We start from the raw sequence: 72,089 nt of genomic DNA on the forward strand, positions 1-72,089 counted from the left end.
TATTTAGTCTATGCTGTAAAGGTAATTCAATCATATGATGAGTATTCTAGAGAATTTCGTTTATTAGAATATACGAAATATATATTTTCAACGAATAAATTTTCACAACAAATTTCATCTGGTGATTGAATTTTCTTCAATAGGGGAACGTTTTCGATTTCCTAGAAATAGGGAAATTCATCTATCTTTGATTCATCTACTAAAGTAAAAAACGAATCAATTGACGGTCCGACGCTTCCCATCAAAATCCACCTCAAGTCGCCTCAATGATTACAGGTTCGTTTGGTTTTCCAGTCAATTTACCTGAGCATAGTTGGTTAAAATTAGATTGAGCCTTCTTCTCCAGAAACTGGAGGCAACGGCGGAATATTTCGTATATTAACTGCTGTAATATTATTCAATATGAGAGAAATGCGTATATTATGCATATATGTTTTATTTTTTTATTCTTTATATTGGCTTTCACCCATTAAGAGTGATCTTGGCCATACATTACAACATTTTTCTTATTAATAAATACAACAAATTACAGGATAAAATTGACATGATTGAAAAAACAACATAACATAACATAACCAAATAAACCAAACATAACATAAACATAACAGAACATAAATATAATATAACATAAACATAACACAACATAAGCATAACATAACATAAACATAACATACTTAACATAAACGGTACAGAGCTGGTAACAGTAGATTATCACAAAATTATAAAAATAGGAACCTGTGTACAATATAAGTGGGCGCTTTTCGTTATTAAACCAAAGATTTTTCTAAAATTAGTAGCGTTTTTTAAAACAGAATTATGAAATTGGCAATCTTTTAAACAAACACAGCATATGGGAGTAAACAAATGTGATTATAAAACATAAAGATAAACATAACACAAACATACTATGAACATAACATAAACATGAACATAACATATCATAAACATAAACCTACCATAAACATAACATGGGTGTAACATAAACATAACTTAACAAAAACAATACAGAGCTGGTAATAATGCGTAATTACAAAATTATTAAAATAGGAACCTGTGCACAATAGTAGTGGGCATTTTTTGTTATTTAAAAGAACAGATTTTTCGAAAATTAGAAGCATTATTTTTTTAAAAACAGTTCTATCATATGAATATAAACAAATACAATAAAAGAATCAAGAAAAATACACAAATGCATAAAGAATAGTTTTTTAACTCAGTCAAAATATGCAGAGTTGGGATTAGTAAAAATAGATGAAAATAGGAACCTGAACAAGTGAATACAAATGAAAGTGAAAGAAATTTGGTTTATATTTATTATTATGGTCAGATATTAAGGCCATTTTTATAAATAAATTTTGCCAACAAATGGTAAATTTCAGGAGTGTTTAAACTAAGAAGACAGGGTATACTGGTAGGCAATTTAATATCAAGTTTTACCAATTCATGCATAAAGTTTGGAAATTGGTCATTGATAGGACACTCAAAAAAATTATGGTCCAGAGTATCCTCTGACCCACAATCACAGTACGGCGAACTGACCATGTGGAACCCGGCAAGATGGCTAAGACAACAAGTGTGACCCAGCCGCATTCGGGTTAAGAAAGAAATATATTTTTTAGGCATGGTAGTGTATTTGTGAAACCAGGGCTTAACAGGAATAGAAGGTTGAATTAATGAGTACTGGTGACCTTTTATCAGAAAAGATTTTTTCCATTCAGAAGACCATTGGAGTTGGTACTTAGTTTTTAGAATAGGGAAATGGTCTCTAACCGGAATAGGGATATCACTTAACGGACCATGGGCAGTGGCTTCCTTAGAAATATAATCAGCCATGTCATTCCCAGTAATACCGAGGTGTCCCGGTATCCAGGTTAGGACCACTGATGCATGAATCAGTGACATGGAATGCAGTAGGTCCCTGATCGAGCAGATTAGAGAGTCGCTACTGGAATTGAGTGATTTATGATTATTATTATTTTTATGATTATTATTATTCTCGATCGGATGTCAGAATGATTCATTCATACCCAAAAACAAAAGGGAAATTCAAATAAATGTATTCAAAAAGAGTTAAATAGAACACACATACTGTAAAAAATATATGTACCTACTTCTACAACTGTACATGTTACATAAAAAAGAAAAGGGACTTGTTTATTTGAACGGATGGTCTGATAGTCAGAATGACAGATGGTCGGACTGACGGATGATCGGACTGACAGATAGTTGGACTGAGCTCATGGCCAAACGACGCTCTCTACCCAGGGAACATAGTGGGCCACTCGGAGGTAGAGAGTTTTGCAGGTGTTTCCCTCTGTCTTGATCTGCAAGACGATTCCCACCAACAGCTGTGTGCAGGCCACCATTTCTTCATTGCTGGCTGAGAGGTATCCAGCGTAGCTCTGCAATGCGCACATTAGAGTCAGTTAATGCGGGAAATAAGCAATACATTTGTGAGAGTCCAAGCACTAACTGTAGTTTAACCTCAACCAAATAAGTACTGTACATTAATTGCAAATAAGATTAGTAAAAAAAGGCAATCTGTAAGAATTTTACTCAGAAGGAATCCTGGATAGGCACCACTGGCAGAGTCATTTTTTAGAACAAAATAACCAATGTGTAACGTAACTAAAACTAACGGCCAAAATTGACGGCTAATAAATTAGTTAGGAAAAAGGTGTGTTCTGCCAACTTTGAGGAGAACTGGCGTTTGAGTTGTGGGTCACCTCCAGAGGTCAGGTCTGTTGAAAATATTGAAAAATCTTTAGACAAATATTATTTAATATTTTCTAATACTATTGAATCCTTTGTATCTTTTAACACACCCCGAAAATGTACCTATCTAGTTTTATTCATCAGAACCCAGAAAAAAATTTAACATTAAAAATTCAAACAAATCCATTACTGACTGTACAAACTTTACTGAAATCAGGAGAAATCTAAGGATTTTCCATACAATGCTACAAAATGTACATAACTACTATCGAGGACGCAGTTTTTAGATCCAAAAACCTCCGGAAATTACCTAAAAAAATGATCAACGAAACACAGACTACCCGCCAATAATGTACATAAATGAAAACAGTGCAAAAAATGCACAGGACATTGTAGATCTATTTTCGTACTTCTTAAAAAAAGTATAAGATGAAGAAACTGAAGATGACAAAATAAACGAAAACACATTTGCATATACGAATATACATTTTTATTGCATATACATTTTTAATTTGGGAGGTGGTCAATGGGTACCGCCGCCCCGGGAACCATAGTCTGGGTTACCAAAACCTCTGCCACAGGTCACCTGAAGTGGTTCGCTACGTTTGGTGACTTAGCAGGGGTGCCCGGGCTCATGGAGGGTTGTGCGTTCTGGATCACACTGATGAATGGGTCGGCCTACTTACTGCGGGGCGGGCCGGGCTGGGAGAGGCCGGTTGAGGGAGATCCAGTAAACCGGTTATCGCTGTCCGGGCCGCTGGATAGTACAGGGGCCCGACCCTTGGGCTCACGACCAAGGGTGGGCTACCCCATCAGCCAGCGAAAAAACCCTGCCGCTGATGTTGTGCCGGTTCGTGACCGGTGAGGACCCAGCATCTAGCGTTTGGGGCGTACTGGGCGACCTCCACAGCCGGACTCTCCTGCCCATTGCCTAGAACCGTAGTCAGAAGAACATACTTTACATTTGGTGTATCCAGTTGCTCCACTCTCCAACTCTCCACCCAACCTTTTTAATCAAATCCTTCCCAACCCATCCTAAACCCCACAAACAAATAAAACAAACTTAAAAACTATGAACTCACAACAAATTAATATAAACTCAGCGACAGCGAACAGTAGGAGTCCTCAGTGCGGACCGAGGATGAAGGTGAATTTCGCTAACATTCGCGGTCTGCACACCAACTTAACTCCCATCCACCACCACCTTTTCTCACAAAATCCCCATCTCCTCTTCCTTACGGAAACACAGATTGCCGAGCCCCCAGATACCTCCTATCTGACCTGCCCAGGATATCATCTGGAAAGCATTTTCAGGCCAAAAGTAGGTGTCTGCCTTTACAGCCGCGCTGACATCAGCTGCGCTCGTCTCGCAAATATCGAGAGCGCAAAACACGAAGTGTTATGGGTACGCGTGGATCTGACTGGTATGATGAGAATTTATGCGTACCTATATCGCTCACCAAACCTTGCCGAATCAGACACTGTTGAGTTGTTTAAATACTTGAGTGACACTGTAGATATTCTCTTGCCCCGTTACCCATCGGCCGAGTTTGTAATCCTGGGGGACTTCAATGTCCATAATGAACAATGGCTGAAGTTCTCGGGCCCAACAAACTCTGCCGGTAGATCAGCGGAATCCTTTGCTCTTATCCATGGACTAAGCCATAAATCCGAATCTCCGACCAGAATACCAGACATACTATCACATCGAGCCAACCTACTCGATTTGTTTCTCACTAGTGAGCCACTCGGGTGCAGAGTGGAGGTGACAGCGCCCTTAGGATCCTCTGACCACTGCCTGATTACCACCTCTGTCCCATCCTCCATGAACCGTCAACCCGACAAACATGTAAAGAGGAAGGTATGGCACTACAGGGCAGCGAAATGGGACGGCATGCGGTCTTTCTTTGGCGCCTTTCCTTGGAGTACTGTATGCTTTAGCTCCGAGGACCCATCAATTTGTGCACGTGAGGTAGGAGAAGTAATCACATCAGCAATGGATTGCTACATTCCCTTCTCCGTCAAATCCTCTGGAGCGGGCACAAAACCGTGGTTTGACCATCGCTGTGCTGAAGCTGTCAGACTCAAAAATACGGCTTTTAATGCACTCCGAAAGATTAGCTCCATGAATAACCTTTCGGAATATCGAAAACGCGCAAGGGAATGTAAGAGAGTTCTAAATAGAGCTAAGAGCGATCACGACCAGAGAATTGCGGAAAAGCTGGCTGACTGCCCCACTGGTAGCCGTGCTTTCTGGTCACTCGCTAGCTCGAACGGAAAAAAATTCTGCAGGACCACTTTCCCACCTCTGACCAAGCCTGATGGTCGGCTGGCTAAATCGGCCCGTGAGAAAGCTGAATTATTAGGCAAAATTTTAATTTTAATAACGGAGAGACTCTCCCTTCCATTCCGCACTGCGGTTTTCAAATGGAGGAACCAAAGATCCGGAACAGAGAGGTTCTCCGAGTCTTGAACGAGCTGAAAGTCGACAAAGCCAGTGGGCCGGACGGAATACCTGCCTTGGTCCTCAATAGGTGTTCTGCAGAAATGACTCCAGTGCTCGCGAAATTATTTAGGCTCTCTCTCAAAGGTGGAAAGGTGCCAGATCTTTGGAAAAAGGCAATCGTCCACCCAATCCCAAAAAAGGGGGACCACTCCGACCCTTCTAACTACCGCCCCATAGCCATCACTTCCATACTCTCGAAGGTATTAGAAAGGGTGGTTAACAACAAATTGCTCACATATCTCGAGGATAACAATATCCTAAGCGATCGGCAATATGGATTTCGTCGAAACCGATCGTGTGGCGATTTACTCGGATATGTAACGCATATTTGGGGGCGGTACATGGAATGTTTTGGTGAAACCCAAACCGTTGGGTTGGATATCTCCAAACCCTTTGACAGAGTCTGACACCGGGCGCTTATCGGGAAGTTACCATCGTATGGGATCCACCCAACCCTGCATAGTTGGATTGCGGACTTTCTGAGGGGAAGAACAATTCAAACCGTGGTTGACGGCTCTTCTTCCTCACCGCACCAAATCAATGCGGGGGTGCCACAAGGATCTGTGCTGTCTCCGACGCTGTTTTTATTGCACATCAATGATCTCGTTGAATGTGCACCAATTCACTGCTACGCTGATGACAGCACCGTTCACGAGGGTTATTTTTGACAGGCTCCCTTTCACCTATGATGTCCGAACAGCTCGGGAAGTTTTAAAGCAAAAAACCACCACCTAGAGATGGTTCGTGCCTGGGGTAAGGCCAACTTGGTCAGTTTCAACGTTTCAAAAACCCAAGCGTGTCTGATTTTGGCGAAGAGGGAGATCAATGACTGTCTGGTGCAATTTGATGAGAGCACTCTCCCCAATAAAGACTCCATTGAAATGCTTGGAGTTACTATATCAGACCAGCTCAAATATCGGGGATCCATAGAAGCCCGAGTAAATCAGGCCTCCAAAAAGTTGGGCGTCTTGTACAGGGCTAAGAGATTCTTCAACAGTGACCAGCTGCTGACCCTGTACAAGTCTCAAGTCCACCCAGCTATTGAATTTGGGAGCCACCTTTGGGCTGGTGCCCCAAAATACTTGATAAACCTGCTTGAATCTGTGCAAAGGAGAGCGATCCGTCTGATTGACAATCCGTTGTTAACAGACCGATTGCCTTCTCTAATGCATAGACGCAATGTAGGCATGCTGTATCTATTCTACAGGTATTTCAATGGAGCCTGCTCCAAGGAGCTAGCAGCATTGATTCCTGATGCACCGGTGCACGTGCGCAAAACTCGACGGACACGAACTGAACACCCGTTCACGGTTGACGTTGGCTTCGTGAGAACGGGCCGTTTTTACGACTCGTTTTTGTGTAAGTCGGCTCGTATGTGGAACGAGCTACCGGCATCTGTTTTTTCTCCCTCCTATAATCCGAGCCTCTTCAAGGCCCGCATTAACAAATCCCTTCCTACAGCCCCTACCTTACTCCGCCTCACAACGCCGCCCAACCGGGTGGTGACATAGTTACCCTGTCTGTGCACTCCACAGGCAGGGACACTCTTGTGAGGTGTCACATAAAAAAAAAGAATGCCGTATCACACGTATATTGCGTAAAAAAATTACTTTCCTTAGAAACCGACAAATCCGCTGGCCCATACAATATTCCACCAATATTCCTTGGCTACAATATCTAAGCCACCCACATTATCGTTCAACCGTCTGTTGTCCCATTTCTATAACTAATTAGCCGTCAACTGCCGTTGTTTTAGTTAGGTAACACATTGGTTATTTTGTTCCCAAAAATGACACCTGAAGTGGTCCCTTCCAGGATTCTGGCAGGACGCGTTTTTCTAATAATCTTATTTGTCCAGTACATTTCGTAGGAGTAACTTATTAGTTAAGTTATTTTACGGTCATTACGTCGACTATTCTAGCCTGGAGGCGAGGCATACTTACCCGTCAGACGGGCCATTACTGCCGGGAGAGACCACCCCGCCGCGCTCCTCTTGGGGCAGGAGGGCCACTAGGGACTGGAACAAGGCCCATCGAGCAGTACTTTGAATGAATGAAAGCATAGTTGAGCGATTGCTACTTACACACACCCTCGATGCATTGTAAGTGACGCATATGTGCCTGTTCGTCACTCCGTCAGACGCGCCATTACTGCCGGGAGGGAACGCCCTGCCGCACTCCTCCTGGGACAGGAGGGACACTGGGAACTGTGAAAATATACACGGGAAAAATAACAGCTAATTATTAGAGGTGACTATTATGATTTTTTTATTAAATATACTGATATAATATACAAATATTGATATTTCAAAGCTTATTGCGAAAAATTGAAAAAAAAATTCTAAACTTATTTATCGTGTTTGAATTGGGGAGTGGCGCCACTATGCTTTATAGTGTGTAAAATTGCATTAATTGAGGTGCATAATAATGAAAAAAAAATATTTATAAACCTAGATGATAAATTTAAATAACATAATATGTTGTTGACTAATCTGTACAAAAACATAATAGAAATATAATAAACTTAAAATATTTAATTTCGGTGGATTTAATGTTATACTAATATCAGTGCCAAACAGAAAGATAATTACAAAACATAAATTAAAAACACTTGTATTATGAATATATATTTTTTTAATTACTTATAAGTTAATTGATTAATTACCTTTAGGTTTTTTTTGTATTAGGCAATTCACCCTAAAGAGAGTGCTATGTGCCGTTAAAGTTAAGGGAGATGGTTATAATTTTATGGGAAATCTATACGGGAATAGGAAATCTCAAATATTGAAGTCATTCAAGTCTATGAACTTGTATAGAACTGAGAAAATGCGAGAATTGTTGAGAGAAAGTAAATAAGGAATACTAAGGGGAGATTGGTGGGTGATTTTTATAAGTAAACGATAAATGCCTTTGAAGGATGAATGATTTTTACAATTAAAGAAAACGTGATCAAGAGTCTCATTTACATGCCGCACTGGCAGAGTGGACTATCTAGGACCCCGATTTTAAACAAATGGGATGCAATGGAGCAATGACCAATCCTCATTCTCGAGATACAGGATATAAATCTTTTGGATTTTTTCTTGCCGTGGAACCAAGGTTTACTTGGAATATGATTTTGTATTCCAGCATAAAAAGCACCAGTTCGGGTTTTCGTATCAGTCCAATTTTCTTCCCAGGAGCGGATCATGTTGGATTTAAGAATTGGGATGACGTCAGAGATAGGAATTCTAAAATCTAAAGGATTAGAGCCAGAAATTGTTCCAAGTTTAGCTAGAGAATCGGCTTTCTCGTTACCCTCAATTCCTAAATGGCCAGGGACCCAAACCAATATTGTCTCGAAATTTAATTCATTTAAAGATTTAAGGGTGTTTTTAATATTATAAATAATATAGTCTTCTGGTTTATGGATATTTGAGGAAATTTTCAACACTGCGCTTAGTGAGTCAGTGCACAGTAAGGCTCGTCGAATATTGAAAAGCTGGATTTGGCTCAAAGCTTGTTCAATTGCGAAGCATTCTGCAGTAAATATAGAAATTTCTTTAGGCAATTTATAAGACAAATTTAAATCGAATTCAGAAATGTGTACCGCAGCTTCACAATCTTTTTTATCAGACTTAGAACCATCTGTGTAAATGAAAGAAAATTCTGGAAACTTAGAAGATGTAATGTTTTTAAATTTTTCCTCAAAATTTTGATTAGATGAGGTTAAAATATCAGTTCGGAAGTGTGAAGTTATAACGTTCGGGATATAATTGATTGAATCAAATGGGATGGTGAAAATAGGAAGGATAGGATCTTTTTGTAGATTTTGGAGGGAAGAAGACAGAGATTTGAATGAAAGAAAACTTTTTAGAAGGAGAGGAAGTCGATTTTTATCTGTCGATCTTTTTTCGTTATTTAAGTTATTGAACAAATAATCAAGGCTTTGTTCTAAAGGGTGACGCGATACAGAAAAAGATTTTAAAATATATTTATCAGCCAGGAATTGTCTCCTCAAAATTAAGGGGGGATCAACACATTCTACCTGGAGAGAATTAATTGGAGAAGATTTCATCGCTCCAATAATTATTCTGAGCGCTTTCGACTGAATTCTTTCAAGTTTTTTGTCCAAATATTTAGGAAGAGGATCGAAAAGAAATGTTCCATAATCCAAATGGCTTCGCACTAGAGCACCATACATTAATTTAAGAGTAGTAGGATGAGATCCCCACCACACTCTGGAAACAGCTCGCATAATATTTAGCCCCTTTTCACACTTAGCCGAAATGTTCTGAATATGCGGGAGCCAGGAAAGTTTATGATCCAAAAGTAATCCAAGAAATTTAATTTGCTTAACGATTTGAAGAGGGACATTATCAAAGCAGACAGAAAAGGGGGGTATTTTTCTTTTGCGCGTAAAAGCCACTACTTTGGTTTTAGACGTAGCTTAATTCATCCCATTTGTCAACAACCAAACTTTAATATTATGTAAAGCCAAATTCAATTCCTTCGCAGCGCGCGATAGATTTTTGTGAGATAAATATATAATGAAATCATCAGCAAAATAAAGTCGCTTGATAGATGAAGGAATTACACTGTCTAAATCACTTATATATATATTAAATAATAATGGACTGATTACGGACCCCTGAGGTAACCCCTTCCATAGTTTGCGATTTATCGTTTTTGAGGAAAAGTGGATAATAATGGATCTGTCTGTTAGTAAATTAATAATAAATTGAACTAGTTTTAAGGGAATTTTTATTTTAATTAATTTTTCTTTCAAAATGTTAGTTAATACATCGTCGTAAGCTGACGAAAGATCAAGAAATGTGGCCAGAGTGCAAGAATTAAGGGACTGAGATATACGGATGTCTGTTGTTAACACACTTATATTATCTATGGTTGATTTCTTTTTCCGGAAGCCGTATTGATTAGGAGAGATAATTCTGTGATTTTCAACAAACCATTCCAATCTGTTCTTTATCAAGTGTTCTGCTACTTTCATTAAACATGACGAAAGAGCAATAAGACGATAGGATGAGATTTCAGATGGATTTTTGCCAGGTTTTAAAATCGAAAGGATTTTTTGAACTTTCCAGACTTCCGGAATAAATCCCGTTTCGAACATGTAATTAATTAGGGATAAAAAATATTTAACCGACATGTCTGAGAATACTTTAATGAAACTATATAAGATTCCATCAGGGCCAGGAGAAGAGTCTGGAAGGGAATTGATTACTCGATTTAATTCACTTATTGAGAAAGGAGAGTCCAGCCAGCTAGAGTGAGATGGATAAGAAATAAAGGAAGGCATTTCCTCACACATTTGGCAACTGACGGAGGAGCTATCTTATCAGCAAAACCTATAATAATTTCTTCTGGAATATGTTTAGAACGCTACGGAGTATATGACGAACCGAATTTTTTAAATTGGACCATACGGATGACTGGGGAGATTCAGGAGACAAGCGTTCACAGAACTTTCGCCATCCAGACCGCTTTTTGTTTTTCAAAACGCGTTTCGCTTCTGCCTGGGCACGTTTCACAGAAAGGTAATTTTCGAAAGAAATACATTTACGGAAAATGGAAATTGCTTCTCTTCTGGATTTAACGACACTAGTGCATTCTTCATCCCACCATGGGGTGGAATGTTTTATCTTAATGTTGACATTACGTTTTTTAAGTGTGTTTTCTGCAGCTTTTATTATCATGTTAGGAAATAATTCACATTGTAAACTAGTGTTGACAAGGGAAGACTTAGATGCTTGAAAAATGGAGTCTAATTCTGAAGAAAAATTTCTCCAATTCGCGTCTTTCGCTTTAAATTTAAAACTATTATTTATCGAAAAGGAATGCGTGGAAGATAGATGGTGGAAGGTAATTATTATAGGAAAATGGTCACTGGAAAAGGGATCTTTAAGAATGTTCCAAGAATATATGGGAATCACCGAAGATGAGCAAAGAGATAAATTGACTGCACTTTTCCGATGTTGAGGGGCAGTGAAACGAGTTGGAGATCCGTCATTTAGTATACATAAATTATAGGTATCTATAAAATCTAATAGATTATGGCCAGAACGGTTTGTTAACTCACTGCCCCAAGAAGGAGAATGAGCATTGAAGTCCCCAAGTATCATATACGGGGGACGAATCTGGGATATAAATGTTGACCATTCGTTTTCAACAAAAATTGTACAGGGAGGGATATATATTGATAGTAATTTAATATCAGATATAACAGCAGCTACTATCTGAAAATTATTGGAGAGAGTGTGGAAAATAATTTGTTTAAAAGGGATAGAATTATGTATAATAAGAGCAGTGCCACCTTTGCCATCCAGTCTATCATGTCTTAGACAATGATATCCAGGAATCTTAAATTGGTATGAGGGTTTCAACCACGTTTCGGAGATGGCAGCAACTGAAATATTATGTTCATCAAGTAACTGTACATGATCAATTTTGTTGGCGAATAGACTTCTACTATTCCATTGAAGTATTTTGCTCAGTTGCGGATACATCGGGAAGGCTAGAGAGTAAAGATTTCATATAATCGGCAGCGTTGGACGGTACTTTATTGTTATTTGAAAGGATCGTAATTAATAGGGTAATTAAAGTTTGAATAAAAGAAGAATTTTCAATCGTGACTTTAGGGAAGATATCGGAAGTGAAACAGTTTTTTAAGGCAGTCCCATTGAGAGCCTGAGATTTATTATTCCCATTCGGGTTAAGTAAAAGTTCATTATGTAGTTTTTTATCGAAAGAAGGAATAAATTTTGGATTAGATTTTATCGGTTTGAAAATTGTTTCTTTGTGGGAAGATGATAGAGGGGATTTAGGGGAAGAAAAATGAAAGAGAGAAGCGTTAGACGTTATCTCTGCAAAAGATTTTTTTGTAGGAGGGAATAATTTAGAGGCCTGAAAGTAGGAAATGTTGTCTACAGCCATTGACTGTTTGATATTTCTCTGTCTCGATAACTCTGGACAGGCCACACTAACAGCAGTATGGTTGCCCTTACAATTAATACAAATAGGGTTATTCGTTGTATTTTGACACTGTTCAAAGGGATGATCCTCTCCGCAATGGAAGCAACGAGGAGGGGAACGACAAATAGGTTTTGAATGGCCAAAACGGCAACAGTTGAAACATTGGATAGTCGGGAATCTGTATACTTCAACGGGAAGAGCGTTATAATAAATAAATACACGGGATGGTAATGTTTGACCTTCGAAAATAATAACAACGGATAAAGAAGGTTTCCATATAGTGGTGCCGGTGGAAGTATCCTTTAAATTCAAACGAAGTGCTTTTAAAACTTTTGGAGTTAATTGAGAGTCATTAAGAGCGTCTACTATTTCTGTTTCTAATAGATCGGTTGGGATACCTCTTACTCTGCCCATTCTGGTTAAATTGAAAGTAGGAATGAAAGATTTAAATTTATTATTTGAAAGAGAACCTATTTTTTTAACAAAATCACTAGCTAATGTGGCTGATTTAAATTCTATGGATAGTTTGTATCGACCTTCCGGTTTTATTAATCCATTTATAATACCGAGGTTATTGAGTTTTGAGCTAAAAATAAATTTACCAAAATCCAGGGGATGAATTATTTTGCCCTGTTCAGTCCTTTGGACATTGACAATAAATGGAGCTGAAGATGAAATAGAATACATAAGCTCAATGGCGTTTGCTTCTGGAGGAATGGTATCATTATAACTTCCATGAGAGATTGGGGCTACGTTTGATTGTGAAAGAGATTTAATTTTAGGAGGTACATTAAGGCAAAGCGGAGGTCGACGTTTTCGGGAAGGAATGGTTACAGAAGTCTGGGTATCATCAGAATCGTAGTCGTCTACAATATTAGAAATGGGCTCAGGGTCCGGAGGTCGATTTTCATCTTCCTCCATTTCAACAAATTTAAAAAAAAATTAAACAATAATTATTATTTTAGAAATAATAAATGATAGAAATAATATACGCAATTTCGTCGCAAACCAATAACACAAACAAAAATAATGAATACGAAAAGGTAACAATAAATAAATCTTATCTGTACGCCGCGCCGCCGTCAGTAAGCCGTCAAACACAGAGCACTGGTAAACACGACTGCACACTTCCGAGGTTTGGTGACTAATCTACCTTTAGGTTCATAACACGATTCAATTAATATAACAAAATGAGCTCATATAATCAAATAAAACTTGTGGTTACTGTTGGATTTATAACTGTTGGAAGTTGTTTAATTTGTGATTTCAAATCTTTATGATTTTCTTCAGTTTTGATTTTATCCGAAAGTGCATCAACAAATTTTATACCTTGATAAGTATAATAGTATTTATTGTTTTGTGTTTAATTAGAATTAACCAAGTACGTAACAACAAGTAGACGCGATATTTGTGCTCTCACCAAACCTCTCAAAAACAGCGAATAATCTGAAGATTTATATTCAAGTGAGTGAACTTACTGATAAAAAAAGTTTTTCTTAAAAAGGTGGCTCAATATACTGTCATTCAAGTGCTTTATCACGGTTCATTTTGTAAATTTAACTGTGTTCTATTGGAGTCCATTAGAGCTCAACCAGTGATTGTGACAATAACACACAACTCAACGAAATAAAAACAGTGTAAATTAGGGTAAACATGACGCACACAAACAACCACCAATTTATGGAATCATGCAAGACGGCAATTCAAGACCTGTTGGAGGCAGTACAAGATCTAACAAAAAAAAATTCCAAGGATCATCAAAACTTAATTACCTTAAAACCGAATACAATATTGGCACTGATGGGCCACGTCGCCATTGAAATGACTGTAACCAATCTCAAACTTGAGTCGTATGACCTATCAATAGATAGAAAACGATACTTAAATCGAAAAAATGAATTTTCCCTTTTGATTACCCCGAATCAAAATAATAAAGAAATAAATGAAAAACTCCAAAAACGAATCCAAGAAAAAATTAAAAACGGAATATTGAGGATTAGTAGTGACAGCATTAAAAAAAATTCTCAAAATAGATTAATCATAAAATGCTTCAAAAAAGAGGACGCACTGATGCTGCAAAAAGAAATCTCCAAAGAATTACAAGATGTAGAAGCAAAATAACTTATAAAAAAAACCTACACTTATATTCGAAGGCATCTTTAATGACTACAACACTGAAGATTTTACTGATGACCTATTTGAGAAAAACGAATATCTTAGTTTTTACACATACTACAGATATCAAATCACTAATAAATGTGAAAAAATTTGTTAAAAATAAATACAACTACACGATGAACTTCATTTTAGAGGTAGACAAGGACATCCGAAGAACTATAATACAAAAAGAAAAAATAAATATCGGTTATCAAAGAATTGCCGAAGATGCAAACCCGCTGGTACAATGTTTCCATTGCTTACGCTTTGGACACACATCAAGTAGATGCCTTGGGAAAGAAAAGGACGCAGCTAGCTGTAGCTATTGTGGAGGCCCTCATACACATACGACTTGTATTAATATAAGCAAAGCACCCAAATTTCTGAACTGTGAACAACATAACCTAAAAAATAAACTGACATTTCCATCAAATCACCGAGCAAATGACAAGATTAATTAAAAGGTTTATAAAAAAAAGCTTGAAATTGCACACCAAAAAATCGATTATTGAAAGTCGTTATGTTTTAATATTTTCTTACTCAGGATGTCATAAATTGACATTTCTAACTACGTTTTACAAATCCATATTCTTGAAGTTTATTTTTTACTCTATAGTAGTATTTTGCACATAACTCTACAGCAGTATTCTCTCGTATTTTTATTAAAACATATGTATCTCTTTTTATATAAATATTCTATTTACACGTCGATATTCTTCAAGTTTGTTTTGTATTACTCAATACTAGGTTGTACTTAGGTTCTCAGGAAATAGTATCAAATAATACTAAACCCAACAACCATAATATTAAAATAAGAATAACAAGGATAATACTATTATTACAAACAGTGTGATATTTTTCTTTACAAGATGCACAAAATTAAAATCTATTTTTCAATTTATTTTTTACATGCCTACAATATTCAAGTATATTTCGTACATCTACTCCACCTATACTATTTATGTAAATTGCCTTGCAACGACATAACTTATTGATAGATGCTATATTTCAACTTCCAACCATTATACTGAATGTTACGAGTATAATATTTTATTATATTATATTTTTTATATGGCTTTCAACTATATTGACAATGATACTGATGTAGAATTTACCCGTGCAAGCAATTTAGAATGTTGGATTCACGCACAAAATATTAATAAATGCAATACTAACCTAACCTGTGTCCAAATAAATATAAAATCACTAAACAAGTATTGGGATATTCTTCGTGCCTATTTGAAAAATTGTTGAAAGACATAGATGTAATTATGCTTTGCGAAACTGCAATTAACGAGGAACTAATTAAATTATATGATATTCTAGGATATAAATCGTATTATTATTGCAGAAGCAATAAACAAGGAGGCGGTATATCGCTGTATATAAGGGAACATTTACATTTTAAACAAGAAATAGTTGAAACCATTCACTTTGAAAAAGTGTTTGGAATATTGACATTACCTAATAAATGTAATTTTTATATTTTAGCAATTTATAGACCACCTAACCTCAGTAAAAAGGGATTCTTAAATGAAATTTCTTGTTTTTTTTGTAATAATGTAAACTTTAATGATAATTTAATATTTTTTGGGGATATTAATCTCAACATACTAAATCAAAGTGATTCAGATATAATAGCTTATGAAAATATACTAACAAGTAATTACTTAACAAAATGTATTAATGATACGACAAGAGAAGTAATCGTTGCTGGTCAAATAACTAAATCCTGTATTGACCACATATATGTTAGATCTAATAAATATAACTTGTCCGCGTTTGTAATTGATTCGAGAATTGCTGATCATTTTATAACGGGATTAAATGTACAATACCATGATGTCAAAAATATTGAACAAAATGAAAAAATCACAATTCTGTTTCAAAAACGCGTTGATAAAGAAATAAAAAAATGTAATTGGAATATCCTTTTGAAAGAACTGGATTGCGTTACTCTGTATAATAAAATTAAAAATAAATTTCATGAAATTTATGAAAAAAGTACTGTAGTAAAGTCTTATAAACCTCAAATCAGACCTAATGCCATAAATGAATGGATAAATGATGATTTATTATTAAAAATCAAATTAAAGAAACACTTAACAAAAGATGGTAAAATAATCCTACAAATAAATTTGTAGCACAATCCGACCCATCTACAAAGGTGGTAAACACAGTGAAATTGAAATCTATAGACCGATCAGTATTTTACCTGCAATTGAAAAGATCCTAGAAAAATATATATCTGTAAAACTAATAAAGTACCTTGAAAATTTTTCTATTATTGATACCCATCAATATGGTTTCCGAAAAAAAGCACAGATCTACTACATCAAGAATTTTCAAATAAAATTAATAATGATCTTAACAAAAGAAAACATGTACTAGAATTATTTATTGATAATTCAAAGGCTTTTGATATGATTGATCATAGTAAATTACTTAAAACTCTAGAAACAATTGGAATTACAGGAAACTTATATAAATTATTTGTTAACTACTTTCAAAATTCAAAAAAGATTTGTGTAAAAAAATTTGGTCATTTTAGCAAAAAAATATTGTTTTCACAGGCGTACCACAAGGGTCCATACTAGGCCCTACCTTGTATATAATATATGTTACTGCAATGAAGTTTATTTTTTCTCATGTAAAACATTACGTTTATGCTGACGACACTGCATTAGTTATTTCACATGAGGATTTATTAATATCGAGTACTTTGCAAATTGACTTTGTCACTCTTCAAAAATGGTCACATGATGTACGTTTAATAATCAATGCTAAAAAACAAAGCTTATGCACATCAGATCTCCTCATAATAATATCACCTAAAATTATTAATCATTATTTTGATTGCATCCATAACTTTGTGATACAACCATGCTCATGTAAAAATATTGAACTTGTTTCGAAATACGTATATCTAGGCTTAACAATTGATTGTAATTTTAAATGGGATATACATGTATCGGTGTAACGGTGCACACAACATGATGAAAATATACTACCGCATCTAATAAATTTCATCGTGTGCTCAAGCAGGGCTGTCACACTCAACAACATGAATATTCACGATAACGCCCTCATATCTATTAATGAAGCAAAAGAACTCATAGACGGCATCCATAATGCCATTACGGGTCCAACTCTAAAAATTACTAAAGACCAAATGGCTAAACTTTTGACAAAATTATCTACCCTTTCAAGCAAAATGATCGAAGTTGGTACCAAGGTTGAAATAATTGAGGGTAAATTAATGACATATGAAAAAATTGTCTCCCAACCCCCGCAACAATCAACGGCGGATGACAAAAAACGTACGCTAGCGTAATTGAAAAAGAAAAACCAAACTTGCCTAAAGAAGAGCTGCAAACAATTAAGATAATTTCGAATAATAATGAAAACACTGACCAAATAAAAATAAACATACAAAAACAAATAAGAGTCGGGAAATTGGGAGTTGAAGTTTCTGGAATAAAAAAAACAATTAATAACAATGTTATCATCACTTGCCCCAAAAAAGAAGACGCTGACAAAATTATGAAAGAAATAAACGAAAAAGAAAATAACAGCATATCTGCATCAGAAATAAAAAAACGTAAACCAAACGTTATCATCAAAGGAATACATAAAGACTACAACATTCAAGATTTTAACGAAGATTTTATAGAACAAAATGAAGACATTTATCAACTTACCAAAGAAGACAGCAAACACATGCCCAAAATAATGGCAAAAATAAAAAACAAAAGAAGCGATCAACTATCCAACTACATCCTAGAAACAACCGGTCAAATGAGAAAACTATTAATCGAAAAAGGAAGAATGAACCTAGGATTTATGCGGGTTCACGTAGAGGACTCCAACCCATTGTCCCAATGCTACCACTGCCTGTGGTTTGAACATACTGCCAACAAGTGCCGAAAGAAAACAGAAAAACCCAAATGTCTCCACTGCGCAGTAGAACACATTCTAGCGAACTGCCCAAATAAAAATCAAACACCGAAGTGCTACAATTATCTAGCCTTTAATAAAAAAAGAAATGGAAAAATAAATTCTAACCATCGAGCTAATGACAGCAAGTGCCACTACGTCAAGAAAATGACAGAATCTGCTTACCAGAAATTTGACTATAATTAAATTTAAATTAATGATGGCCGCCCGGCGTGACCGACCCCAGAGAGGGCGGCCGTTCAGGTGTTCGGGGGTCCGGTGAGAGAGCGCGGAGGCGACGGTGAAAAGCGGCGAGGAAAAGAGGTGAAATGATACGACGAAATGAAAAGAAAGCGGAGGTCCGGACCTCCACGCGCCATATCGTTTCGCGCGCGCGAAGATAACATTGAGATTATTACGCAGTTAACCTTATATAGTGACACGGAGAGCACACTCAATTTTACGCTTAACACAATTCAATATTTTACAGTATTTTTAAACAGTGAAACTAACAAGTTAACGAGTCATTGAGAGACTGCAAGTTTAAGGAAGTCGGAGAACAATCCTGTTGGTTCCTAAATTCATAACTGAGTGAGCATTGTCAATATAATTAAAAGTCAAAACATTAAGTATTATTGTCACCCAAACTACTACCGCACGGCTGGGTCCCTAGTATCTACTTCAAATCACTCCACCTTAAATACAGGCTGACCCATCCTCCATTTTTCCAAAAAAAAAAAAAAAAACTTAAAGTTAATAAAATGGATTCCCAAGGATTCATCAATCTGGCGAGAAACGCGGTTGAGGCCCTCACTAAATTAATAATTGACCCAACAAACAAATTAAACAAAGATCAAATTGCAAAAATGGTACCAAAAACAAATGCTATTATTGGAACCATTGCTCAAATGGCAGCACTCGAGGGTGAGCTGTCAGCTTTTAAAGCATTATCCAATAAACCTAACTCAGTAGTATCTACTTGTGAAGCAGCCGACGAACTCGAAGAAAGAAAAAAAAGAGCAAATAATCTAATAATCATAAATATTCCTGAAAGCTCTAAGCTCAACCAAATAGAAAAAATACAAGATGACAAAATACAAATTACAAATATCTTGAATAAGATTGATAGTAACATTGAAATTAACTCTATCAACACTTTACGCCTTGGAGCAGTGAGGCCGGATAAACCTAGGCCCGTTAAGGTTATTCTAAAGAACTCCACTGAAGCAATAAATATCCTCAGGAGAAAGAACTTTTATCTGACCAACTCCACTGTTAAAATCTTTTCCGACCAAACACCGAACCAACGATAATTCTTGTCGGACCTCCGCCAAGAATTGGAAACTCGGATAAAGGGAGGAGAAGTTGGGTTAACAATAAAATATATGAATAACAAGCCCACAAGAATAAGGTCAACTTCAAAAAACTCAAACACATCATCGGATACGGCCAAAATATCCGAGGCTGCCGTACCAAACTCATAGAGCTACAAACAACTCTTCCACTACTCCAACACATTGAAGTTTTTCTTCTTACCGAAACTTAGCTTGATCCTGATATTCACACCGAGGAACTTGGATTTTCATCTTACAACACCTACCGCCTTGACAGAAATCCAGCCACTAGTACTCAAACCAGAGGAGGAGGAGTTCTTATATCCGTTACAAAATTACTGCCATCCACTCGATTAATTTGTAAACATCTGGACGTGGAACAGGTATTCGTTTTACTAAAAACTAAATCAGGCAAAATTCTACTGGGATGTGTCTACATTCCTCCTGGATCCAATATCACAGTCTACAGAAACCACATAGATGACCTCGAAACCTTTAAAAATAAATACCCTGATGCCAGAACAATTTTATTTGGTGACTATAATACCCCTTGCATTGATTGGATGAATAAGGACTCTTATAACAACTTAAGCCTACCAGAAAATGCCCGCGAAATAATAGATATGACGAACTTACTCTCTCTACATCAAGTCAATCAAGTCTACAATACCAATAATCGGCTGCTGGATTTAGTATTCTGCAGTGATACCTCAGTCCATATTGCTAAATCAGTTGACGAGCTTCTCCCCCTAGACTGCCACCACCCCGCCCTAAGCATAACCATCACTACTAATAACTCACCAGATGACACAACTGTTCTTCCTAACCTAACTTATAATTTCTCCAAAGCTGACTATTCTAACATGAATCAATATCTTGCAAATGAAGACTGGTCATTTCTTCACCATAATAATAATATTAACTATAATCTTGAATTATTTTACAAAATTATTAATAAGGCCAATGAAAGCTTTGTACCACTTTCACACTTCAAGGAAGCGAAGTTCCCAAAATGGTTCAGTGGCGAGCTAATTAACCTAGTTATCTGTAAAAAAATTGCACACAAAAACTTTAAAAAATCGAACTCTCTTATCGACTACAAGATATTTCACAACTATAGAACTCAATGTAAAAAACTATCAAGAAATTCATATTTCAATTATATAAATGGAATCGAAAACTCTATACCTTCTAATACACAAAACTTTTTCACTCACGTTAACTCTCTTAGAAAAAACAAACAAGGTTTACCCCTTTCAATGCACTTCAAAGAAAAGAGTAGTACTGACATGAATGTAAAAGTTAACTATTTTGCTGATTATTTTAAAAGCGTCTATGACGAAGATATCCCAGACAATTATATACCACCTTCATCGCTTAACGAGAGCATACATATCCCTGCCATACACATCAACATAAACGACGTTATAAGTAAAATCAAATCCTTAGACAAAAACAAAAAGGCTGGACCTGATAATGTACATCCCAATATTCTGATAAATTGCATTACTTCACTGGCTGAGCCGATTTTTCTATTGTTTAACCAATCCCTTGACACAGGGTGCTTCCCTGATATTTGGAAACGTTTTTATCTAACTCCTATATTTAAAAAGGGTAATAAAAGTGATGTTACTAACTATAGACCAATATGTAAGCTATCTGTAATTCCTAAACTTTTTGAAAAACTATTACTTGATAAAATTTCACCATGTATTAACCATCTCATTGTTCCGAATCAACACGGATTTTTGTCAGGTAGATCAACTCTGACAAATCTCTCGTTATATGAAAACTATATATCAAACGCATTAGCTAACAGAACTCAAGTCGATTCCATATATACGGACTTTATCAAGGCCTTTGACAAAGTATGCCATAAAATTCTCCTGATCAAACTACGTAAGATCGGTATTGACGGAAAACTTTTAGAATGGTTTGCTAGCTACCTAACTAATAGAGTTTTACTGGTAAAAATCAATTTGTTCATTTCCAATCAATTTATAGGTACCAGTGGTGTACCACAGGGGTCTCATTTAGGCCCAATATTATTTTTACTGTTCATAAATATATTTGATGAAGATATCAATACGTTACTTTTCGCAGATGATTTAAAAATATTTAAAATAATCAAAAGCGCTGAAGATTGTATCTGTCTACAAAATAATTTGAACAGGTTAATTAATTGGTGTTCTCTTAACAAACTTCATCTGAACATAAATAAGTGTTATTCAATTAAATTTTACAGAATAAATCAACCAATTATTCATTCATATAAACTCAATAACTCAATCCTTACCTCTGTCGAAGAAATTAATGACCTGGGGATAACTTTCGACTCTAAATTAAACTTTATATCGCATATAAATAATATTAATAATAAAGGAATGAAAATGCTAGGCTTCATTCTTCGAAATTCCAGAGGTTTCAAGAATATTTCAACATTAAAAATTTTATATACATCCCTGGTTCGTAGTCAAGTCGAATATAACTCCTCGATCTGGTCCCCCCACTACCAATTACATTCAGATTCAATCGAAAAAATTCAACATAAATTCCTAAGACACATTAATTTTAAACTCGGTATTCCCATTAAAAACATAAATTATAATTACTTGATGAAAAATTTTAATTTATTAAAACTCTCAGATCGAAGAATTATATCCGACTTAATATTTAAGTTCAAAATTGTAAATGGTAGTATAGACAGTCCTGATTTAATTAACCTCATTGAATTCCATATACCCACGAGAGCTACTCGTTCTAAAATTTTGTTTAAATGCAACAATATCAGGACTGAGTATTCCAAACACTCGCTTGTACCTAGGTTGCATGAAGTTAGTAATAGATACGCAGATGTGGCAGATCTATTTAACTGCACGCAAGGTAGGTACAAGAGGGCTATGCTATCAAATCTTTTCAATCAATATTAATTTAATCTAATTCTACCTTATTTGCACTACAGAAACTTATGTACTTGTATCTCTTGTTTACTTACTTTCTTACTCTCTAATGTCATTTCACAATCAAATGCCACATATATTTGTAATTCTTTTTTAAAAATATTTCTACGATTTTAACTGTGACATGTTATCATTGTTTATGGTATATTTATACCGTTGATATTAAATAAATTATTTAATGATTATTTAACAAACATCACACCCGCGCACATACACACAACACACACAACACATCAGATCCGTATAACTGGCATCAAATCGATTGATTAAAGTTTATTTACATTATTATCAAACAGCGATCACGAGAGTTACGAGATGAACACAAACAAAAAGATTGACAACTGTCTAAACCATAGAAAGAAGAAATTGGTAGAAAAAAAAAACAAAAGTTAAAGAAACGTAAAAATAAAGAGAGTCCCCTCTGTTTGAATATTCCCCCCTTGGCTTTTTGGGTTAACGATTAAAATGAAGTATAATTATAAAAAAGGCAATTAATCAAAATAATTTTTAATGATCAAAAATTAATTATTTACAGCATATCAACGTCAACACCCTGTTTAATAGCGCCTGTTCAAATTTGCAGTATCTACTTAAGTACTAACAACTCACAGTCGAGTTACATTATTAATTCTAAGTATACGATTATTATTGTTCCGCCCAATTACGACGTTATAAATAGAAACGAGTTCTTAATTACTAACAAAATATACTTCCGAACATATTTAATTGCACACTCATCCATTTTACAAAAGACACTTTTTAGAGAATGTAATAATATTAGTACGAACGAACTAGATAACACTTATAATATAGAAAAAAAGTGTATAATACAACTGACAAATACTACCTTCTTCCCAAATATATGTCAAACTCATTAATTTGTAGCAAAATACTTCATGAAGATTTTAGATGATTTCACAAATAATGAATTAGAAAATAATATTAAAATTCAAGAACATGAATGCATATCCACTGATTCATGTAACAAAATTATTCCTAAAAACAACAATGATATAATTACTATACACCTAAACATACGTAGTGTTCAAAAAAATCTTGAAGATCTAATTCTAAAAATAAATAATTTAATCGAAAAAACGGACTTCATAGTATTATACGAAACATTTACAAATGCTGAGTAACCTTCCTATTGCTTACCCGAATACAATTATACTTCTACCAAAATAGATGTCAACAAAAATAGTGGAATAATAATATTTGCAAGTAATAAATTAAGTATTATTAGTAATAAATATAGTAATCCAAGTGTTTCTGCTAATAATTTTCTTAATATTTATTTTCTTGCTGAAACTAATGTTTTAACTCGGCGAACACTTTTTCTCCTCAAATACATTTTTTCCTACAATTATATTTCAAGAAAACAATAATGTTTTCCTACAATTATATTTCAAGAAAACAATAATGTCAAAATCAATAATTTATTTTTCTATACTCTTAAAACACTACCATGTCTGACTCATTATTTGAAGAGATAGACTCATCTTTTAAGATTTCGGAAAATATTTGTTTAACTAGTGTCGAATGTAATTACACATTATTAGAAATAGATCCTCAAAAAGCATTAACAATCCTTCACCTAAATATTCGAAGTGTCTCAAAAAATTTTGATCATTTTACACTTGCATTAAACGAACTCACTCATACACCGGATTGTATTGTGTTGTCTGAAGCCAGAATTAGCAGCTACTCTGGTACCTATAATTTACCTGGTTACAAATAGTTTGTCACAACTTACAAAATAAACCAAAACAGCGGAATCATTGTTTTTGTAAAATCTATTCAGGAGAATATTTCCGTTAATGAAATTCATATCGATCTTGTAAATTGTCTTGATATTCAAATTATTATAAAACACACGTTTTATGATATAATAGCACTATATAGAACACATAACTCGAGCATTAGTAATTTCACCGAGAATCTGAAATCTATTATAAATACTAATTGTTCTCAAAATGCATTTGTTGTAGGCGATGTTAATATTGAAATATCGAGTTTGAAAACAAAAAAAGGTTAAAAATCGATACACCCTACTGCACAGTGACCAAGACGGTGGGATAGTGGATAAGAGAGAAGAATTTCTGAAGAACCCTGGGGACTATGTTACTCACTCCAGCCAACAGGACCACAAGAAAACTGGAGATCAGGGTCGAAAGGAACATTCCCTTTCACTGCTATCGCTACGCCAGTGCAGTAAACTAAGCGCTTACAAAACAATGAAATATACTTTGTATTTGTCCTTTTTCTTCGTAAAAATAATGACTTGATTAAAATTATGACGAGCTTCGAAGGACAACCAACGCACTCAGTGAAAATAATCTTAAATGAACTTTGGACCTCCCAGATCATTTCAGTGGGGAAGTGTTTCAAATGTTATTTTCGATATTGGTGATATCAATCGCAAATACAAAAAAAAATCTGTGCGGCTCTCGGTCGGTTACTTATCGATCTTAAATTAGTCAGAGTATTGGATCAACGATGGTAAACTCACCGTATCGTCAACAAACCAGTCCCTCCTACGGATTGTGAGGTCTCCTAAAGAGTCCCGGGGCAGGGGGAGGCAAACCGGCCGAAGGCTCTTGCCGAAGCTGACCCTGAAACACCAAGTCAGAGTTACTCGATAATAAATTACATATTTATGAATAACAAAAATGTATTCATATTTTGCGTTCCTTGGAAAATTCATATAGGTAAGACAAATCAATGATAATTGATATGAGTAAACTTTTTAAATGAGGTTAAATCCATAATTATCTCACAATGGTTAATACTGCCAGAAGCCAGTGGGACTATGGCACCGCAATTTGGGGTATATTAAGAAGCTGAACGGATTAAGGGGAGGGGAAGGAGTTGAAGAAGAGAAAGTAGTAATAAATTGATAATAGTTTGACATATTTGTACAGCGCCCTTGAGGTGATTTTGCACAAAAACAGCGCTATACAAATCATCCAAATATAATTTTTTTTTATTTAGCTAGCTATTCCGATCTGAGCACTTACCCGAAGGAATTTAGCCGGCGATTTCTTAGCATATTTGGAATAAAAACTTAAATGTCATTTAACTGTACGATGATATTTCCATCACACGTCTCCACTGATCTTACCACTGGAACGAGATGGAGTGTACTCAACTGACCAGTGCAGACGTGTGATGGGAAAATATTTTTGTTTGTTTTAATTGAAAAAAGGATAACATCGGACAGCAAAATGACTTCTGTAAGTTGTAAGCTTTAATTCAAATAAGCTTGGGAATCGGTGTTCAAAATACTTCGGGCAGATGCTGTCACACATTATTTATATTAGTTATGAAACCAAAAATTCATAGTTACATAGTTAAAAAAACTTTTTTTATAAACAACCTCAACCGGCCGAGCCTGTTCCGAGGTTTACACACCGAGATTTGAATTCGCGAGCTCTGGATTTTAGAAATATTTTTTATTGACTAGCTGAACTCCCCAGCGTTGCTCGGGCCTCACACAGAATTTTTCATAATCAGACTTATAGAGTGACCTGCCTCTTTTTTTGAAGTTCAAGTGTGCAAATTTTCATCAACCTTGGACTAAAACTGTAAATTTTTATACCAATCAAATACACGCCGTTTGCCCGCAACAAACAGACTATCAACTTTACATAACCACTCGGTTGATTTTCAGCATATTATGCCAAGGTTTTCAAAACGTCTTGAGTAACTAACGCGTTTTAACTTGGACTTTAAAAACTTATGTATCAGTGTTTTGACAATAATGTACATATATATTTTTTATAATGAGATTATCTTTTGATCAAGATATTTTCACTTTTTACCCTCCCTAAATAAAGGAGCCAGTCGTTGACCAATTTGCGCAAAACATTTGTACTTTTCGTTTTCCAAGCATTAGGAATGATATTAAATAATTTAGGTCCTAAGTACGAGAATTGCCGTTGCCCAAGGGACGTCGTGGTTTTTATTGGGACTATTGGATTATTCCTTGAAAGTCGGGTGTCGTGAAGGTGGTCGATGGAAGGGAAGTGCTGACTTTTTTTTTGTGCAAGTGATATAATCTTTCTAATATACAGTTGTCTAACATCCAGAACTTTTATTTCCGTGAATAATGCATCACTGGAGTACCTGAATGTTTTTTTGAGGATGACTCTTAGTAGTGATGTCTGTGCTTTAACCAGGGAGTCTAATATTATTTTGGCACAGCCACCCCAACCTAGGGATGCATATTTGAGTAAAGAATACACATGGAATAGTATATTGATTTCATATCTTTTACAGAGAGAATATTTCTGATTGTCATAAAGAGGTGGGTAAGTTTTCTGACTTTTGAGGCAGTTGAGTTAATGTGTTCTTCCCATCTCAGATATTTGTCTATGGTGATTCCCAAATATTTTAAACTATCTACGGATTCTAGGTTTTTGCAAGTACAAGTATTCGGTTAATTACAAATGTGAACAGTAATATTCAATACTAGCAGTTAAAAACCCGCTCCGCGGGTTTTTGCTGCTAGGCCCTGCGGGCGGCACTTGCTTGGGCTGCGCCCAGTTTAAGTGATATTAACAACAGTTACATTTAATAGATAGATATTAGGTCATTCACAGAGAGAGGGTGAGTATATGTTGTTAAAACACGGAACAGGAAGGAGTTAATGAATAATAACATGCTCAATTTAGGCATAATAAGAATGACAGTTGTTTGAATAAATGAAATTTTACGTATTTGTGATGGATTATTTCAAATGAAACACTATTATTGACTACATGTCTACAACTGATATTAACTGTTATGGTACCTAATATAATTTGCTCATAGGAGACTTGCAGTGCTTAAATATGTGTTACAACCGTCAATGTCTATAAGTTGAATCAATATCGTATAGTTTGTCACAACAATTAAAGATAGTTACAACAAAGTTGACCGAAATAATACATTATTACATATTGATTAATTGTACCCGTGTTTATGGATAAAAGGAGGGTAATTGTGCAATGTGATTAGCAGTCGGTTTAATTAAAAGGTGTGAATTTTACTCCAACTGGTGGTAATTCTTTTCCTAAAACTGTTACTGTATCTAATAAAGTTTAAAGTTAGATTATATATACACCTTCATCAGGAGAGTAAAAATCTATATATATATAAAGGTAGATTATTACAATATAGCGCCCCTGAGGTGATATCTCACAAAAGCGGCGCCATGCAAATTGTCCAATTAATAAATAAATATAATGTTTACATTTTATTATGTACGTATGCATTGATATACAATGGAAATAGATAAAATAATGTTATCCGATTAAACTTTATTTTATTAAAAAACAAATAACTTTTTAACTTCACTTTATTATATACAACCAATACATGTTTCATGAACGAAGTATACACCGAAGTCAAAAATTAAATATAGATTACAATTGGAAAAAAGAAGTGGAAGGAGGGGGGAGGGGTAAGAGTAGGCTGGGTTTATAAGAATTAGGAATTACAATATGAAAGACCAGTTAAGTGGGAAAATATTTAAAAGAGAGTTTATAAAAAAAAATTCTTGTTAATTGCATCTACTTTTATAAACATGTTCTCTTATTTCTAAAATTTCGAAATTATTTATTTGTGATGCTTTATATCCTGTGTGAAGTATTTTAAGACCTGAAATTTTTTTTTGCATATAACCATAAAACAATATATTCATAAGACAAATAACATTTAATAACGGTTATTCTAATAAATTGATAGTTGAAATACTAAATAAAATAATTAAACATATTATCTTCAAACGGTATTTTTACCCTAGTTCTTAAGATATAAATAAACAATGGCGTAGAATTCTGTTTGTGGATAACGACACTTCTAAAATTATATATGTATATAAACATTCCTGGTACTATTCAACCGGCGTTTTACACTAATAACAGAATGAATAAATATATTCTTAATAATATAGATTGCGAAAATCAAACAAAAAAATCAGGAGTTTATAAACTCAATTGGGCTGGATTGTAATTTATTTTACAAAGGTAGAACCAATAGAAACTTTGAAGTCAGAACTAAAAAACATCTCAGGGTTCTAAATGGAAATAGTGAATATGAGTTTGCAAATCATCTTTTGAATCACACTTTCGATAAAAATTCAGGTCTTAAAATACTTCACTCAGGATTAAAGCATCGCAAATAAATAATTTAGAAATTTTAGAAATTAGAAAACATGTCAATATAAAATCAGATGTAATTAGTAAGCAAAAAAAAATTATAAATAATAATGAAAAATGCCATTGCAAAGTAGAACTAAACTTCCAGAAGAAATCTTATTATTAAACACTTGATGTTCAAGTAATTTTGCATATTTAAATATACGCGCCAGTCATTTGATTCGTTTCTTCGCCGCCAGAGGGGCGCTCTGTCGGCCACCTAGCCGCGATGCGTATTCGGGTATCGGCCATATTGAATTAACGCGTGCTTTATTCGTCAAACGTCAAACGTAATCACGTAATTGTGGATAATTTTCACTGTAATGTAATTAATCCAATGGATTATGAACTTTCTAAGACATATTTTCTTCGATATTATCCAAAAATTGTATAAGCAGAAACGATATTTTTTAAGAAATATCGTATTACATGTGGCGATTCTATTTCAGTATGAAATGGTGTCTTAATCTTTAAAGTCTTATTTAAACACAATTTGAATTTGACCAATCACAGGGCCTACACCGTCCAGACGCTGAAGTAATAATATTATCAGATTTCCTTGGGTTGTCCCGCTTGAGTTGCACTAAAACATATAAATTTTGTTTTTTCCGTGTTGAGAGTAAGGAGATTATTATCTAGCCAATGCTTAACATTGTTTATCCCAATTTCGGCTTTTCTATGCGTTTCGAAACAGTTTTTCACCTCAGATATTAAGACCGTATCGTCAGCAAAAGTGATGATATAATCGGCAAGGTTACTGTTACAAAGATCATTGTTATAAATATTAAACAATATCGGTCCTAAAGTACTTCCCTTTTGAACACCAAATTCGATATTGGCTGGATCGCTTAGAGTGCCACTAATATTAACTCTTTGGCTTCGATTTTCTAGATAGTTTCCTAACCATTTAAGTAACTGCCTCTAAATACCGATTAGCTGAAGTTTTTTCAAAAGGATTTTGTGCGGGATGGTATCGAAAGCTTTAGCCAGATCCAGAAAGAGCGCGATGCTTTTAATTCCTCGATCGATGTTATTAGAAATGACTTTAGTAAGATTGCGAATGGCATTTTCGGTACCTAAACCAGGTCGAAAGCCAAATTGTCTTTCAGAAAGAATGTTATTATTAGACATCGGATTATATGCACTAACAAAGTGCCAAAATATGCATGCAAATATGCACTAAAAAAGGCCGAAATATGCACTAAAAACTCTTGATTTGCCCAAAATATGCACAATGCAAAATCAAAAAACCATTTATATTTTTATATATTTTAATTAAAGACCGTACAAAAACAGCGAAATATTCTTAAAATTATGCAAAGTTTTTGTGACAATATACAACTAAGTATTTTTCCAAATTTTGGAGCTCAAATTTGTGACGTTTGTCACCCAGTATTAATTTGTACGCCGAAAACGACCTCTCTACGTCAACTGACGTCAATGGACAAAATTTAAAATTTGGCGCCATTTCTGGAGATATCTGTTTAGGCAGGGCCGATCGGCCGATGGGCCGACCTGTGCCGTTGATGTAGGCATTAATGTTTTTCATATCTTCAAGACTCGGGTTTTTAAGCAAAAAAGAGTAACTTTTTACGAATCTTTTCTGATATTGAATTAGGAAGGGCGTTGGCGACTTCGATCAATGTTTCCAGTATTTCTATTGCTTTAATTAGAGGAAGGTTTTTTAATTCCAATTTTTTTATGGTATCTGGTAACTTGTGGAAATGTGTTGAGATGAGGGCGATATTCTGTTTAGTGGATGCGTCTTCAAATGCTAGCTTGCTTGAATGAATTCCAATGGCTTCAGAACTGTCAAATTGCCCAACTACTTATTTTACGGCCTCAAAATTTTCACCGTAGAATAATATTGCCTTTAGCCAAGTACCCGCTGGGTAATGCTGGGTTTGGCAATTGCTCTTTATAAGACTGCACACGCGACGGTGCTTTTAAAAACACTTTTTTGTAGAGGAAATCAATTTATTAACATTCCCATACTCTTGCCGTATCTCTTCTGCAAGGCGATGAAACCCGTCAGCTAAGCAGGTAATGTGTAGTAAATTTGGATAAAAAGTTTGCAAGGCTTGGCCAGCTTTCACCATGTATGGCGCAGCATCAGAAACAAACATGCAGATTTTTTCATCCACAGAACAATCGGGAAACAAAGATCTTATGGAATCATTTATGAAACGAGCAACAGTTGAATGATTTGTTTTTTTTCTAGGATTTCACAGGCAACCAAGTGGGGAATAGAGGGCTCCTTTGTTAGTTTTTCAACTATCAAATTCGCTATATATCGTCCACATAAATCCGTAGTTTCGTCAGCTATATCCAGAGTAAATTGTTCTGCAGATCTGCACGAATTTCACTTAATACGTCTTTGTGGATAGCGGACAGGTAGTTTTTTCGAATCGTAGACTCTTCAGGGACTATCTGGTTGGTGCAATATTTCTTGAGGAATTTTTGGCATACTTGGTTATTCAGTTGATGAAATGGAATATTGCAAGCAACAAAAAACTCACATAGATCTTTATTAAACGCCGTCTTCTTTGCACAGTCTGAAGTTGAAGGCATAACTTGTGTCAGCAGTTGCTGGCCACTTGTTGATGGTTTATTTCTTGCTGCTATGTGGGTTGTAGTATTTACGTGTTGGTCGATCTGATATTTTTTCGAACAAGGTATACGTTTGTCACAAGTCTTGCAGAAAATCACATTGTCATCAATCGTGAACTGACCGGGGTAACCTTTAATCCGAGATTCCATTAAAGTTAGATTATTCTTTCTTACTGCTGGCATTGTTAAAACTTTCGTAACCAAACACTTGTGTTTTAAGCGGGTGATTGAATTATTCTAGGGAGCTAGGTGACACTCACTTCTCAGTTCAATCAGCCACCGCGTCATCGTCACATAGGTCCCTATACGTAGATGACACCTCCCGCTATTAAAGGAAATATGCACGATTTGGGAAAAAAGGCTGAAATAAGTATTAACCGTCGTAATTAGAGAGTTATATGCATTTGCATATGCAAATATGCAAATGCATATAATCCGATGTCTAGTTATTATCTTCAAAGTAAAAGCTAAGACGGTTTTTACAATTTTTTCGATAATTTTTGAGATAATGATTGATCAGAGATATCGGCCGGTAATTTTGAATCGCAGATTTATCTCCATTTTTGTGTAGTAATACAACAATTGAATGTTTTAGATGGTTAGGGAATATTCCTGATTTGAGACTTAGATTTGAGATAAAAGCTATCGGAGTTGCTATGAATGACTTAATTACTTTTAGCAGATTTGTCGAAACTTTGTCTGGTCCACGAGCGTTAGATGGCTTTAGGTCGTCAATTATTTCCAAGACTTCGTTCGTCGATGTTTGTATATTGTCTATTTTATGGTTGAGGTTAGAGGTGACCATCTTGGCAAGATCGGTTTCAGTTTTATTGCATTTATCGAGGATATTCTTGGCAAATCCTGATACAGGAGAAATATCTTGGGCTGTGCATTGATAAACACCTAACTTTTAAACAGCATATTCAAGATATTAAAGATAAAATCACCCCCTTAATTAGCGTATTCAGCCGGATATCATATCTGTTACCAAATAAAATTAAAAAAGGTCTATATTATAGCCTCGTACACTCACATTTAAACTACTTGGTTGAAATCTGGGGAAATACATGTGAAACATATATAAACGAACTACAGGTAACACAAAACAAAGTAATCAAAAAGCTATTTCACTTCAAACCTAGAACATCAACAAAAAAATTATATATTGGAACAAAACTATTAAAATTAAAAAAATTATATGAATATAATACATGTCTCCTTATTTACAAAATAAATAATAAACTCATACATACAAATACAGAACTCATTAAAACGTCCCAAGTACACACACACTTTACACGGCAACACGATAAAATACATTTAAACACCATATATACTCATTATGGCAAGCAATCCATTGGTTACGAGGGAAGCAACATATATAATTGCCTCCCAGACGAAATTAAAAATGAAAAAAGTATAGGTACATTTAAAAAAAAATTGTTCAGTTTTATGCTCAATCAACAAAACAATGAAAATGAATAATATCGGTGTGTAATATATTTATGTGTAATATATATGTTTTTCTAGTTAAATAAGTGAAAATGTAATTTTCTTTTATCTTGAATAAAAAATAAAAAAAAATAAATAAAAAAATAAAAAATAAAGTGTGGTTCCCACCGATGTTAAGTAGTTATTAGCAAAATTCGCCATATTTTTAGGATTAGAGGAGTTTGGGTTACCGATATCTAATGATTTAATTTCGGAAGACCTGTTGATTTTTTTTTACTAATATTACGAAATGCTTCCCACATACGTTTTGGAGAATAAGAATTTTCGTAAAAGAACGTTTTATAATAATTTTCTTTAGTATTTTTAATAATCGTTTTGCATAATTTCATGTATTTCTTATAGTAAGTTTGAACTAAATATTATCTGGAAACTTTTGCGCCCTTTTGTGGAGTTGGTTTCTTTTGTGAATTGATTTGACAAGGCCGGGAGATATCCAGGGCGTAAGTTTTAACTGGCTGTTCGGTATTAGTTTGTTACTTGTATGTTTAGATATATATGTATGAAGGATGCAGATGAATTCATTCATCGTAATGTCAGTATCAGTTTGATCAAATACTTTTTGCCAGTATTCTAATTGCAAGTCCTCAATTAAATTCTTGTAGTTTGTTCGAGGGACGTACTTAATTTTAGTAGTTGTGTTATGAAAATAATTACTTTTGTTTTATAAATAATTATTTTCCTAACTAAAGTTAGTAATGTTTCATATTACCCCGGGTAAATTGCAGTCAGTTCATTATAATCGACTGGCTATATATAGTTTCATCTTTTCTCCGGGAATAGTTTAAGATTTGAACTCCAGAGGGTTATTGGTCGTTCGGGTCACTTTTTGGGAACGCGCCGACAGGCCACGGCACGTTACCGACTGGTCACAAAAATGTGGATTATTTATTAATAAAGTGTAACGGATCGGTGTGCAATTTAGTAGTATTATGTGATCGTTTAGTTTACAGCCGGTCGAGGAGCGACCGCGCTGATTTATTTGTCTTATCGGGAAATTCAAGTACGGAATTCCGGTTATAATGGCGGGCGGTGATACCGTCTTTGTAACATTCATATCCGCGGGATATTTAAGTCATCCGACCATGTTTGAGCTGCACAGCGGAGAAATAAACGTCACATCGCATTACCGTATCTTCAGGTCGGCTTATTTGTGGATTCCACCGACCTCATGTCGAGGGTCCACGCGCACACCAGCCAGAGGGGGAAAAGAGCTACCAGACCAGACGCTGATGCCATGAGGAGGGAGATGGAGTGCTCCTCAGGCCCGTGGAGTCTCCATCCCGTTTCCAGGAACCCGAATCGTCGCATCGAGTGATCTTAGGTACTAGATAGATGGCTCAGGTGTAGAATTGGTCCGCAGGTATGTGTTTAAACCCAGGTATATTAATTAATAAATCTTTAATATCAATCCACTTCTATTTTCTTTATTATGATTCCAAAGCTCTAAGTAATGTAAAAAACAGTGCCCATCCCTGATGATGATGATTCTCATACTCTACCACACAGTTCAGCATACTTTGTCTTCACTGGCATAGTTTGGCGTCCAAGTTTCCATCAAAGGAAATGAAGCTGTTCACTGTGCAAATTAATTGCATCTATGTACCATATATTATATTACCTCCAACGGGTATATTACCTACCCCACCATAGTAAAGATTGCACAACAACCTTTCCACCATAACACCATTGCCCGTAGCAGTTGTGGGCGGTTTATCTTTAAAGCAGAGGGCTGTTGTGTAGTAGTCGGATATTGAAGTGTGAATAACAAAAGAGTCAGGGAAGTTAATATTTTTTTACGTTGATGTGATCCAAACAGGATTTGTTCGTACCCTGTTCACGATTAGGTGTATTGATTGTTGCTATGAATCCGTTTTCTGTTAGCTTGCATAGGTAGTCGTCGAATTGGGGGTGAAATGGAGATAAATTGTTAATATTAAGGTCGCCTATAATGATTTGACGTTCAAATTTATCGGAACTGCTGAAAACAGTTTGGAGTGAATTCAAAAAAGAATCTATGTTCAGGAAAGAAGGTGATCTATATATAGCAAAAATACATAAGTTATTATTAAGAACAATTCTATGGCAGTTACCTTGCGATACTAAGATTTCTTCGACTTGCGCTTGAATACCATCTTTGATGTAAACAACGACCCCACTAGATTTATTTATATTATTAATTGAGTGATATTCCGTGTAAGTTTGTATTATTTTAGAGGTATAGTTTTTGTTGATCCAACACTCTGATAAAATTAAAACATCAAAAGTATGATTGAATTGATCGAGAAATAACAGAAAATCATCAATGTTTGACATACTTCTGATATTCTGGTGAATAATCTTAAACTATAAGACTTCCAACTGTAATTATTTAATTTGCTGAGATCGACAATCATATTCGAGTTGCAAGTTATATCTGTGTCATTGTAGATATCAGGAAGTAATCGAATCATAATTATTCAGATGAAATGCTAAGCAAAGAATATTTTACTACTATACAATTATGATCCATTTCCAGAAACAGTATAACATACATAATATAATAGTATTTATGAAAATAAGCATGTGATAATAATCGAAGTATTCCCAGATAAGTGAACATAGAAGTATTAGTGAATAAGTACATAGTAGAATCGGAAACATAATAATAATATAATGAATAGCGAAAAGTAGCATACCTCGTGAGTATATTTGGTTCTAATGACTGGGTGAGGATAATCACTGGATATAAATATGGCTATAATAATAATAAAACCTTCATCTTAAATTTGTTGTCGGTATTAGGTGTATTGTGTTTGAGATAGTCATAGGCAAGCCAGCTTGTTTTCATCTGATATAAGAATTGCGCCTGAACCACTCTCTTTCCGCAAATATATCTGTCCTTCTTTGATCCATGCAAATTAATATCGTTTCTCTCTTGCAACTTGACGAGTTTTATACCAAATCTGCTTCGCCCGAAAAGTTAGTTGCTCAGAAATATTGATTGGCAACCGGGGGCCGGCGAGACCGATGTTTAACGTGTTGAGTTTTTCTTCGGTATTGGGTTTATTCTTGTTGAATGATTTCACATCAGCTAGCAGTTGATTCTTAGCCAGGTTTGATTTTAATTTAAGAACAATTGTCCTTGGTTGCTTCTGGTTGTTTTTTTTGTAGACGATATACAGCATCGATGTCCTCAGTTCGATGGGAAATCCTGTTGTTTTGAAGATGTTGAAGACCACGTCTTTTAGTGATTTGTCCTTTATGTCAGGGATGCCTCTTATTTCTACATTACTTGACTTTAAGGCCCGTTCTTAGAACTCGATACTATTATCCAGTAGAACGATTATGGCTTCCAGTGCAGAATTCTTCGCTGTAAGCTCATCATTACGGTGTTTGACGTCATGGATTCTGGCCATAAAGTCTTCATATTGCTCGTTCATTAATTGAATGCTTTCCAGTATCTTGTTGTTTTGGTCCATGATGTCGTTCTGTTTTTTTTCCAGGTTGTTCGTTTTGGTCATGACTAAGACCTGAATATCTTCAAGATGATTATGATGATGGAGCTCCTTGTATTGTTTTGTATGTTTCCAAAGCCATACTATTTGTTTCGTGACGCTGAACGCTTTTTTCGCTCCAACCAACAAGGTGGCTAGGATTCAAATTTTACTGGTTTGAATCTGCGCAGTTTTGCTTTGAGTGGAATCTAGCCGCCCTCGCAGGCGCGCCGTAGCGAAAACGTCATCTAATGACAGTTAACAAAACACCGTACCGATACTTTGTTTTGTACGGTGTTTTGTTAACTTTTCGGTTCTTTAACCGATGTGTGAATTCGAATGTTATCCGGAGTTATAATTACTGCAATTTTATACGAGTACCTGTGAATACCTCCTCCATATGAGCGCTGCCTACATCCCAACCAACTCTTCCGTAAGTCACATGCGAATACCTATTCTTTTATATTAGCGAATAAATATCTTTTTGGTTCAGCGAACAGAGCGTTAATTTACCTAGGCACATGCCTGCCTAGATTAAAACCCTTATAATCTAACCCATTTCTCGATAATCTACGCGAATATCGCTCACTATTTTTTGTGGTGAAAGTATTAAGTATCATAATTTAGTAAATTCAATTTTGACAGTTCGCGAACCAAAGTTGAAACAAATTTATATACATTTCCACAAAATATTTTTTCATACAAATTTTTGAGAATACCTGTGTACGATTAAAAAATAAGTCTTGTGATATAAAATATATATGTGATTATCAAGTAGGCTATAAACAAAATTTGTAAATAAAAAATGTTCAATAAGTACTCACATAAGTGTTAAGTACGCAAAATTAGCGTGTTAGTAAAGTATATGATTTTTTTTTACATTTTTTTTATAAATCTTAAAAATATGAAATGAACGAAAAAATATGGGTGAATTCATTGGCTATATAGAACTATAATCATTTTATATGTCTCCATATTAAAATTTAGAGGTGTGATTTTTTTAATGAGAGCGGGAAATTTCCAAACCGAGCGCTTAAATAACATGATCTCTCGATACATATATCAGTTGGTGATCGGATAAATCATCACAATGAAAATTCATCACATTTTCAAAAAGTTATGGAAAGTGATGAAACAAAAACTTTATTAGCTGGGTTAAGTAAGTTAGGTTAGGCTTGGTTAGGTTAGTTAAAAAAAATTATTCATCGTTTCTAATGACTTTATATCACTTTTTAAAAGTGTGTTGAATTGTCACTGTGTTGAGTTATCATGGAACCATTTCAGCTATTGACGCGATCGCTCTAGTCGATAATAGATGTTTGATGCTTACGGTTTGTCCATTTCCACCAGCTCTAGATCATTATTTCCTGGAGAATCCCAGGTTGTTGTGTTCCCGGGGAGGTATTGGGGGTGGCGAACCTTTCTGGTGATGGAGAAAGGATTTAAAGGCGAGGTGATGTCCAGTCCATCCTCCCTGCGACCAATGAACAGAATTTTTAATAAGCCCAGGAATTGCTCTTTAAAGTCTGCCGGGTTCGTTCAGATACTGTACGTCCTGTACATACCTATTTTTTAAACACCCATAATAACATCTAAAATAATACAATCATAAGTATATTAGACTAATTGAATAATAATTTACAGAGTATAAATAACATTACATTTTCTGTTCAGTACTAGTACCTACTACTACTACTCGGAAAATATAATGTTCCGATATTAATGAAAATAGTCAATCCCACCCACTCAACCACAAGCCACGCTGGAAATTAGTACTTGTACTTCATTTTATTTTTATATTTTATGGATTCAATATCTAGTAATCCTTCAACTAGCTAAGGCTTATAACAAAACCCTTCCATGTGTCTAACTTACTATTGGCCTTATTACTATTGCCATCTGATGGTTATATTTACTTGACTGATTTTACGTTACATTAATGTGTTTTATGAAGAAAAATTCTTAACTGAATAAAAAAGCTCATTTGGTACTTACCTTATTAGATCGTCCATGGATGTTGCTGAGGTAAGGAGCCAGCGCTCGCTTACCAGGTAAACTGCTATTGCGGAGAGAGAAACCATTAATTCCCGCAATTCCTGAAAAACCTCATTTGGTACTTACCTTAATAGACCGTCCATGGATATTGCTGAGGTAAGGAGCCAGCGCTCGCTTACCAGGAAAACTGCTATTGCGGAGAGAGAAACAATTAATTCCCGCAATTCCTGAAAAACCTCATTTGGTACTTACCTTAATAGACCGTCCATGGATGTTGCTGAGGTAAGGAGCCAGCGCTCGCTTACCAGGTAAACTGCTATTGCGGAGAGAGAAACCATTAATTCCCGCAATTCCTGAAAAACCTCATTTGGTACTTACCTTAATAGACCGTCCATGGATGTTGCTGAGGTAAGGAGCCAGCGCTCGCTTACCAGGTAAACTCCTATTGCGGAGAGAGAAACCATTAATTCCCGCAATTCCTGAAAAACCTCATTTGGTACTTACCTTAATAGACCGTCCATGGATGTTGCTGAAGTAAGGAGCCAGCGCTCGCTTACCAGGTAAATTGCTATTGCGGAGAGAGAAACAATTAATTCCCGCAATTCCTGAAAAACCTCATTTGGTACTTACCTTAATAGACCGTCCATGGATGTTGCTGAGGTAAGGAGCCAGCGCTCGCTTACCAGGTAAACTGCTATTGCGGAGAGAGAAACCATTAATTCCCGCAATTCCTGAAAAACCTCATTTGGTACTTACCTTAATAGACCGTCCATGGATGTTGCTGAGGTAAGGAGCCAGCGCTCGCTTACCAGGTAAACTGCTATTGCGGAGAGAAAAACCATTAATTCCCGCAATTCCTGAAAAACCTCATTTGGTACTTACCTTAATAGACCGTCCATGGATGTTGCTGAGGTAAGGAGCCAGCGCTCGCTTACCAGGTAAACTGCTATTGCGGAGAGAGAAACCATTAATTCCCGCAATTCCTGAATAACCTCATTTGGTACTTACCTTAATAGACCGTCCATGGATGTTGCTGAGGTAAGGAGCCAGCGCTCGCTTACCAGGTAAACTGCTATTGCGGAGAGAGAAACCATTAATTCCCGCAATTCCTGAAAAAGAGTCGTCATCATTTTGTGTAAGCTTCATCTATTCATATTTGCAAAAGACGGATTAAAAATATATATTTTCACCAAATCGCACTACATTCAATTTAAATTCATTACTATAATTCAAAACAAAAAAAAAATTGTTTAGACTTAAAAAGTCAGTCTTTTTTAATTTTTATTCATCATTTTCACTTTTCACACTTGAATACGATGAATAAAAAATTAAATAAAAAATGTGTGTCGAAAGTGTATTCTATGGATCCTATTCGAACGGCAATCTGTCACACTATGAAAAACATACACTTCAAGGCAATTTAAGAGTATAGTACGTGACATTTTTTTCTTATTTCCTATCGTACAAAACAATAATCACAATCTGCTGCAATGATCGATATCAAATGAAACATCAAAACAATATCATAATGGATGTGACTTTCGCGTGTATTATATGTATATCAAATGCATAAAATATCCGACAACAGCGACGACAAATAAAGTATATGTAGTATAGTATATGTTAGTAAGTATATTTACGACGTCTTTGGCCAATTTTATGTTATCTTGCGAATCCATTTTGTGTATTATTATTTATTTAATTTGTGTAAAAAAAATTTTTTTAAAAAAACTTTCAGAAACAGTAGAATTCGAACTGACTTGCTTGGAAAATCTAACAATACCGATTCCGTGACCGTTCTCGCCACTGAGCTATTGGCCACTTATTATACCGTGAGATAAATGGAATATCAAGTATCTTTGCACAAGTACGTTTATTAATAAGCTGATAGATATTTATTTGACAATAATCGCTGTAACTTTTCAGAGTTTATTTGTTCATTTGAAATCACTAATGAGACCGCTCAGAGTTCACAGTTTGTAGACATTTTACTGCACTGATTTTCACGAAAACGTTTACCTATACTTTTTTTGATTTTTACGTATTATAGGCTATAAATTCAGATGATCTTTTTGGAGCGATATTTTTGCGTGCGCTCTGTGTGAAGTATGTAGTGTTATAGATGTTAATGAAGTTTCGACTAAGGAAAGATTAATGTATTGTCTTTCAACGAAAATATAATACCCTACCGTTGACGCAACTATATGCACCTCTCACTAACATATGTTCCCGCATTCTCTCACCCAACTGACATTTTTAATACCTACGTGAAAGACAATTGCAACATTTTATTGATAACTCGTCAGGCATTGAAATACCTGCGGTGTTCCCCAGGGCCAGAATATCGATTCGCAAGTGCTTCAGAAGATCAGGGGTCCGTCCGACTCCGTTCCCAATTCTAATGATTATTAAGAAGTTGTGTTTAGTTAAGAAGTTATTGATTACAGTCCACCATAAACTGATTCGCAAACACCTAATACAAGCTATTTTACTCACAAAACGCTGGACTTCTGAGGGAGTAGCTTTAGCAAGGGGGACCAGGCTATACAGTAAATGGCGTTGGCCCGAATCGGTTCCGCAAAGGTGTCCCCTGCTCCAGCTGGTACCGTTCTTCTGGCATGGGAGCAACTTCTCGGGCAGACCCGCGCAGTCTGCAAACAACGAGGAACTATTAAATTTTACTTGTTTATCGGTACTATTTAATTAATATTATAAAAGACATTTAAATAATACGAGTGGATAAACCCTAATAAGCGTTAAATAAAGCATAAAGAAATACTCTATATTACAAAATGTATTTTTCTTAAAATAATAAAAAATATAAACACATGGCTTAGTTTTTATAACTGCCTTTATTGTATTATTTTTATTTTACTTTTTTTATTTTATTTTATTTCTTAATATTTCATTGAAATCCTTTTATAATTTCAATATAATAGATTTTATTTAAATATTTAATTTGCCACATAAAATTGTAAAATGGGGGCTACGTGCTGAGGCTTCATAAAGTATAAGAGATATAATAGCTGAATAATATAATAGCTGAATAATATAATAGCTGAATAATATAATAGCTGAATAATATAATAGCTGAATAATATAATAGCTGAATAATATAATAGCTGAATAATATAATAGCTGAATAATAATATAATAGCTGAATAATAATATAATAGCTGAATAATAATAATAATAAGCACCCAGTTAGGCTCACATTACCATATCATATTTTATAAAAAAGTTATTCTAATTTAGATATCAATAAAACAAATGAATTCTGCAACTCATAAATTAAATCCGAAATACGAGTAGATCTCTCACGTGACTGCCAATCCAAGAGGGCCTAAAAATCATTTAAACTCTCAGGCCTGTGGCATATTCTATCAGAAGGTCGGAGTATTTCCAATTTTCAACAATATTAAAAGTAATTTTATATTTCTGGACTCATCCAATAGTACATTTTAATATGGTAACAGATGTCGGGGACGCCCGAGGAAGACATGGCGCGACCAAGTGATTCAGATACTTGAGTCGGGCCATGTCAAGAGTAAGAATAATATAAGAGTATGTATGAATGTGAATGAGGCAAGGAGTGTGTGCCAAGACCGAGTTGCTTGGCGGTCCGTCCCCTCTGCCTACCCCTGGGGGGAGACGGCGTGATGGTTAGTTTTTTAGTTTAGTTTTAATGTAACCTGAAAATGCATGTGACTAGCAGTGGTTTGAACTCGCGACGCCTGACTAGGAATCTGACGTCTTTGTCTCACTCGGTTACTAGCCGGTACTTTTAAATGTTTCCGTTTTAAACAATACTAAAATTTTTCCAATAAAAGATATAAATTTGTTTTAGACCACTTAATGTAAAATTTTTCCGTCTAATATTAAATAATTTTCGTTTAAATATTGTTAAGAAATTGACTCCAGAAAAAATCCACAGCATTTACTGGTTTGGCCTTCGACCTAAAATGTTTCGCCTGCGGCGCTTGTGAACGGCGCTGATGCAATCATTCATATTTCACTCCCTCCACCCACACAACACTACCCCGATTGGGGATACCATGGAACAAATTTCACCTTTTCCGTGTCTAGAGTTGTAACAAATTTTCCACTTCCTTAATGAAAACATAACAATTAAACAAAACGGGATTAATACTAATAATTAGATTTTTTTAATAAATTTCGAATATATTATGACTTAATCTTAATATTTTCGCAATTCGTGTTCCGATATACTATGAATTTGCGAAAAGTTTATCAGGAAATGGCCTGTAATACAGTTTTTTACCGGATTGGCAATAATTTTAAGAGATTCGCAATACACATTTTTTCTCGTGTACGCTCTCGTCATATAACTACTTTGTAGTCACTCTGTACTACCTCAAAACAGCTCGTCTGCAGGTTCTACCGTGTTTCATTTAATGAACATAATACAATAAGCGAAATATCAAATTATCGACTATATATCTTGTCCCAAATATTGCAACATTTTTTTAAAAGATTGTAAAATACAACTCATGTATTATAATAATATTTGGCTAAATTATATAGCGCCGTTTTCGTGAGAAATCACCTCAAGGGCGCTGTAAAATATTGAAAATAATAAAATACTTACGGCCGTTCTTCCCAATCCTACTGATCAACTGCTGAGCCGAAATTTTGGCTCAACACTGCTTAAACGCACAACTATGCTCATTCCAACGGAAGAGTGACAACTGAGTGATCAACCAATTTAAGGAAGCCAAACTACTGGATTAAGCTTGCCTCAGTAAATGACTACTTATAAAAAGTGTCAACAGAGTGAAACATATTTGCGAGCCCAAGGCACGGTGGCATTAAAGTCAAGCTAATACTTTATTTTTAACATATTTCATACGCTTAAATATAAAATATCTTTTTACGTATTACAGTACTTAAAAAAAATATGCATTAATAATAAATACAATACTTAATTCGTCAATGTTAATTTAGCGTTGAAAGTTTTAACTTTGATGTCATATTATTGTCTATGAAAGTGGGCATGGCCACTTATGATAATCAACAGTAAAGATGTTTGGAAACAGGCGAATCTAACCTTACTGAACAAATCACTTGGCTCATCGGACCCTGAGATTGATCGTTCGAAATGTTGGGAACAACGGCCGTAAGTCTTAGCCAATTTGGAATAAGATAAAAACTAGGTACTCGTGTAGAACTAACGTCAACTACGAGCATATACCATGCATTGGATAAAAAAAGGATTTTTCATAGATTTACGTAAGGCCTTTGATAATATTTCACATACAAAACTAATTAATACATTAAATGGTATCGGTATTATTGGCAAGGTTGGGTATTGGTTACAAAGCTATCTAACTCAAAGAGGTCAACACGTAAAATTAAATAATACACTGAGTGAAGATGATCTTTTGGAATTTGTTATTCCGCAGGAGGCTGTCATTGAACCGATTTTGTTTTATAATTTACGTTAATCAAATGTTCAAACTATCACTTCATGGTAAATACATATCTTTTGCTGACGACACTGCAATAATTATCGAAAAAAGACATGGAACGAGATTACCAATGCAGCCAATCAATACATAAAGGTTATCAAAAAATAGTTCGATAACAATCTATTATCACTCAACATAAAAAAAACTTATTACCTTCTATATATATATATATATTAAGATGTGCCAAAAAAGTTAATTGACATAACCATTCATTCAAAAAATTGTTTAAATGACATTACATGTAATACAGACTGCGCTAAAACAAATCATAAATCTAATGTTAAATATCCCGGAACCTTAATAGATAAAAAATGTAAAATGGAAAGACCATATCAACCCACAGTAGAAAGAAATGTAAAATGGAAAGACCATACAACCCACAGTAGAAAAAAATGTAAAATGGAAAGACCATATCAACCCACAGTAGAAAGAAATGTAAAATGGAAAGACCATATCAATCCACAGTAGAAAGAAAAAGAAAACTTATCTTTGTCTTCTATAACGTATGTAACATATTACACAAGAATCAAAATTGTCTATTATGCATTAATAAGGTCATTAATACTTGTAGTATGGCATTATTGGGTGGAGAGGGCCTTTAAAGCCCTTACAGCCCATAATCATAATTCAAAGAATAATTATTAAAATTGTCCTTAGGAAAACATACGACTTCCCAACTTTACAGATATTTAGGGTATTTTATGTACCAACTATCACAGAATTATACAAAAGAAACGCCTTATATCTAATTTATAAAGAATATATCATCAAGTATATAATAAAAGAATAATAATAATGTATAATAATGATCGAGGTAGTTAAAAACTTTTCAGATGATATCAAAATGACTTTGGTTTAGATAAATGTAGAACGATCCATATAGAGAAAGGCGAAATTATAGATGGGACGAGAGTATATTTAGAAATTTCCAAATTACTAGTATGAAAAAGGATGAGGTTTATAAGTATTTAGGATACCCACAATCAAATAGATTAGACCATACTAGTATTAAAAATGATATTAGAGTTTGTGATTGGTGTAAATGTAGAACGATCCATATAGAGAGAGGCAAAATTGTAGATGGGGACGAGATTATATTTAGAAATTTCCAAATTACTAGTATGAAAAGGGATGAGGTTTATAAGTATTTAGGATACCCACAATCAAATAGATTAGACCATACTAGTATTAAAAATGATATTAGGATTAAATTTCAAACTAGGATCAGGAAAATTTTAAAATGCAATCTATCTGCTAAAAATTTAGTAAAAGCAATAAATACTTTGGTAATACCCCTATTAACGTACTCATTTGACATGATTAAATGGTCCAATACAGATTTAGATAACTTAGAAAGATTAATGAAAACTACGCTAACAAAGTTTAATTGCCATCATCAAAATTCAGCTATAGAACTAATTAATTTACCTAGAAATTCAGGAGGTAGAGGTATAGTCAAAATAAGGCAGAAATGCTAAGAACTTTTTTCCATAGGAAAGCTCATAGCTCAGAAATGCACAAAATAATTTGCAGAGCAGATTATTTTATAAACATTACACCTTTAAATTTATACTACGAGAATGCCAACATTTTTATAAATCCCAACCAGGAATTATTAGATTCCTGGTAAAATAAAATTTTACACACAAAACACTTCAATTATCTCAACCAAACGTATGTTGACAAATTTTCGTCAAACAAATGGTTGAGTATTGGAGAGTTGAGCGCAGAAATAGAAGGATTTATGCTTGCCATTCAGGATAGTCATTAATACTAAAAATTATAGGAAGCTTATAAAAAAAGATATAAATCAAATTGATGATTTATGTAGAAAATGTTTGGCTTTTCCGGAAACTATAGAACATATTATATCGGGATGTTCTACATTAGCACCGTCCGAGTATACATTTAGGCACAATCAAGTTTTAAAAATAATTCACCAAAGTTTGGTAAATAAACATAACTTGATTGACTGCCGTAATATAATACCATATTATGAATACGAACCAAATCAATTTTTAGTAAACGAATTTTATAAAATATATTATGATAAAACTATACTAACAGACCAAACGATAAGTCATAATAGACCCGATATAGTTTTACATAACAAAATTTAAGAAAAAACTTATATCATTGATATCGCTATTCCAAATTCCTGTAATATTCAAAAATCTGTTAATGAAAAAATACACAGATTTTGGAAATGAGATAAAAAGAATTTGGCATTCTCAGACTATAAAAATATTACCATTCGTTATTTCGGCTACTGGAATTATACCTAGCTCTCTCATTAACAATTTAGGCGTATTAGATCTATCAAAAAATTTATAAATAAAAATGCAAAAATCAGTCATTTTAAATACATGTAGGATAACGAAAGATTTTTTAAATATTTATGTTGAGGAAGGTAGGATTTATAGGCCCTGTTAGGAGTTCTACCGAGCCGAACCCTCTGATTTGAAAATATCTAGAGTCGGTGAATTATTTTCCCATTTGATCTCTGGTTAGTTGACGTGTTGTTCTTGTATTGTTTTGTTTTTATTTTGCTTATATAATGCATTTGCTTTACACTTACACTTTACACTTTAAAGTGGATTGACTAGATGATCATTTGTGGAAAAGTGTGTGGTAGGGTTTAGTTTTTCCTAAGGGGAAGATTTAAACCGGACATATTTTATAGTTCTTGGTATCTGGTAATTGACGGCTACACCAAAGCTAAACGCAGAAAACCATTTTAAATTTTACAGTAAAACCAGCATGGACACTGTAACGTTATCCGAAACGTTAGCTAAAGAAGGAGTTAGCGCAACACGGCATTACACCCAAATAACAAAAATATATCATCAATAAAATTCACCCCTTCGATAGTATAAGCAATAGATTAAAAATAAAGGGCCTAAAAGCCATCCCAATGCTAAGAACGACTACGGCTCAGCACCAATACTTGTATTTACGTGTGAAATGGTACAATATACTCGTATTATTGTCCAAAAACCAAATTAATAGAAAATAAATTTTGTTTTTGGACTTGAAATTTTTAAAATATGAACCATTCAAAAAGCAAATTAACTCCCTGAAATTGAATAATGATATATTGTACCCTTAATATACGTAAATTAAGGCGAAATAGGTAGACTCGACCTGAAATTGGTCATTTTTAGGCCAATTTTAGATGTATGGACACTTTTTTACAAAAAAACACAAATTAATTTCGAAAGATTGTTATTTTATCTACTAAAGCAAGACGTTAAATTTTGAAAAATAATATTATTTTCTTATCATAATAAAGGGTTACCGATGGTAGATGCGCAGATTTGTTACATTTTCAAAGATGAATTTGTATTATACCACAAATATTTAATATTATATAATTATACAGTATGAACAATCGATAAATTATCCACGAATCGTATGTAAAAAAAATTGTTTTTACTTCAAATAAAATTACTAATAAATAAATCCGAGCACGCGTTTTGTGACGAAAATCCCTCAATTTGATTATTTATTTATTGTCTTACAAATTGGTATAGTTCAGTTTTTTTTACAAAAATAACATACTTAGACATTATTGAAACATTAAAAGTAATTTATGACCAAAAAATATTTTTTTTAAGTTTATAATAGTATTTAATTTCGATTCGCATTTGTGCATTTTTATTAACTCGGCACAAGCCGAAATTTTGTCAGTCTTCGCCGCGAAAGGTGGGCGAACGGATGTCTGATCCGCGCCGGTCTAGTTAATAACATTTTAAAGAAATTCCTCGCTTAAAAATGGGGAGTAAAATACCCTTGGGAAAAAGTTTTATTAGAAAACACAAATTACAACATCAAAAACTTACGTGGGAGATATATTTTCAGAAAAAACAAAGGTTAGTGATATTTAATTATCCGTGTATATTGTACGCACTTTATATGCTACAGGGTCGTTCAAACGAATCAGTCAAAATACGCATATATTTTTTATAATATTTAGTTTAATTTCCAGGGAAAAGAATCAACTATGGACTATCAGAAGTTTATATCTGTCATCGATGTTCCATGTATAAATGTTAAAGCTTATGCCCAAGTGCATGAAACTGTTTGTGATTGGTGGTAAAAAAGTGCCACTAACAAAATGAATTTTGATTCGTGATGTATGATTCAAATTATTTTTTTTGTTCATAATTTTTATTATATTGTCCAATTAACTACATTACATGGGTATAATTCAACATATTTTATAATTTTTGTGTTACTTTTAGTCAGTTTCATAATGTCGTATTGTGAATTGAGCGTCTTGTTTTAGGAAAAAACGAGGTTATTTTTGACATACTAACCAATGATTTTTCAATTGAAATTTAGCTCGTTAATTTAATAACATTTCGAAAATCAAACAATAATCAGGTCTTTCTACCTCCGTTAACCATGAAAACAAATACATGAAAGCTATACAGTATTATGCAATCGCATAACTACATATGTAGGTAGGTACCGTAGAAAATAGTTGGAAATAAAACCTAGTTTTAATACATATACTACTTCAGTTGTAAGGAATAAACCCTTTTTTCAATATCATACAACAACATACAATATCAAATGAAGTAAAGATCAATTTGTAAAGATAAGTATTAGAAATAAAACTTACTGGTAATATCTTTCGTACAAACGAACAAATATGTAAAACGAAAGATGTTTACTCACTTTTGGAAAACCTATGTAAAATTAATAATAAAAAAAAAACAAATTAAACAAATATTTGAAATTTTTATATAATGTATATTCATATACCTACACATTTTTTATCTACCAAGTGTTATGAAACGAACTTTCTTAAAATTAAAACATTCAACTCCGTAATATTTTCTTAAAATCAAGTACTTTGTATTTTTAAATTCTTTCATATGGTAACCCCTTGGGGGCGTTGACCATTATCGGGAGAGGCGGGGACAACGAGCGGTCCTCAGCTCGGTTGGAAGAGACACCGGTCTCTTTGGATTCCAGCGCTGTTTGCGAGAGATTGTTACGTGCTCCACTTTGAATTCGAGACTTGCTTTGCTAAAACAGTGTTTGTCAATTAATTACTAGTACATTTCGATTCATTCTTTCTACAGTGTTTGTCAATTCATTACTAGTATATTTCGATTCATTTTTTCTACTGCCTGCTCCCTGGACGTCTACAAAACTACAAAAACTGCGGTATCGTTCCTTTATTTTTTTATTAATTTCTGTCTCTGCTTTCTGCCCACTAATTTAACATCATTCTTTTAACCATCCACAAAGAGATTTAAGCTTTTCCTACGCGTAGATTCCTGTGCTGTAATTATATAGTCTTTTTGAAGGCATTTAAAGGCACCACAATAATAGTGTTTTATTTCCAAGATACCCTTTGTTCTACCCACTTCTAGAAGGCGTATGTTCTCTCTTAATACCAACGAACTGAAAACACGGTACCTGCTCGAGCTAGCCAGGTATTCTTGAAGATATAATACATTTCTATACGCGGTTCGATTCCGTAGAAACTCTTTATCTAACACGCGGTTCGATTCCGTGGAAACGCATTATCTAACACTGGAACCCAGAAACGTGAGGCTTTATTTGAGAGAATCGCTTTCCTGTTGTAACTTTTTATTGTTGTCGTGATGTGCATATATGTGTGTAAATAATTGTTTTTCCTACATCTAGGTACCCCTGTGTTTAAAGGCCACGTGTTTTCCGTAATAACCGCCATTTAATATAAACGTTCGCGAACTGGTGTTTAAATTCAACGCGTGTTTTGCATTCTTCGCCATTTTTTACTCATTGCGTCAGTGTTTTTAAAGGCCACGTGTGTTCCGTAATAACCGCCATTTAATAAACGTTCGTGAACTGGTTTTTAAATTCGACACGTGTTTTGCATTCTTCGCCATTTTTTTAGTCATAGCGTCAATGTGTTTAAAGCCCACATGTGGTTGGCAGTCACCATTTTGTAAACGCTTGCGCCGTTTCGTTTAGCCCACACGTGTTCGGCACGCCTCGCCATAGAATCATAGTGTCCTTTAAAAAAAAAATAAGAAGAGTTTCGACAAATACTTAAATCTTGCGACAGTTTGCGTTCAAAAAAAAATAAAATAAATTTCGCGTGTTTTCCTAACAATTTATAATTTCCTTCCTACACTTCTGTGTATATTTTGTCGCGGATTCATTCGAGTAATATAAAGTTAGGTTATAGAATAAACTCAAAGCGTAATAATACAGATACCTACTTGTGCGGTTATATTCGTGTAATATTTAAAGACAAAAGATTTTAAAGGTTTCTTTCTCATTTCAATATTGCTAAATTGGGTTTTGGAAGTATAATTACTTCCCAGAAATACGTCCAAGGTGGGCCGGTAGCCTTTTGTGATACCTGGGAAAAACCTAAAATACGTTAGTAACAGATTTTATAGGTCGTGTTCATTTTAATATTGCAAAATTGGGTTTTGGTAAAAATAATTACTTCCCAGAAAAACGTCTTGAGCCGGTAGCCTTTTATTATAACTAGAAAAACCGCGGACAATAATAAAGGGAAAGGGCGTACCTGGAATCTATTCACTACTTAGTTTTGTCTCAATAGTACACAAGTAATTTTAAGAAATCAAGTCGGCTAATTTAAATAAAATTAATAAAATAGACGCCTTAATTCGCTTTAAGGAAGGCATTATCGTCCACGTTGATTCTTCAAGCGTTCCGCAACTAAAGAGGGCATTGAGAAAACGTGGTATTGTCGGGAGTAAAGATTTGCCAGCTTTACAAAAACAAGCCCGCCAGTTTAACAAGGCTTTCGTTCGGCGAATAAAACCCGCAAACGACAAGGTTGATCCTATGCCGGGCGCTGATACGGAAGTCCGGGAACGGCCAGTAGAGATTAGGTATATTTTGAAGGAAACAAAGGTGACGAATTTCGCTTCATGGAACCTTAAATTTAACGGAACGACAGATGTCCGAGAATTCGTAAGCCGGGTGGAGTTATTAACCATATCCCGGGGTGTTAATTCTGAGGAAGTTGCTAAATGTTTCAACGAACTTTTAACGGGAATGGCGCTGCTATGGTTTCTCTCCTTACCGAGAGAGAGTTTATCCTGGTCCGATCTTAAAAAGCTCCTTCTCAGCAAATTTGAACCGCCTAATTCTAAATGTGAACGTAAACTCGAAGTTTACGTATCCAAACAAGCGCATGGGAAGACGGCTAGAGATTTTTTTATCGAAACGCGTCATAAAAATCACATGTTAGAATCGCCCATGTCGGAAGAGGAGCTGGTGGAAACTCTCAATCGTGGCCTCCTCCCCCAATACGCTAGTATATTGACCATGCATAGCAGTAGCTCTATCGAAGATTTAGAAACCGCGTGCACGATATTCGAGAGCTACCAGAAACAAGCATCGCGCCCGCCCCGTGAGGCGAGATCGGGAGGAAATAGTTACCTCAATAGCGTGGCTTCATCAAGCCCTGCAGCTCTACCGGCAGACCCCGGGAAAAATAGCTCAGACAGCGGTTTTCGCAATACTCGCGAACAATATAAACATATGAGGGCGGGCGGTGGCCGCCGTTACGAAAATAAGCGTAATAACATATCCGACCATCCGTCACCTCAGTCAAGTTTTCTCCCCGCGGGAATAGATTTAACCCGACCACCGCCCAGAATACCGAATTCAAAAAACTAATTTCCAGCCACTCAAATAGCCCCCTTCCACGACAAGGTGACGCTGGCCGTGGACGTATTGAGTGGCTAGATGACCAAAAATTCTTAGAAGAAACGGCACATCTTATGGAAATTGAATGCATTGAAGCCGTAGACGGTCGCCCTTACGCGCAGTTTACTATAAATAATGTGCCCTTTACGGGATTATTAGACTCGGGGGCAAATGTTAGTTGCCTAGGAGGAAATTCGTACGCGTCATTCATTAGTATGGGAGTACCAATGAAACCGTATAGGTCTCCGGTGATCACGGCTGATGCAAGTCACCAAACCGTGTTAGGTGTGTTATCTCTGCCCGTCACCTGCAGTGGATACACCGCTACTATAGATTTTTTAGTCATACCGTCATTATCACCTAAATTTATCCTTGGTACAGATTTTTGGAGATCCTTCAACGTGGCCCCGAAGATCATCACTCCGACGGCGAGAAGAGTTCTTTTATCGCCTCCGAAAATAGACGAGATCAGAACCCTTATCCCGGTTGAAAATCTTACTGCCTCGCAGGCCGATAGCTTACAAAATATCACGAATAAATTTCAAGATATCTCCTTTGAAAAATGCGGCCTCGGGCTGACTCACCTTGTCGAACATAGCATTGAAACCACGGGACCGCCAATCAAACAAAGGTACTATCCTCTTTCACCGATCAGGCAGCAGCAATTGGAGCGAGAATTAGACGAAATGTTAGCACTAGGCATCGTGCGTCCGAGTCGTAGCCCCTGGACGAACCCTACTCTGATTGTGACCAAAAAGAACGGCTCGGCCCGCTTTTGCCTCGACAGCCGCAAGCTCAACTCGGTGACCAAGGCTGACGCTTATCCTCTGCCATTCATTCATCGCATTTTAGACCGATTGAGAAATGCGCGGTACATCTCCTCAGTAGATTTAAGTAAGGCTTTTTGGCAGATACCGTTGGCTAAAGCCTCGTGCGAAAAGACAGCGTTCGTGATACCAAACCGCGGAATGTTTGAATTTACCCGCCTACCCTTCGGGTTGCGTAACGCGCCGGCCGAGCTTCAGAGATTAGCCGACAAATTTTTTGGACCCGAGTTAGACGAGCAACTTTTTTGCTACTTGGACGACCTTATAATAGTGAGCGATACCTTTGAAAAGCATATAGCCACTCTCCACTTGGTGCAGGAACGATTAAAGTCGGCCGGGTTAACGATAAATTACGAAAAATCTGAATTTTGTAAGTCTCGCCTCTGCTACTTAGGGTTTGTCATAGACAACGCAGGGCTCCGCACCGACCCAGCCAAAGTAGAAGCAATAGAGAATTTTCCCCGTCCTGTAAATTCCAAGCAAATCAAATCATTCATTGGGTTGGCTGGATATTACCGGCGCTTCATAAAAGGTTTCTCTGACATAGCCGAACCACTGACTAAACTCACCGGTTGTAGAAAACGCATAAGCAACTTTAAGTGGTCCGATGAAGCCGAGCGGGCCTTTGTAACTCTCAAAGCCGCCTTAGTATCAGCACCGGTGCTAAACTGTCCGGATTTCAATCTCGATTTCTGTGTACACACAGACGCTTCAAATGTAGGCATTGGGGGAGTACTTACGCAAAAATTTTCCGATGGCGAACACCCCGTTGCATATTTTTCTCGTTGCTTAAATAAAAATGAACGAAACTATGGTGTCACGGAAAAAGAACTTTTGGCGGTACTGGAGTCGGTACGTTATTTCCGCGGATACATAGAAGGCGGAAAATTTACTATAATAACGGACCACTCGAGCTTAAAATGGTTACACTCTCTAGATAACCCTTCTGGGAGACTGGCCCGCTGGGCCACACGTCTTTCGCAATACTCTTTCGATATTGTTCACCGACGAGGAGCACTTAACGTGGTACCGGACGTTCTTTCCCGCGTAGAACACGGCAAAATATCAGCTGTCAGCACGCCACCGGCTACCTCCGATACCTGGTACCTAAGCACTTATAACAACTGCCTAGAATCCCCGCAGAAATACGCGAACTACACTATCCGCGAAGGGCAGCTATTTCGACACTGCCCTGCCGCGCTCTCTGTACGGGAGGATTATTCGTGGAAACTCGTTGTACCATCCGAACAGCGGCAAGCTCTAATAGTAGAAAATCACAATTCTGATAAAGCTATTCACCCCGGCATATATCGCACTTATAAAAGGCTTAGCCTAAGACACTTTTGGCCGGGACTGTATCGCTAGGTGAGCGCATATATATCGAAGTGCGGGATATGCAAAGCATACAAGCATAGCACGTCCGCCCCTCTGGGACATATGAGCACCCAGAAACGTGTGGATAGACCTCTACAGGTGTTATCCGTGGATTTGATAGGCCCTTTTCCGAAAAGTTTCGCCGGGAATATGCATATTCTTAGTGTCGTAGATACGTTCACCAAATTTTGTTGGATATTTCCATTAAAAGTCGCCAAGGCCACAGTTATAATCAAACTTTTAGAAACACGTATTTTTTTACTGCATGGTGTGCCTCGTACCGTGATATTAGATAACGGAAAAGTATTTATTTCACGAATATTTAAGAACTTTTTGAGTAGTTACGGAGTGCCCGACATATTTTACAACAGCTATTATACCCCGATGAATAACGTTGTGGAACGGTATAACCAAACGATTGGCACGGCCCTGGCCATAGTGGTAGAGAAAAATCAACGGACATGGTGTAAACATCTGGATAAAATTCAGGCGGCTTTAAATAATTCCGTAAATCTAACCACTGGATACACGCCATTTTTCTTGGATCATGGCTATGAGCAGGTACCCCTCGGTGGCCTTCATAAAACTCCATTCCCCAGAACCACGCTAACAACGAACGAATACGCCGACCGGCTAGAAGAACTATCCGCCGTTTACGGCGATGTCGGTGACGCTTTGTTCCTGGCGTATCAAAAGAGCTCCGAAAGATACAATCTTAGGAAAAAACGCGTGACGTATTCCGTCGGTGATACGGTTTGGAGGAAAAATTTCGCTCAGTCAAATTCCGCTGCTTACTTTTCTACCAAACTCGCCCCGCGCTTTGTGAAGACTAAGGTGATTAAAATGGTTTCCGACGTCATATATGTGTTGGCAGATGAGTCAGGAAAAATCTTGGGTAGATACCATGTAAAAGATATGGTTAAATTAGGTAGCTCCGCGGAAAACCAGACCGATTCTCCTATACCCTAACTGTGACCCCTTAGGAATTTAAAAACAACAATTGGCAACCTACACCAATTGGATTCTTGGAAAAATCTGTTTGAAATCTGGTTAATGCGATGAATATTGGAAAGCCAGTTTTGTTGACTGCCCGGATGGGAAAATATTCTATTTTAAAGGGAAAATATTCTATTTTAAAATTCGCAAGGAAAGATAAATAAGGTACAAGTACTCATTGAACATGCACATCCACACAATACACGGCACTGTCTTCGAGGGGGCCCCTTCGAAGGCAGTGTATACAGACTCTAACATTACAGTCACTCCGGAGTAATTAACCGGAGGCGGCTAAATACACGACACTATCTTTGAACATTCCTACACGCAGTACGACATTCACATTGTGTCTGATTCGTACCCAGTTCCTACTTGCTATTAATTTGGTGCAAACTTCACCAACTTTATTAAAACACTGAAAAAATTATAAAATAATTATTTGTGACTTCGATCCTATGGTTGCTTGTTAGCCATAAACAAGATGGCGCCCATATCGGTATATATATTATTATGTAATAAATTCTAACCCATTATAATCCATCGTATACGAAAACTTCAAAGTACAATGACTTGCGACAAAATATTTTTAATTTGTTTTCTTGTTCTTGTGTTGTTCATTTTGGGAGGTTTTTTTGTATGGATGCAATGATTTTGCACACAAATAAATAAGGTCCACAGCACTAAGTATTTGAAAGATACGTCTTGTATTATACCTATGTCAGCAATTCTTACAAGATTTCTGGCGATATGTAGGTCACTAAAGGAGGACGATTTTGATTTTACTCGTATGTTGTGCTATCTTCAAAAAGCTATCTGGACCATTAAAAGGTAGATATGCTGATTACAAAAAAAAAAACTAAAACGTTGAAGCCGATTGCACCGAAACAAATCCGTACCATTAAAAGGTGGATATTGATTTTCGTGTGTGTTTTTCAACGTATATTGTTTGTTTTGTGTTATTTCTTTTCAGCTTGTCTTCAAAAAGCTATCTGGACCATTAAAAGGTAGATATGCTGATTAAAAAAAAAAAATAATAAAAAAAAAACCACTAAATGGTAGATGCCGATTGCACCGAAACAAATCCGTACCATTAAAAGGTGGATATTGATTCTCGTGTGTGTTTTTCAATGTATATTGTTCATTTTGTTTTTATTTCTTTTCAGCAATGACCATACGGAAGCATATTCGAACCGTTAAAAGGTGGATACTGATTCTCGTGTGTGTTTTTCAGCATGTATTGATTATTTAGTGCAAATTAATGATTTTAGTATGTTTTTTGCCTTATGTATAAAATATAAACATATGTGTGTGCGTCACGATATACAATGGGAAGTTCTGCCTGTATACTGCCCCCCTGTGCAACTATATTTACTATTCAATATTAGTTTCTCACTCCTTATGTGAACGCGATTTTTTATTTTTTATTTATTTTTTTGGTTCATTGCCCACTGCTTATTTGCATTTTTTTAATATTTTCTTATGTTTCGCTTTCATGTTAACGCTTCTCCTTGAATCGTTCCCGCCGGGGATCGAGACATCTACGCCATGACGAACGAGTTTACGCTACTGCTTGCGGCCCTTTGCAGAGAGAGCCGATGCCATCACTTGAGAGCCGATGCCATCACTTGCTGCTGTTGCTCTTACGATTGTCCCCATCACTTGCTGCTGTTGCTCTTACGATTATCACCATCACTTGCTGCTGTTGCTCTTACGATTATGTGCACCGTATTACCAAAAAAAAAATGTATATATATATAAATAATAATTTGAAATAATAATATGTAAATTTTGGGCGTAGGTTTTTAATGCTGAATCTCTATGTGGATGACTCCTTTGTAGCTTTGGTCAAAGGGATTTTAAGCGATTTAGAGTCAAAAACTTTCATTCCCACGGCAGTTTTTTCGTTGTGTTTTCGGGGAAGTGTTATGAAACGAACTTTCTTAAAATTAAAACATTCAACCCCGTAATATTTTCTTAAAATCAAGTACTTTGTATTTTTAAATTCTTTCATATGGTAACCCCTTGGGGGCGTTGACCATTATCGGGAGAGGCGGGGACAACGAGCGGTCCTCAGCTCGGTTGGAAGAGACACCGGTCTCTTTGGATTCCAGCGCTGTTTGCGAGAGGTTGTTACGTGCTTCACTTTGAATTCGAGACTTGCTTTGCTAAAACAGTGTTTGTCAATTAATTACTAGTACATTTCGATTCATTCTTTCTACAGTGTTTGTCAATTCATTACTAGTATATTTCGATTCATTTTTTCTACTGCCTGCTCCCTGGACGTCTACAAAACTACAAAAACTGCGGTATCGTTCCTTTATTTTTTTATTAATTTCTGTCTCTGCTTTCTGCCCACTAATTTAACATCATTCTTTTAACCATCCACAAAGAGATTTAAGCTTTTCCTACGCGTAGATTCCTGTGCTGTAATTATATAGTCTTTTTGAAGGCATTTAAAGGCACCACAATAATAGTGTTTTATTTCCAAGATACCCTTTGTTCTACCCACTTCTAGAAGGCGTATGTTCTCTCTTAATACCAACGAACTGAAAACACGGTACCTGCTCGAGCTAGCCAGGTATTCTTGAAGATATAATACATTTCTATACGCGGTTCGATTCCGTAGAAACTCTTTATCTAACACGCGGTTCGATTCCGTGGAAACGCATTATCTAACACATGTCAACGCACTGTATTTGTATTAATTAATTAATTTAATTTTACGCACTCCGACGCATAATTTACAAATATGTATGTAACTTCTTATTAGGAAGACAGCTACAACCGAGAATTCAACAACAATAACTATTATTTCATCGGAACCATGCTGTAGTTTTCGTCAGCCGCTCTGGTGTACGGCTTGCAGTGTAATGAATTCGGTATTTCTATCTCGTTCTAAAAAACTTTCGTCTTTTGACGAAATTTGAATTCGCGACGCCTTAATCTATACTATCTGGCATTTAAAAAAAACTTGGTTATTGTTTTAATACTAATTCTATAAAATTGTGAATATTGAATTATTTAGTAGATCAATTTACAATAACAATTAGAAAAAAAAATTGCGTAGTGCCTGGTGGTGCGCAAATCTTTCGTTTGCAATTGTGCGGGGGTTGCGGGATGGATAGGTGCTGTATCTTAATAAAGTAACAACGAATTGAATTTGCCTTATATTGTTTACAATAGCTGTTTCCTTTTACACCGATCAGTTTGCATATAATTAAGGCAATTCCTTTTAACACTTGTTCACAAAACATAAAAAACAGTGACATTCACTGGGGCGGGTAAAAATGTTTCACTTGACGATGTGATGTTCCAAATTCCAAAAAAAAAAGTAGTAAACTTCTGTAAACACCACTGTATTATCCTTACACTATAATACCCACGCTCAGGCTTCGCCTTTGTGGGATTTTTTTGTTACTCTTTCATTCTATATTATGTATGTACCTGAATAGTATATGTATCAAAAATTTTGTTAGTAAAAAAATATATAATCACGGCCGAGTTTAACATATGCGGGTATTCACAAATGACACGACAATTTTCGCGGAGACTAAAAATGCAACGATAATAATGTCCCTTGTCGTTTGGCCAGGGTCAGCAGGAAAGGGGACAAGTGACAAAGGGGTGTGTAGGGTACATATTTTAAGGCTATTCAATTTTAAAACCTCACGCGCAACTAGTGCCATATTTTTAAATCTTGTATTATTTTGTAATAAATAAAATAAAATGAAAATAATAATTTCAAATCTGTAATACAATGGTCTCTTCTTCTGATTGGAACTGAATTCTTTATCACGTTTCCAATATTCCTCCACAGGATTATCGGACGGCCGGCATAGTCCAGTGGTAACGCATTGGACTGCCATTCCGAAGGTCGCGGGTTCGAACCCGGCGTGCGCAAATAAATTTTATTTGATTAATTTGTGTTATTTCACAATTAATTAATTAAAATAATATATAGTATATTTGCGGCACGTTCCAGAGTGGAAGATACTACCAGTATCGCCCTGGTGTAAGACCACCATTCAGAATTGAAACGTTGCTCCAAATGGCATTAGCCGTATTTAGTGACTAGATCTGAATAGCCAGGTACTTCCCCACCTTCCTCTTTCCCTTCCCCACTTACCTTCAGCCTCACAACATCCCCCAATTTGGGATGCCATAGTCTCACTGGCTCCAGACGGGAGCAGTTGGGACTCTTGTGAGGTATTCACTATAAAAAAAAAATTTAAAAAAATCATTTGGGTACATTTTGTAGACAGGTTTCTCAAATTCAAGCACACTGGGGCGAGTCCATTTTAATGTTTTTTTTTAAATTCCTCTTAAAGCACTTGCCGGTAAGATACCGGGGAAAAACTCTAGGGAATTTGTACCTAAAAACTATACATATTTACAAAAAAAATGAAAAAAACGCACGCTCATAAGTTCAAAAAATTATAAATATTTGACAATTTTTTTTTTGCTTTCATTAACAAAACCGAGAGAATTGGGAGGGATACTGATTGCATTCGAATCGCTTTGATTATTTTCTGAGGAGTGAATCGTTCTACTTTTCTTTGGACAATGCAAATAAATGCACTCGAGATAGGCGAATGGAATACGTGTGTATGTGAATCAACCAGATCGAAATCCTGGAAATCTAATTGTTGCGTTTGTGATATGGCGGTCAACGAATGAGTATCAGTATCAGCGAGAAGCATTCAAGAAGCAAATGTTTACCAATACGCTGATTTGGAAATCATAGGATTACCAGCCGGCCCTGCGGCTGTCTTGACACTGGCAAGTTCCACAGGAGATATTGGAGTTCAATTGAGGCCAAACCCGTCAGCTGTTATAGTGGTATGACGTTTGTACATATAGCATAATTTTAGACCATATGAAAAACTCTGCTGACATTTCTCAGTCTTTCATCTTGTTCATAATAGTGAAATCACGACCAAAGACTGACTCCTACACAGGGCCGGCCCTGAGGCAAACGGCGCCAGGCGCGAGTAATATTTTGAAGCCTTCTGTCAAAACCGGTAGAAGCCTAAGTAGGCGATCAGTGTAATCAATAATATTCTGCTGATATGTATTTTAGTGCAGCGCCGTTATTATGAAAAATAAACTGAAGGGCGACGTGTTAGGACTGTAAGGTGTTAGATATTATCAATGCCTTGGCGCCTTGGTCCCTTGACTGTTCGGCGCCCGGAGCGGACTGCTGTAATTGCACCCGCATAGGGCTGGCTGGCCAAACTCTTACAGTAAATTCTTTATGTACCTTTGGACATGGATTCCCTCAAACATTTTCAGCTTTGGAACCTGCAGTTCTCTTCAAATCTCCATTCCATCTCATCTTTGGGCGACCACTGCATTTCTTTCCCAACCACGGACACTACTTGATGAAATTGAGATTTCAGCAAAAATCTGTAGCTCATGCCGCCTTATGCCCATCACAGTTCCACTAGAGCAGGGGTTCCCAACCATTTGGCGACTATTCTGACCAGTGACCATTTTAATCGACAAACTCCTTCAATAACTTCTCATTTTAATTCTTCTCATTTATTAATAAATAATAATAAAATGATTCAAAATAATAAAATTACTATTCAAATTGCAAACACACACAGCTTACAAAACGTTAACAAAAAACACAAATACAAAAAAAAAATATATCAATATGTCAACGTGATCTTTGGCATAACATATCATTGGCCAATGCCTCATAATTAGGAGATTATGACGATAATCCTGTGAGCAAACAATATAAAGATGCTCATCAGTGACTCGAGATCTATATCCTTATTTTATTAAGTTCATGTTTGAAAACAATGATTCGCATAAATATGTCGAACCAAAAAGGGATTCAATTTTATAACGCGCTTTTTAAAAAAATGGGAACTTTTCTCCGTCCACTGTATTCCAAAAGTCCTCTGATATTAAGGATTTTAGAAATATATCATTCTTAAGGTCCAAAATTTCTAACTCTAGTACCTACTTCTGTCTTACCTTGAACAAAATCTGCAATGCATGCGGCCATTTCCATTACATTTATTTGGCAAGATTGATACAGAAAGAAACAATTGGCTCGATATGTGTAAACTGCAAAAATCTCTCTTCAAACTGTTTTTTTAACACTTGAAGATGCTTTATAAATAACCCCCCGTTTAATTCATTGTTGCCTAGCATTTTCTCCTTATGTGGGAAATGTTCGAGAGAATTGATCTGCAGATGTGATATGAACAAATCCAATTTAGCTTTAAATGACTTTAAAGAGCTTATCATTTCAGCTATGTTTTTTTCTTTCCCCTGCAACTCCAAATTTAAAGAATTCAATTTTTCCATGATGTCTGTGTTATATTCCAAATTAATCAGCCAGCGAGAGTCAGCTAGTTCATCATAATTTTCCTTTTTCTCGTTTAAAAATGTTTTTATTTCTTCAATTAATCTCAAAAATATTATAAAAACCTTTCCTTTACTGAGCCAACGTACTTCAGTATGCAGAATAAGATGATGTTATTTATTTTCAGTATCTTTTAACAGGGCCTTTAAAAGTCGGTGTTGCAAAGGAGCTACTCAAATAGAATTGATTATTTTCGTAACTATTTCATAACGTGTTCAAATGGCAATATTTAACAACACAGAGCTTCCAGGTGGATAATACAGTGGTAGAACATAAAGTTTGAAAATGATTCATCCTTCTTGCAGAGGGCAATAAATCATTTGTTTTTACCTACCATTGCTGGTGCCCCATCGGTGGTTATCGTAGACAGCTTGTGCAAAGGCATATTTATTAACTTGGCGAATGTTCTGAATGTATTATAAATATCCTCACCCCTTGTCTGTCATTTCATAGGTAATATTTGCAAAATATTCTCTTTTACAGTGAAGTTACTAATTACTAATCTCACAATAAATGTGCAGTGTCTGATATATCTGTTGACTCGTCAAATTGTAGCGAGAACCAGTCACATGTTTGTATGTCTGTTGAAATTGCATTCGTTCTTCTTGTGACGGTGTTATTTGACAACTACTGTAAGTCTTATATTGCTGAGACAATCTCACGTTTGTTAGAAAATCCATCAAACAAACAATCGGCACCAGTCAAAAATAGTTCTTTAAACAACTCACCATCAATGAAAGATTTCTTTTTTTTTGCGAGCGTGTGAGAAATTTTGCAATAAGCAATGGTGGGCTTTTTAGAATTTTCCACATGTCTAGTGAAAACAGTCTGTTGTGCAGTTAGACTTGATTTTATTTGACATATTTTTTCTTTTTTATTTCAGATTTAAGTGGATAATTCACATCAAAAGTGGCATAAATTGTCTGAAAGTGTCGTTCAACATTATGTTTTTTCGGCACTGCAATACTACTACCACACAACAAACAAACGCATTTATTTTTCAAATTAACGAAACAACATGATTCCTCCCAGTCAGTGTTAAAATTATAGGTTCGTTGTCTTTTACTCGGTCCACTCATTTTAGGACTAAAAAAATAAAAAATGAATAGTAATTGAACTACAATTTAATATCAATGTTATAGCGCACGTCTGTTCTACATTATTGGCATAATGTAGAACAGACGATATTTTCAGCTAATTATAAAAACTAATTAAAAAAAAAACTCTTATATAATAGAACTTCCTCCTTCTTCTGGCGCTTGTAAAATTAGATTCTTAATGTTAATTTTATTTATAATTTTCTACATATGTAAATATATATTTTATTAAGATAGTAGTTGTAGGCCTTAGTCGTAAGTCACAAGATATAAGTCTCAGACGTAAGTCACAAGTTTTAAATCAGTAGTTCTAGTATCAACTATTTAAGAAATATATTTTTACAGGGCCCTTGAGGTGTTTTCTCACAAAAACGGCGCTATATAAATTAGCTAAATATTATTATGACAAGGACAATAACTATACCCACAATCATAATAGATTTTCGCTTATTAATAATATAATACTTATAATAGATTACGCACCTCGCTTTTATCCCGTTGAAAATTTTCAGAAGGAATATCAAAACTCCTAATTCACGTTTTGTCAGATTAAGATGTCTCCTAGCTACCTGTCGTGACCCGAACGGGGCAGCAATCGCAATCACAATGAGAATAACGCGGTTCCAGGCGAGGAATGCTATTTGCACATCACTCCTTGTATACTCCGAAAACCCGAAGTGAGCCGATGATCGCCGAAGCAATCGGGACGGTACGAGCACGTGACTACTGTCAGTTTGGCTGTCGGGGCCATGCTTATTGCTTTCACTGACAGACAGAGCTGTCAGAGTCATGTGCCATGTGTTTTGGCGCCTTCGGCGTTCATCGGCTTAGTTCGTGGCGTTTCTTTCACTTCGAGTTTTCTGCGTGTACAAAAAGTGATGGGCAAATAGAACTCCCCATTCCAAGCTAGCGTGAAGAGTGCAGTCTGGCTCGCCGTTATACAAGTTGCGACAAGTACTGTCAGCAAAAGAACCACTCATACATACAATATCGCAAACATACGAACGTATTTAATAAACCTAGGCACTCAAAAAAAAATTAAATAATTCACATTTTTAATTAGTGTTTATGAAAACATTCTTTCACTGTCGAATAGTGGCGGGCACATACGAATCGTTCCGCGGGCGCCATGGTGCCCGCGGGCACGGGGTTGGGAACCCCTGTACTAGAGGTGGGAGATTGTGATGTTGTGATGTTAATGCTGGATTTACTCCGTATCCACTTGCGTTTATGACATGAAATATAAATAGGAAATAACCTGTCTCAAATTCGGACATTAATAGAAGAGCCAGGATCAATGCAGTGCAATGAAACTTACAGTCGGTGGCCTTTGAGCTGGTCTTCCGCTGGCTGACAATCGAAGGCGGCAGAGGCGGGCATGCAGGCTCCTCGCAGCAGATCTCTGGACTGGAGGGCGAGCAGCGCTGACAAAAAGGAATATTCTTATATTATTTAAAGTTATTAGATAAACATATTTACAAATGATTATTATTATTATATGATACGTAACATTCTTTATCAATTAATTTAATTACCCAATTGTAACGGGATAATTAACTACCCCGTTATTTTTTATTACTGGCTAGTCGCTTATACCTGGCAACTCTAAATGGATAACGGTCGCAAGCTTGGCTGACAGAGGAGAAAATGAATTTCAGTCTCCTGCAGGGGGGTATAACTCCGATACTTTTTTGGTTTTTTGATGACGTCTTCACAAGACTATCCAATGAAAAGCCGTCGTGGTTTGGTCTCTCACTCTCTCCCGTGTAACAGAGAGAGAGGCTACGCTCCATTTCCCCCGGAAACGATGTGACGCCATTTTTACGTCATGGTTGCGTCCTACTGACAGATTCAGATTGTTTGCGTGAGTGGTTTATTTATGTTGTTTGCTTTCGTGAATTCATGAGTTTTTGCTGTCTGAAAATGTCTAAAATTATGAAGCTGTATTGTGTGAAGGGTTGTACAGACAGACAGTCCACTCGTCATAAATGCCCAAAATACGGAAGTTACAAAAGTACATAAGAAACAAAAATGCCAATGGATCCTTTCGAAGATGCGCACTGCCGACTTTAAATCTACCACCCGGCGTTGGTAGTTTTCCAGATTTAAGACAATATCGTACCCGTTATGACGAAAAAACAGGTGTGAATATTTTTTTTTTTTTTTTCTTATTTTTTTAATTTAAAAAGAAAGACAAACATTCCCGGGTTACGAATAACCCAACAATGTTTGAAAATCTCCTACTACCACCACAGAAAGCCGAAAATGTTGCTTGTGTTGTGATGGAGGACTTAGCCAGCCGAGGAATCGAACACGCGACGCTCGGGTGAGACCCAAGCGCTATGCCCACTCAACCACTGACCGGTCATATCCCTTTGTTTGTCTTCAGTGTTGGGACACTGAATATGATAAGATAACACTAATGTGTATCTTAATTTCACCTAAGAATTGAATTTATTTTTATAATCCCATCCGTGTTCCACCAGGACGGTGTGATGTCATAAAAGACCATAATTACTTGCAATATGATATGTTTAGTTCGCGAACTTTGGTTAACCCGATAAATATGTTTATTTCAGAGCTTGATAACATCTTACCGGGTACCAGCGGTGTGGTTCTTTCTGCCAAAAAGATCATGGAGGATTACAGAGGTATAATTTTGTTCTATGTTACTTGAAAAGGAATAGTATGATATGTTTAGTTCACGAATTTTGGTTAACCCGATAAATATTTTTATTTCAGAGCTTTATAACATCTTACCGGGTACCAGCGGTGTGTTCCTTCTGCCAAAAAGATCATGGAAGATTACAAAGGTAAACATCTGTTCTATGTTACTTGCTATCCAATATGCATATCTTTTCTTCCTTTCCTTTGACCACTAAGATCATTTTGTTTTCATACATCAGTGTTCCTGTTCCTGTGGGACCCAGCGGCAGTAATGCAGTCGCTACACGGAAACACGATGCTCCTCTGCGTAAGAATATTATTTATAGTTTATTTGTACACATTTAAGATGTGTTTTGTGCTCATGAATTCTGTATTCATATTATTTTTTGAATAACTTCATGACTAAATCCTCAAATTGAAATATTTAATCATTTAAAACAATATTAGCGACTCAAGTGAATATTTAAACCAGAAAAAGCTTCAGTCGCAGACTTCGCAAACATTTAAAATGTGTTTTGTGCTTATAAATTTGTTTGTTTCTGTTTCTGTTATCTTACTGAAATAAAATAAAAATACTTCACAACATGCAAAAAAGTTTTTCATTTTTCTGATAAACAGAAAAATGTTAACATTCATTGCTGTCGTAGAAAAGCACAATCATTGTTTGAAAATGTTTTTCCTTTTAAAGTGGAATTCAAATTTCAAGTAATTTTGAGTTATTTTACGACGGCCTCGGGACGACAGATTTTCAACTTACAAAGCGCCGTCCTGATAAAATGTGCCGTAAGGAAAGATACCTTATAGCTCATTTTCGCAGGACCGCACTTTGCGAGTTGGAGCCTTGTCGTCCTTAGAGAATCTGTTAACATTTCTAACATTTATTTTTAAAATAATATTTTAGGCTGATGAATAGCACAATATGATCTTCCCTAGGTGCCTACCTAGGGAAGATCATATTGTCTATGTTTTATTGTCTCCTCTACTTTGCTGAGTGGTTTGTTCATGACTGAAATCTTGAAATGACGTCATCGGTGGACAAAATTTCTCCCTACTAAAGGCCGAAGTTATCAATCTAGTGATTGGTTTATTTATGGTAAAAACGCTTGTGTGCTGACGTACGAGGAAGGGGACCCCGCTGGTTGGCGTTCGACACCGACGAGTGATATTTTACCAAACATGCATTCCTACAATTAGCTTCTTATTCCTTTTAATTGCTTTACTTCTATTTTATTTTAAATTCGTTTCATCTTCATTATAAAACTGGTACCCTAATTATTAAGTATTCAGTATTTCTACCTACATTTTGACTCACCATCGACAATTATTTTACCGACTTACTATTTTTCTTACAGAATTTTTTGTCTCATGCTAATATTTGTAATAATTAAATTAATTATATTCTTAAAGTATTATGAATCGTTCAGCAGAACATTTTTTTATAAAAAATACAATAAAAATATAATATAATGCTTGTAGCAAAATACGCCATTCCTATTTGAATGGCGAGATATGTATTGCTGTCCGATAATTTTATACAAATTGTTTATAACAATTTCTTTGTAATGTAATAAAAACAAATTCTTCCCCAAGCAACATAATACTGCCGACTAATAACACCGACTGCAGCAAAGTGAACCATTGGAATATATATTAAAGTTTTAGGATATTTCCTAGTCGTATAAATATACAAGTGAGTTTTATAATTATTTTAAAACGGTTATCTACACGTTTCTTAAATTTTATATTACAGATATTTGACCACTGATTTTTTCTTCCAGAATTTACCTTTACCGTTAACATTCACCCCCACACAATCACTAGTTAATGAGGGATATGATGTTTTTTTACATCACATCAAACCATTCCTTTAGTGCGTTATCATCATTTAAAGCTAATGTCACTCTCCGTGTTATTCCTTCAATGATGATAACCGTGTCATCAGCATTTTATATATTTACAGCTAATGTGACTCTCCGTGTTATTCCTTCAATGATGATAACCGTGTCATCAGCATTTTATATATTTACAGCTAATGTGACTCTCCGTGTTATTCCTTCAATGATGATAACCGTGTCATCAGCATTTTATATATTTACAGCTAATGTCACTCTCCGTGTTATTCCTTCAATGATGATAACCGTGTCATCAGCATTTTATACATTTACAGCTAATGTCCCTCTCCGTGTTATTCCTTCAATGGTGATAACCGTGTCATCAGCATTTTATACATTTACAGCTAATGTCCCTCTCCGTGTTATTCCTTCAATGGTGATAACCGTGTCATCAGCATTTTATACATTTACAGCTAATGTCACTCTCCGTGTTATTCCTTCAATGATGATAACCGTGTCATCAGCATTTTATACATTTACAGCTCATGTCCCTCTCCGTGTTATTCCTTCAATGATGATAACCGTGTCATCAGCATTTTATATATTTACAGCTAATGTCACTCTCCGTGTTATTCCTTCAACGATGATAACCGTGTCATCAGCATTTTATACATTTACAGCTAATGTCCCTCTCCGTGTTATTCCTTCAATGATGATAACCGTGTCATCAGCATTTTATACATTTACAGCTAATGTCCCTCTCCGTGTTATTCCTTCAATGATGATAACCGTGTCATCAGCATTTTATATATTTACAGCTAATGTCACTCTCCGTGTTATTCCTTCAATGATGATAACCGTGTCATCAGCATTTTATACATTTACAGCTAATGTCCCTCTCCGTGTTATTCCTTCAATGATGATAACCGTGTCATCAGCATTTTATATATTTACAGCTAATGTCCCTCTCCGTGTTATTCCTTCAACGATGATAACCGTGTCATCAGCATTTTATACATTTACAGCTAATGTCCCTCTCCGTGTTATTCCTTCAATGATGATAACCGTGTCATCAGCATTTTATACATTTACAGCTAATGTCCCTCTCCGTGTTATTCCTTCAATGATGATAACCGTGTCATCAGCATTTTATATATTTACAGCTAATGTCACTCTCCGTGTTATTCCTTCAATGATGATAACCGTGTCATCAGCATTTTATACATTTACAGCTAATGTCCCTCTCCGTGTTATTCCTTCAATGATGATAACCGTGTCATCAGCATTTTATATATTTACAGCTAATGTCACTCTCCGTGTTATTCCTTCAATGATGATAACCGTGTCATCAGCATTTTATACATTTACAGCTAATGTCCCTCTCCGTGTTATTCCTTCAATGATGATAACCGTGTCATCAGCATTTTATACATTTACAGCTAGTGTCCCTCTCCGTGTTATTCCTTCAATGATGATAACCGTGTCATCAGCATTTTATACATTTACAGCTAATGTCCCTCTCCGTGTTATTCCTTCAATGATGATAACCGTGTCATCAGCATTTTATACATTTACAGCTAATGTCCCTCTCCGTGTTATTCCTTCAATGATGATAACCGTGTCATCAGCATTTTATACATTTACAGCTAATGTCCCTCTACGTGTTATTCCTTCAATGATGATAACCGTGTCATCAGCATTTTATACATTTACAGCTAATGTCCCTCTCCGTGTTATTCCTTCAATGATGATAACCGTGTCATCAGCATTTTATACATTTACAGCTAATTTCCCTCTCCGTGTTATTCCTTCAATGATGATAACCGTGTCATCAGCATTTTATTTTATTTTATTTAAGAGCAAAACATTTATATATTTAGCATAAACAGCAATTCTTTACAATATTAGACCAATAATGTTCCATTAATTCTAGTTGTTGATTCAATATTTGCACCTGTACAATTTATTCACAAACGACAAAGAATAAACATTATATGGAATTACAAAATGTTACAAAAACAATTAAAGACAGTTAGTAGTAATACAGTTTTCGCATATTATAATAAAAACAATAAAATAAACTAAGATGATAGGATTATTTCACAAAATAAAAAATTAAGTTTTCAGTTTAGTAAGTTGCATTTTATATGTTTTCAAGTTACAGTTGAAAATGTGTACATCTCTAGAGGCATTGTGAGTTTTACAGATACGTCCTATTAAAGAGTTTTGCGCATATTTGGCTTTACAGTGTGGTGTTCTAAATATGTCGTTCGATCTGATGTTGTGTTCAGGGCAACGAAATGCAATCTTTTCTAGCAGACATGATGAATCAACAAGACTGTTCACGATTTTGTATAAGAATAGGGCATCAGAAAATTTTCTGCGTTTATATAAAGCGGTAGGGTCAAACCGATGATCACTAAAGCGATACGATAGGTGTTTAATAAATTTGGATTGGAAATTTTAAGTAGATCAATGTATGTTTGATATTGAGGATTCCAAATGACTGCGGCAAACTCGAGTTGTTACCTTACATAATATGACATATATAGCAGAATAAGTGTGTGTGTGTTATAGTGAAAGGCTTTGTAATGCGTTTAATAAATCCCAATTGTTTATAAGCTTTTTCTAAAATATTTTCAATATGGTCCTTAAATAACATTTTAGAATCTAGCAGTACTCCAAGATCTCTGATTGATTCTACTCGTTCTATACATGGTTTAATTTTTAAGTATAATTTATCGGCCTTTTTTTACGTGTAAATGTAATAAGGTTACACTTTTCTGTATTTAGATAAAGTTGTTATTGCAATATTGTTTAATTTTGCTTATTTCTTCTTGTAACAGGTTGCAGTTATCTGTGGAGTCAATAAGTTTATATTATTTCATGTCATCTGCGTAAAATAGGAAAGAAGAATATCTTGTCCTATCCTTAGTCCAGCATCAAAAATCAAATATCTTTGTGTATATAAAGATAAATATTTTAAATGGAAAACACATATTTGTGAACTCGTCAAAAGGATTAGGAAATGTATTTACATATTTAAAAGACTAAGAAATATTCTGAGACTAGAAAACCTAAAAAGAGTGTACTATGCGATTGTTCAATCTATATTACAATATGGTATTATTGGTTGGGGAGGAACATATAATTAAATTTTGAACCCACTTAAAGTAGTTCATAGATTGGTTATCAAAGTAATTTTGAAAAAACCGTCAAAATTTTCTACCGATATTCTTTTTACAATTTTCAAAGTACCTACAGTAGACAAAATGTATCAAAAATATTCAATATTTCAAATTTACAAAGAAATACAGTCAAATACTCATAACTTGCAATTCAATACATCAGCAAGATACCAGAAAACTATTAAAATCCCTAAATTTAACACTAAGCTCATTCAAAATACCTTTATTTATCTAGGCATAATTTATTTTAATAACCCATTAAATTTAAAAAATATCGAAAACATTCAGGAATTTCACCTTAAATTAAAAAATTACCTTAAACTATTTTAAGTCCAAAATACGTTCACTACTTACATCTAGAAGTAATGTTGTTTAAATCTTGTGTTGTTTCTTAATAATTTATTTACCTTAATACTAAAATGTACATAATTGAACTAGAATTCCCTCACCAAACACAAGAGCATTGTCTCTTTATGGTGAGGAAAGGCTACTTTAATTTCTATTGTTTTATATCTTGTTAATATCCTGTATTTATCCATGTAAAAAAAATTTTTTTTTCAAATATTAAATTTAAAAAAAAAATGACTAATATCACGTTTTATCTCGTTTATATATAATGTAAACAAGAGAGGCCCTAAACGGGAACCTCGAGGTACCCCTGAGGGAATAGTTATAATTTGTGACATGTAACGTTTTAAGGCAACAGCTTGACTTCTATTTTTAACATAAGAAGAAAACCATATCAGAAGATTTCCACGTACACCGATTTTCAAGAGCTTATTTAATAGTATGTCGTGATTTACTTTGTCATTTGCCTTTGAAAAATCTGTGTAAATGGAATCAACCTGTTTTCCACTATCCATAGAGTTGAGAACAAAATCAGTAAACTGTCCTAGATTCGATTCAACAGATCTGCCTTGAAAAAAACCATGTTGGTGGGGGGCTAGTAATAGTATTTTTGCATAAGTTAAAAAGTTGGTCATATAAGATTTTTGCCATGATTTTACTTAAGATACATAGTTTAGAGATAGATATATAATTTTCAATATTATGTTTATCCCCTTTTTTAAAAACAGGTGTTACAAATGCTTTTTTCCAAATACTAGGAAATACACCTTCTTTAAAAGATTTTTTAAAAAGCAGTATTACATCAGTAACTAGTTTTTCAGCACAATTAACAATGAAAATTGTGTGTAATTTATCACAACCTGCACTCTTTTTCGTATCAATGTTTTTGAGGTGTTTTAATACTAAAGGTGCGGGTTTATCAATTTAATTGGATTCGTGGTATCATTATTAAATATTTCGACATTATTAAAGGAAGCAGTATTTTTATCAGAAATAAAGACAGATTGGAAACAATCATCAAAAAGATTGCACATTCGGTGACCATCACTTGAGGAAACGTTTTTGTGATGCATTTCATTGGGTACTTCAGAAGATGATTGTTTTGATTTCAGCATACGATATTACCTTTCCAGTAAGAGAGAGACTGAACATTATCATTGACGTGTATGAGGAAAAGTTAAGGCCCGATCACTGTGTCTTCTAGAATTCCACTTAGCAAACCTCAAAAGTCGTGTATGTCAACTATTTCTCCTACTAACAATTATATTTTTATTAATATTAACGTTGATTTGGCAGATATTGCAGGACTCAATTTATTGTTATTTATGGTTCTGGTTCCTGTTTATTTTTTTTATTTCTCACTGTAATTTATCAAAAATATGTTCTACATAATATGTAAAAGGCCTCCGGACGATTAAATAAATAAAAATATTCCACCTGTGGCAGAACTCCAAGCAAAATCTCTTGCGTTGCTAACGGGCAGTCGGAGATATTCCGGCAGACACCAAAGGACCCCCTCACTCTGCATCCAGCTCCTGCAGTAGAAAAATACATAACTGTCATTCGGGGGAAGGTAAATAATATAATTGTCACCCAAACATACATTCGCACAATCGAAACTAGTTAACAAATTGTAGAGTATTTTATTTAGTCATTTTATCTAATACTTACCACCAAAAAAACATGTGTAGAACAATCGAATTGTGGCCGAGTTGTCTAAAGCATTAGGTTCGCTCACAAGCATATCGAGTTCGATCCTCTGCAAAAAAACTCTTCCATCATAGCTGATAGTCGTTAGTGATTGACCATGTCAGCGAAGGGAAATCTGATAAGCTAATAAAAACGA

At 35.3% G+C, this 72,089-nt stretch overlaps 1 protein-coding gene across 1 annotated transcript; it reads right to left on the reverse strand.

Moving 5' to 3' along the window:
- Positions 1-2,261: 2,261 nt before the first annotated feature.
- LOC149415191 (uncharacterized) lies at positions 2,262-38,368 on the reverse strand (the record flags this gene model as incomplete). The annotated part of the gene is made up of 6 exons (XM_089642825.1): positions 38,352-38,368; positions 37,687-37,830; positions 25,092-25,194; positions 7,305-7,427; positions 3,524-3,646; positions 2,262-2,402 (listed from the first exon to the last, which is right to left on the reverse strand). Coding segments are annotated over exons 1-6 (651 nt in total), but the record flags the coding sequence as incomplete, so codon positions are not given.
- Between the last annotated feature and the right edge of the window lie 33,721 nt (positions 38,369-72,089).

The sequence above is a fragment of the Hesperophylax consimilis genome, chromosome 18 (assembly GCF_061612785.1).
Source record: "Hesperophylax consimilis isolate HC1 chromosome 18, BYU_Hcon_1.0, whole genome shotgun sequence".
In the NCBI taxonomy this organism is placed as follows: Eukaryota; Metazoa; Arthropoda; class Insecta; order Trichoptera; family Limnephilidae; genus Hesperophylax; species Hesperophylax consimilis.